The sequence below is a fragment of the Anopheles nili genome, chromosome 2, assembly GCF_943737925.1.
Source record: "Anopheles nili chromosome 2, idAnoNiliSN_F5_01, whole genome shotgun sequence".
Classification (NCBI taxonomy): Eukaryota; Metazoa; Arthropoda; class Insecta; order Diptera; family Culicidae; genus Anopheles; species Anopheles nili.
This window is the reverse complement of record NC_071291.1, coordinates 62,467,803-62,539,891: the sequence shown is the minus strand read 5'-3', so window position 1 is coordinate 62,539,891 and position 72,089 is coordinate 62,467,803. Positions and strand designations below refer to the sequence as shown.

General features: G+C 50.5%; 1 protein-coding gene across 1 annotated transcript; it reads left to right on the top strand.

Moving 5' to 3' along the window:
• Positions 1-16,505: 16,505 nt before the first annotated feature.
• LOC128727668 (protein amalgam-like) lies at positions 16,506-63,179 on the top strand. Its single transcript, XM_053821607.1, has 9 exons — positions 16,506-17,239; positions 50,718-50,873; positions 57,081-57,403; positions 57,483-57,630; positions 58,638-58,735; positions 60,050-60,171; positions 60,249-60,429; positions 61,594-61,764; positions 62,967-63,179. Exons 1-9 carry the CDS (start codon positions 17,179-17,181, stop codon positions 63,177-63,179), a joined length of 1,473 nt encoding a protein of 490 aa, XP_053677582.1. The 5' UTR covers positions 16,506-17,178.
• The last annotated feature ends 8,910 nt before the right edge of the window (positions 63,180-72,089 follow it).

The window sequence follows — 72,089 nt, the reverse complement described above, 5'->3', positions numbered from 1 at the left end:
CATAAAATTGGGCCTTTCCCGCTTTCCGCCGGCACACACGGTACGGCACTCGGAAAAACGTCGGCTGGATTGCAGTGTCAATGAGCGAACGAGCGAACCACCATTTTTGGTGGCCCGAAATTCTTTTATGTCGAACAAGCGAGCGAAAAAGCACCGCGAGGCGCTACCGGTTCCGGTTTCGCGCGTTTGGAATCACGGTTTTTTGTGTGTGTGTGTGTGTGTGTGTGTGTTTTGCTCCTCCGACTTTTTGTGTTTAGTTTTCTTCCCCAGCGCTGCCCGCCTTCCGGCGTGATGATTCCATTGGCACAATGTTTGCGCCACCGATTCGATGGATGGATTTCGCGGACGGTTTCCGGTACGTTCCGTTCGGTGCTTCGTTGTTTGCAATTTTATGCTCACCAGGGCACGTGAAGCGAACGGCATCCTTGACGCACCCAGCGTTCCGTGTATGCCATCGTCTAGGAAATGCTTACGAGATGGAAAACAGAACCAGCTCTAGATCCCGCCCGACAGAGGCTTAATATCGCCCATCTCGCTCCCAAGAACCTGAGAGCCTTTTTAGAGCCAGCTCCTTACGCCAGCTTCGTCAAGGACGAAGCACACGCTAATAGGTGTGCCGTGCCGAATCCCATGCCGTCTTGTACCCGTGCCCGGCCGTCATTATGCATCCCCGGTGTTGTCCTTCCGTACCCGTTCGCTTTGTGTCTCAAGCAAGCACACAGCCACTCATAAGCTTTTTCCATAAATGATTAAGATGGAAAAGCGTGTGCCGGGGGTTCCTTTTCTAGCCCATGCCGAAGCAACCCCCCGGGTGACAGCTGGCGGGAAGATTATTCAAATAATACCATCTCGGTAACACCTCAGCAGCGTCGTGGTGCTCGGTTGAACGGGAGGGCGGCCTATATTCTGTGCGTTCGTTTCAGGTCCTTGCGACAAACAGCCCGGAATCCGGATGCACCACCAGCAGCGCACCGTAAAGTGACACAAAAAGGGCTCACGCCACGCTGCCCTTCAATAGACACGCGGGCGCACACGCAAACAAAACACGTGCGCATCAGCGCAAAAGGCGCAAGAAAGGCAACGTCGCTAAGACAATGGGACAGTTTTGTGGAAAATGCTCGCGTTAAAGTGCATCCTTAACGAAAAGCGGCCCCATGCTCATGCCTTTTGCTCATTAATTTTTGCATTCCTGCCACTTTAAATTCCCTTTGCTTTTTAGATCGGCGGCCGCTTTTCCTGAAGCCGAAGGGCAACGATAACGAATGGGTGCTTGCTTTTCCGAGAAGCGGCCGGTTTTTCCTGCCATTATTGAACCCACCTCTTAGAACTTTTCGCAGCGCAATGTCCACTCTAAAGCGGGCACTTTTTGTTCATCTATAAAAGGAGTCACCTTTCTTAAAGCTGTCACGTGTTTTCGCGTCGCGTAAAGGTGTCTCCTGTTTTGAGAGGCGTGATTTTCCGACAATTTTCCCAACACAGTTCATTATATTACCCGCTAGTAGTTTCCGACCATAAATCATGCATCATGGTTTACTCGTTTTGCGTTCCCGTCGACGCATCCCACACGCTGGTGGACGTTCAACTGGCAAATGAAAAATTCATCTCATCCGCCTCCCATGTCCTTGCGCTATCGTACAGCCTTATTTTCACACCCCCCCACAGGACCCGGTCGCAACAGGATGCGCTGGGGGGTGGGCCGAGATTTTGCGTTGCAAAACGAAGAAACCCGCGTGCGAGTCCTTGCCTGTTCACCGACCGACAATAAACCGTGGGGCTCCCTCCTGGCACACACGGCTCCAAGAAAATGGTCTTAATTTGTACGATTTTACACTCACCGCTGGATGGGATCTCGTCCACCAGCTGGCCCTGGCCCAGCCGTTCGGCACGCGGCATAAATCCTGCACACGCCAGGCTAGAAGATGACACCCGGTAGAGACTTTCCTTTTTCTTTTTCCTGGCCACCCGTTATGGGGACACATTTTTCGCACGTCCCGTCGTCAGGACACAACGCAGGGAAGCTTTTAGCCACCATGCCACACATGGTACCATGGGGTGAGTGAGCACAACCGGAAGGACCCAATGAGTGGGTTCTTTCCGTCTCTCTCTCTCTCTCTCACACGCCCATGTCAGAAGGACGCATGTGGCGAGGATAATCACACCCAGCTGGCCCGCACGTACCGAGCTGAACAGCTTGTTCGCCCCCAAACAAGCAGGAATGGGAGCCGTTTGCTAAGCGGAAATGGTATTCAAGATGCCGTCAGGCTCGCCAGGACGTGTGCAAAAACGTTACCAAAAGGACGACGAAATAGACAGGGTGGAACACAAAAAAAAAAGAATCCCCGACACCGTTTCGACCGTCGAGAAGCGTGGAAATCTCCTCCGGAATGGGATTAGGCGATATTCATGAGGATGAACGGTGTGTAATCCGCTTAAATTCCGCACGATACAAACACTTCGATCGCCTTACTCGGGAGCGATCACCGCGGGCGACAGAGTTGTGGGACATTTTCACGCGTGTTCGGAAAACCCTTTCCCCGAGGGTGCCGCCCATGATTAGCACCTTTCGTCGTCGTCCGGTGGACTTGATTAAAGCCCGACCCAAGCTGACCCTGTCTGCTGACAGCGTTCTAACGCGCGCCTGGCGATCGATCGATAGCGATTTGAATAATTGATTGCAAAACTTGTGCTGTGTCGTGAGTCACACCATCCGTCACCTGGCCACCTGGTGGTGCACGCCATCCCACGCAAACGGGGTGTCGGAAAAACTTCCGGCCACGGTACCGGCACTCCGGGCGTGTGTGTGTGTGTGTGCAATTATCGAGCGATGTAAATCATATTAATTAGTCACCGGCAAACGACCACGCGGTGGGTTGTCCTGTCCGTCCGGGGGCACTTTCACACTCCGGGCTTTGCGGAAGTTCGCGCCACGTAAGTGCAAACCGGCACACACCGCACGGCACTCACAGAACACTGCCGAGATTGCGTTGCCACTTTAATGGGCAGCCTCGTTTTTTTGTACGACATCCCCGACGATGGCTAAACACGAGCGAAAACTGGCTGCCAACGGGAAATAAGGATCGTAACACCACACCAACAGGCAAACCTGGACCGGCCTCTCGGACGCTGAAAACTCGCGTGTAAACTAATGAGAAATTGTTCATGTACTGAAGACCGGGCGTAATTAATTTAGATTGATGTGCGGAAATTAGAACCATGCACAGGAGAGAGTGCAGCGATTCCTTGGCCGGTTGCACGGATGCAAACCGTGCCATCTTCCGACGGTACGGTGCGCTCTAACGGAAAACGGGGCCTCTAGTTGGAGCAAGTCATTTGTATTAACTAAATAATTACGGCGATAAGTATGGATGGGTTCCGGCCATCGGGGCCATCTGAAGCTCTGGCTTCCTTCGCTTTAATGATGGAGCATACATTTAATAACGTGCTGATCCTAGTTCGATCGGATGGTTCTAGGGATTATTAGGCCGCAAGGCCCATTGGTTTGGATGAATCAATATCGATCGATCACACATTAAATCAGTTTCGACGTTATTTTGCAAAATAGAGAATACTTTTAATCTTTCGTTGAACTGTAAAAGGGGCAGCAAACGACATAATTGTTACGGGTTTTTTCTACTTAGAACTTAGGAGCAGTAAAAAGCTGTGTAGCAATATTTGTTCCTTGAGTAAATATTTATCGAATATCCCAATGCTTATGAGCAGTGGAGATGATAAAAAAAATCTCACATTTAGTAGGCTGTGCTTTAATAACTGCGTTCCAATTGGGATGAGAGAAATTGTCCAGCAACCACGGAACATTCACTGTTGGAATTCAGCATACCAAAACGATTATGAACTATATCTAAAAACTTTACGCAGAATTGATAACTTTATGTTAGGGATGATATGGGAAAGCCGTCAAAGCAATAAATTAAATATATAAATGTAAAAAATACAAGCCATTATGTGTCAACATTTACCCTCCAACATAGTAGCCATTGGAAAATAATTAACGGTATTTCAATGAATATTTTAATATTAATTGTGCATGGCAAACCGTTAATATTTAATGTTGTACAATTGTAAATATAGTTTAAGTTTTTGCTGCTGTTAAACTGCTTCAAACAAAATTTTCAGACAATTTTTTTCTCCTCTCCTCCGCTTCGCTGTTGAACGCGAAGGCCACATTAAACACCCATATTGCCACGGAATCAACATAGTGCCAGCGGAGCTTTGTGCAGTGTAAATATGGTTACATGTAAACATTCCACCGTCAACCGCCCGACCATGTAACACTCAACGTGCCGGCCGACGAACGACGAAAAAACCCCCTTGCGCCGGCAATGGAAAAGCGGAATTTTCTCTCGCGCGCATTTTCACCCAACGCCAAAGGACGTGACACGCGCGTGAGAGAACGCCTGAGCGCAAAAACCCGATCCTTGCGCCACGTGCCAGATCGGATGAATTCCGGCCCACTTTCGGGCCCCGGGCACTCACGGTGTTCATTTTCCCTGCCCACCCAGCACAGCTTCCACCGACGGAACGAGTCCTTTTCCCACCAAAAAGGAACGCACGAAAGAAAAACCAAAACAACCCACCACTCGGGCTTTCGGAGGCCGAGTTTTTGTCCGCTGAGTGCCACCGCGGGCACGCTTGCAAACGAGACCCGACCGATGAATGAAGAGGGTGCACAGTTTTTCCCGGCCCGTGTACCCGATTGCGATTTTTCCCGCCCCGGCACGCGCGGGGTTTTTACTTCACACATTTCGGGCTCACATTTCCCGTTCAGTTGCGTGTTGCGTGGCGTGGCTACTGGACGCGAGCCTGCTGGAACGAGTGGTTTTTGGTGTATGCGCGCGATATCGTGTTCGTATCGGCTAACCGTACCGTGGTTCTACCGTGGAGTTGGAGTGATCTGTGACACCGTCTGGTGAGCCTGAATTGCCGAGTGAGGGAGTGCTTAATAGAAAGGATTAAAACACACAGACGGGGGGAGTTGCGAAACAAACGAACCAAAAAAATAGAGCCACCCAAAACAAGTGACACCCCGTGGCAAAGGGGAATGGGCAACGAAAAAACACAACCAAACTGATCCACTCTAACCGCTGGGCTGGTATTAAACCAGTGCTCTCGTAAAGGCGTGTGGCCCTTTACGCGAACGAGACCGTGTCAATCGGGGCGCGGTAAAATTCGCAGGGCAAAAGGTTCGATGAGGATTAGCGGGCACTCGTCGGGCTTCCGGAACGGGGCAGGTCGAGTAATTACGGTTTGCAAATATGCGAGAACGCATCGTACGACACGCAATGCAGCAGCATCGAAAGCTCGAACAATGCGCCGTGTGTCGAGATGCTTTGAGCAAAGCTGCTGTACCGCGTGATTTACCGGCGTGTGCTTTATTTTTTTTTGTTAATTAAACACAATCCAAAAGGAGCATCAAACCAAACACCGAGTGAAGTGAAGTTGCGAGAGCAGCACCAACGAGACTTATGTAGTGTGTGTATGTGCTTTTTTAACTCTTATTTGCTACTTTCATTTCGCCAATAACCAATTGTTACATTCCAACCCCCCGCGTGTGCGTGTGATAAAGGAAGGTTTTTCCCAGGCGAGCGCAGGGAAAACGGATCGCTTGATATATATGCGCGATTGCAGTGCTCCAGTTTTCCATTTCATTTCCGATTGCGTATGTGCCCGTCCGTTCGCTTCCATCCATCCCGTTGGGGGGTTTGACTTCCAGCTCCCAGTGCGGTCGAACAATTTTACGGCGTTAAATCAATAAAAAAAAACCCCGTTCGTATGCGTGTGTGTGCGTTTGTTTTTCGGTGAACAAAAAAAAAATCCACAACATTTATCCGCCCGTTTTTGAATGTTTCTGACCGCACCGGAGCGATAAAAGCGCAGTGGTGTTTGATTATAATTCATCGCTTCGATTCCGAGTCCCGGGGCAGATGGGAGCCGCCGATGGGAAAGATTTATATTTGACTACCGCTCCGCACAAACACTCCGACCGGCCGGAATTGACTGTTTGGAGGAATGCAGTGTGAAAAAAAAGAAGCAAACTTTCATTAAAATTGCTCCAAAAACAAACACCCCAACAAAGGTTTGAAAAACATATGTGAACATGCCAGCAGGGAGGCGAAACATGATGAAAATATGTTAAATTTCAACCACCCCTACTGAGGTGCCTGTCTTCTTTCTTTTTTCTTTCGGCTCCTTCTCATTGCAAACATTATTTCAGCATTTTACACGCTGAACGTGTGCGTCTTGCCATGCCCGAAACGAGACGTTCTCCGATCGAATTGAGTCATCTCGCATGAAGCAATCGAAAGATATGGAAACGAAATATAAAAAAAAACAACAACCAAACGCGCACGCAATCATTGTGAATATAAATGGTTCGCTCCCGAATGGGCGGGGTGTGGGTGGCGTTTATCGCGGCACAATCACACACACACACACGCACATCCGGTCTGCTCTATCTTCCGATCGCGCATCAGTTGAAAAGCATCTTCCGACCCACCTAAAAAGGGCATGTAGTTGCGGGGGTTGTGCATTACGTCGTTAAAAGCGTCGGAGGGATGTATGCGAATTTCCACCACCGATGGATCCTGGCGAGACCCACCCGCTTGGGGGAGGGGATGGAATCGATCGCACCACTAAGTTGACATTCGTATCCGATGCTGTCTCGTCGGTCTCGGCTTGATTGATGACGATAAAATCCTACCATTTTCGTAAAACTAAACCACCGGGTGAGGGTATGTCCTTTGCCACTCGAAGGGCGAGTCCACCACCCCCCGCAAAAGGGCGGGAAAATGGACGGGGTGTAAATTATAGAGCGGTACTTTCGCTCGACAAATCATCATCACCCTCGATGGTGGCTGTTTTGCCTATTTGCCGTTCTTCTCTTCTTCTCACTGGGTAAATCAACACAACACCACAAGGGTCCTTTCGACGAAGACGGACAATGCGCGCCCGTCCCCCCAGTCGACGGGCGTTCTATCAATATTCATGAATTCTCCTCCACCCCCACCATACTAAATCGGGACACAAAATAATGATCGGTGAGAAGCGAGGGCTCCAAAACAAACGGGACCTGGAAAGGGCTTGGAAAAAATGCAAGCGAACGGTACGAAAAAAAAAACCCATACACACTCCCGGATGGAACACATTGAAACAAAAAACCCACCCGGTGGGAGGATGGGTGGGCTTTTGAATGGCGTTTCCATCCATTTTTCCATCCATCGGCAGTCCATCCCAGCGTGTCCCAGGCGGTGTTTGTTGATTTTTCTCGTGCACCATGTTTGACTTGGTTACGCGGTGAGATGGGGCTCTGGGGAATCCAAAGAGCACCCCCATCCCCCCGAAACGGGGGTCGATTTGGATTTCAATAGACGAGTTTTGGGCCCTCACCCCCGCGAACTAGGAAAGGGGATGAGCTCCGGGCTCGAAACCGGATGACATTCCGCTGGCATTGACGAATGTTTCCGCTGAGTGCGCTAATGCACCCGTGGCCTCGAGGATCGAGGAACGCCGAACGCCCGTCACAAAGCGAGGCACCGAAATTTGTCAGGGCCGTTTTGTGCCTCTGTGCCTCTGTGTCTTTCGTTTATTTCTCCTTCCCCGTTTTTTTTGTTGCACGCCTTTTCTGCCGGTTGCGCCTGAATTGCTGCAATTGCAACGCCATTGTTCCAGCGCCAATGTGGAGCTTTTTCTTTTTTTTTTAAACAGCCAATGAGGGAAGGCAAAAAGTGCTCGGTTTTTTTACGTTTTTGTACGTGTGTGTGCTTTGTTCCTATAAATTTATACCCCTCCGGTTGAGATAAAGAAATAATCACGTGCCAAATGCACCGTAAGCAGATTCCATAAATCGAACTTGCTGCTGGCCCGAGGCTGCAGCTGTTGCGGATGGGTGCAAAAATAAAATCGAATAAAATAACGTCCCACCACGCCAGACCGCGGGGAAGCTGTTTGCAAATGGGAACTTACTTTCCCGGCGGCCTGAAAAGCTCAAACCCGTGAGGCTGTACGCGCGGAGCCCATCAAAAGCAAAGGCACACAACACAACAGCAACATAAAAACTGCACACTAAAGCGAGAAAGTTAGCGAATACCCCGCACAAACACAAACGAGCCCGATCGGAGATCAAAAGATGACTAATGGTTTCGGTTTCGTGATCCTGCTCGCGTCCGCCATAACAACAATATCGCACGCAGCACTTCACCGTTTGGTGGCGGCGGTTTCGCCGGTGGGTTTTGGTGGCTTTTTTATTCGTTTTCTTAAAATAAAAAAAAAGAAAAACAACACCCCACCGTGGAAAACTTGTGGCGGCTCAAACTTGTTGGCGCTTGAGCGACCGCGCAAAAGTTCGCAGCCAAGTTTTCCCAGGAGTCTGCACTGAACAGGGGAGCTGCTTTGTGCAGACGCGCGCCCACCAGAGCAGACGCGCGACGCGTCGTTCCGGGTCCTTAAGCCGTGATAATCAATCAAACGGCGTCGGTGCCCGATCGACTGCGTTTTCCCGATGCCTATTGGGTGTGAAATTAACCGTAACAGGGGGAGCAAAAACGTGGGGCCGACAGAAGAAAAAAAGGACCCATGCCAGCGACGAAAACCAGCCCAATTTTCCTCAATCGATCGCAGTAGGCGCTCGCTCGCTCTTCAGCCACTTCAAACCGCACACACGCAACGCGCCTCCTTCGATTGAGCTGTCACCATGGGAACCGTTCGCCCCATAATTTACGGTACGCCATCGTGCGGAAAAACTCTTTCGGCGACGATGGAGTTCTCGAGAAACTCCCCACCCCCCCGGGAAAGCGTGTTATCGTAGAATTCTATTTCCAGGACGCTCGAATTGATTCAAAACACCCGAAACGACTGGGCGCGCACCCGCGTCGACAAAATCGCCGACATAATTCATAAGCAAAATATTTGTTTAATCAATTCGCGCAACTTCGGCTCCCTTCCATCGTCTCTCGCGTGACATCGCGAACTTGCTGATTTTCTTTTCAACCGAAAAACTTTCACCCACCGCGCGTTGGAGTTGAAATTTTCCCAGCCATACGACTGGGACACGTAGACCGGTCGCGAGGACCCAAGAAGCGACCCAAAGACGTGTCTCACTTTTGAAGCCAGCTTGACGAGCCGTGGGTAAAGCCGCGTGAGTATGAAGAAAAACGGCCCACGTCAGCTCCATGATGGAGTGAGAGAGAGAGAGAGAGAGAGAGAGAGAAAAGGAGACAGAAAGCACACCCTCATAGAAGACGACATCGCTCGGGCCGGCATTCGGATTGCCCGTTTGATTGGATCCTACCCCCTTTTTTAGGGGTTGCTCGCGGGTGAATTTTGGGTCGCCCCTTCTGTACGTTCGTATCCTTGCGTATCCACCCGGGCCCATTCGCCATTTTAGCCCCCTCCTTCGCCGCAACCTACACACACACACACTCACGCCATAGGGATCCGCGTGCCCCTTTGGGCGAAAGTTTCAAGTACCGTAAACCGAGGGCGATACCGACGGAAAAACGGAGGCTTTTTGGGGGGGAAGGGTCGAAAAGAGGGACCACCTTCCCAATCCGCGGATGAGTGTAAAAATTCAATTACGTTTGATTATGTTTCCGTAAATTGAGGTGATGGCGAAAGAGGGCGAAAAACGCACGGCCCACCAACGAACAAGAAAAAAAAAAGCTGCACGCCTCTTTGGCACACAAACACACGCGGATTGGAGGCTTTTCACACCGTCCGGATGTGTGTTATTTTTTCCTGTTTTTTCCCCCTCCCATCGCCCTTTGGAGCCCCCCAGGGGGGAGGGCCGCCCATGTACGCGCGTATGAGCGTTCATTCATTTGGCGACGGATTGCCGCAGCTTACGCCGGATTCCGCGGGCAGATTGCTCGTCAAACGAAAGAGGGCAGCAAAAAAAAAATACAGACGCCAAAACCGTATGTCGATGGGGCGTAAAAATCGGTTCTCGTAACGCCGAGGTGTGGGGTGTGGAAAAATTAGATTTTTCACGCCCCACTACCCCCATCGCAGTCATCTTCAAAGGAGCATGCCTCCCACACGAGGCGGTGCGCAATCAAATTTACCTTTTTTTTTCTCATTTCGAAACAAAAATGGCCCAATCGACGATCATTAGCGATCTTTGGCTCCTTTACGGGGTTTGAGAGTAGCTTTAAAATCAAACGCTTCAGGCGAAGCTCATTTCAAGGGAGGCAGAAAATGAAGGATAATATATTTTCCAATGGGTGAGTCCTTTTTTCCAAACCCCTACCACTAGCAAGCTCCCCACTCAAGGACGCTCGCGAGAGGAAATGAGCGCCATTCATACGGGATCGTAAAATCATTATTGCATCCCGTAAAGCGCGTCCTTAACGATCGTCGGGACGGCAATTGGCGAAGGCTATCGGCCCTGATAAGGGTGCTTTCGATCGAAAAAAAAAAACAGCAAATGCAAATGTACCACCCACTCGAAACCTCCCCACAACATCATGTAAGGGAAATAAAATATGATGCACACGCGCTCGTCGGTTTGCGCCGTTTTTGGCACAAAATACCCAATATGCCACCCGTCGGAACGACGAAATCAAGCGAACGAAGCGCGAGGCAACATCCTATCATTACGGTAATGATTCCATTCGGCTCCTCACGAGGGGGAAAGAAAGTAAAGAAACCAGCGCTTCTCCTGGGGCTGCCACTCGCACCAACAAGCACGCCTCATTACCGGTTGATTTTCGGGGTGCTCTTATCATTTAATGAAAGTTTTGCTTCTGCCGCGGCCGTTCGGTCAGCGAGCAAATTTACCGCTCGTGCAGGGAGAGTCGAGAGCAAAAGAGAGAGAGAGAGAGTGAGTGAGCCATCGAAGTACCGGCCGGCCGGTGTGGGTGCATGGGGGAGGGCCGAATCGAACCCGAAAGCACCATTAAAAGTTGCTCTTTACTGATTTCCTTCCGAAACCGGTGCAAGCCTTGTAAGTTGGTGAAAATGAACGAGCAAAACACGCGCGACGGAGCAGTCCGCCAAGGAAAGTTAGTTCCGGGCGGACAAGAAAGTGAAAATGGAAGTGGGGGGGGGGGCAAAAGAAAAGCGAAAAAAAACCGGAAAAAAGCACAAACACTCCGGGCTGATTATGAAGCTTTAAAAGGCTGGAATCCAAGGGCCCTGCGAGCAACTATCTATCGGCATTCATTTCGTGGCGCGAATGCTGGCTTTTACCTGCACAAGTGCGCCGAAAGTGGCTGACTCTTCGAACACGGGGGAGTTTAGGTTTTGCAGGACATTGGAAGGAAAAAAATGCTGCGCCCTTCGAAAGTGCTTCGAAACTGCCACCGAAAGGATGCTTCATGTGTCCGCCGCATGATTGTCGATTGTTTGGGACGGCAGGAAAATAAAACTCCTACCGATCGTGAAAGGGTGCACGAGCAGAGCAAGAGGCTTTAAAGCTCGGTAAAAAAGTGGTAACCGATCCGAGCGAGAGAGAGAGCCAACTCAAGCATACGGATCCGGTCAAGCGGCAGTGTGGCCAGTATCGTCTGGCCGGTAGGTAAACACCCGGTACTGGCCGAAAAACGTCCGCCCGAAAACGATACGGTATACACAATCATTAAGCCCTACCACCAACTTCCAGGGGGGCTGCAGCAAAGAAAGGAGCAGCTTAATTCTCTTTCAATCAGTGGGGCCACCAACGCAGCGCTTGGACCTCGGATCGAAATGCGGGTGGTGCCCTGGTTTTCCGATCGAATCTCGAGTTGATTATTTGCTGACCATCGTGCACCCACCCAAAAGGCTGAGGATCAAGGTGGGGTGGGAGTGGGAAGGGCCAGCAAAAAAGCCTCCCCATCCAATTCCCCAATACCGCAAGGGAATTTGCTCCTTCGCTCAACCAAACAACCAATGGCCCTCCTCCTTTGGCGCAGTCTTTCGCTTTCCCAAGCACACGTCGTCGTGATTGTAAAGCGCTCGAGTGTATTCGACCGGTCGGTTGTAGTTTTCCAGTATTTACGACCGAAAACCGGTTGCATATTTATGCAATCTTCTTCATTTCCTTTCTTTTTCGGCCTGCGGGGTTTTTCGAGCTCCTTTTTGCAAACAGGGAAACATCCTTTAGAAGTGTATTTTCTCGAGCAGCAAGCAGCTGTGTTTCGTTTCATCTGCAACACAGCCTTTATGTTCAATCGGGGCGTATTATCGATGTTAAAAAATAAAACAGAAAACCCGGGGGGCGGGTACATTAGCGAGTGCATTTATCGCAATTAGTGCGTGTCGCGCTACGCAAACACACACGCGCGCGCCCCGTCTTTGGGGGGTGAGTTCAAACGAAAGCCTTCTTTTGCGCCGGTGGTGACTTCCATCGTGCCATCGTTCTCGATTTACGAGCAATGTGCGAATTTTTGCCAACCCGCGTGATGAAATTCGCACGCCTTCAGGGGGTCGAAAATAGGGGAGAGAAAACGGTGGCTTGCTTGTTAGTGTGGAAAATAATGAATTTACACACGCCGCTTGTTGGATAAATACCGAACCAAACCCGACAGCGCCGCATTGCATCGAATCCCCTTCGGGAGATGCCGCTAGCGAGTGGCTTTAATCCGCCGATAAAACCTCTTCAAACGAAGCGAACGGGGCCACCCTTCGAGAAAAAAGGGAGCCCCGTCGGGCGCGCGGTCTCTCTCTCTCTCTCTCTGTCTCTTACTCCCCCAACCAAAAGGGACACGTGCCCATCATTTACCGCACTGGAGTGGATTTTGCGAATTGTTCAAGCGTTAGCAAATTGCTTCCTACGACCGACTTCCGTGTAGCGTGACGACGGTCCGGAACCGAGCCCTTTCGACGTTTTTTTTCCCCGCTCTCTCTCTCTCTCACTCTCGCTTCCTCGATGCCTGATGGTGTAAATGTCGGTGGTTCTCGTCGCCCGCCGGAACCGGCCAGAGAACCGATTGATTCGTACGCCTTCCTCCTGAGGCTCGCCTCCATCGACGGAGAGCCGTCCGGTGTGCAATTTTAATCCCACCCAAGGGCCGCTGGCGTGGACGGCCGAAGGAACAAGGGAACCCTCACCCGCCCGAGGGAGGAAATGGATTAGATGGCAAATTGCGGAAATTCATTGACTTTCATTCGCCCGGAATCGGCACCGATGGCAGCGAAAGCGAATGCTGATTACGCCAGGACAATGGTGATTCCGTGTCCTACGGAAGGAAGATTACTCAGCCGACGGGCGGCAACACAAACAGACCGCCGTCGCCGCCGCCGCGGGGCTAGGGGCTCTGATTCATAATTTATTGCTTAAAATCTTCGGAGCGTTTCATTGGAAGTGACACTAAATTGACGCTCGCACGGTCGGTACTGCGGCCGGGTTTCGTTTGCGCAAATTAATAGCGATTTATTTCGTGCCGTGTAACTTCGAGGGTTGCCCAAACACGACGCTGGTAGTCTAGGCGGTGCGCAAACTTGCATAATATTACGAATACGATAAATACGTGGTGCTCGTAAAACACCGTAACGTTTGAATTTCGCTCAAGCCTTAGGATCCTTAATGTGAGCGACATCGCAGTGAGCTTTGTTTATTCTAGCTCTGCCTCATGGCCTGCTCGATGGGCGCCCTCGTAGCGAGGAGTGCTTAGGCAAACAACCCTCAAGTAGCTGGAGGGAATGAATAAAAAAAAGGAAAACAAACTCACCTCACCGGTGATAGGAGCTTTTTTTATCCTGGATTTAAACACATTCCAGTTTAACTCTCGTTTAGTGAGAAAAAAATCACGATTTAAGTGAAATTTTCCTTAAACAAACCATTTACGGACGAACAAAGGATCTCTTAAAGCACCCAAAAACTGGTGTTGCCGCTCATCAAGCATGTCCGGCGTGGCATTTTAATTTAACAAAACGCAACATTGTCTTTTCTTTCTTTTTTTTGTTGCTTCGTTTTCTTCCGCCCCGATACGGTTTGTATTTTATTGGCATATTTCGAGCCCCCTCGAGTGCTTCCGATGGAGTTCGTGACGAATTCGGGCATGCTTTATGTGCCAGCCCAAAACGGGCCGGGGTCTTTTCATTTTACCGGCGTGAAATAGAAAGAAATAAAGCCCTAATAAAAATCCCGTCGCGTCCAGGCAACGAAGAATGTACATCAAACTTGTGCTTTTTTCCCCCCAGTTCCTGTCTTTGTGGAGCCGAAAGGGACGTTTCGGACCCAAACCGCCCATGAATCCATGCCACCGCCCCGCCCAAAAACATGTTGCTTTTCTTTTGTTTTCGTTTGACGTGGGCTTCCGTTTTGGGCTGGCCGGCGTACAATAAATTCCTCCAGCACGTGCTAAAGATTATCTTCCCGGTTGGTTTTGGTTATTAAATTCTTTTCCCGCGCGAAGGGCCAAGCTAAACTTCAAGCTCGTCTATGATTAAAAAAGCTAGCATTCGAAACGCATTCCGAGCGCATCTTTCACGGTGAAACCGGAGTGTCGCAGGTCTCACAGCTCCACACGCTGGGACCTTTTTTAGGATATTTTTTTAGGATATTTTGCTTTTAGTTGTCAATTTTCCACACGTCGTGGTTTTGGGGTTTTGGCAAGCCGCAACATCAACCTTTGCGCGCAAGAAAATTGCATCGTTCGCGGGCATAAATTGCACAAAAAAACAGCACCACAAAAAGGCTCCCACCCACCGGGGTAAATCTGCCCCAAGAAGCTTATATTAAATCTACTCGCCATTACAAGTGCGCCCGATTTAACAGAGTGCGCTCGATCGATGCATCGCAGCCCCCCCACAGAAACGCCCCGAAAGGCCACGTGCGGGTGTAAGCGAGTGAGAGCGAAAATTAGGAACCTTAAATCTCGCACCAACACCCCGGTCCGAGGTCACGATCCATCCACGGTGAGGCGGTGAGGGGTCGCGATGTGACTGCACGATATCATAATTCTTCCCCGTTAATGTGCCTCTTCCAAGGACCCGCAAGGCCACGCGCGCTTGGGCGAATTTTTCCACGTCCACCGGTGCCGCATTACGAGGGCTACATCCTGGCGAGCCAGCAGCAGACGTGCAGGCGTAAAGCAGCCGTGTCTGTGACGTCCATGCGCCACCGTTTCGTGGGGTTTTCCTTTTTCTAGGTTAATGCATTTAAACTGCCGATAACGACGGGGGAAGTTCGTGCCAAATTATTCCGCCATCGGGCTTCAGGACACTCGCGCGCGAGCGCACAAAAAAAAGAATCCACCTCCTCGTGGTCGGTTCACCTTCCCTCTTTTATGGAACACTGTTTGACTCACCTTAAAGCGCGTGCCTGAGTGGCCTGGGCTCGATCGATGATCACCGGAACCGGGTGTTCGCTGCCGCGCGCGCTTAACTGCCCGGTCGCGTCATATTCCCGAGCGAAGCCATCGTCCACGAAACTCCGGAAGAACGATTCAGCGAACCGTCTAAATCACGCCATTCCGGGAGGGGCCGAGAAAGCCGAGCGCTGGAAAAAGAAAAGGATAATCGTGATTATTTATTACCACCTTGGCGAAACTTCAAAGTCCTTAAAAATCAGCTCCGAGCGGTACGAGGGAAGAAAGAAAGCGCGACCGAACCACCAAAAAAGGGGAAAAAAAAGAAACCTTGAGCACCAAAAACTCCACATAAACACGTGTGCCGTTTGGCCCATTTAGACAAGCGCGTGTGCTTTCGCGAGCAAACGAACCGAACGAACAAAAGTTGCCGTGGCAGTGGCGTTGGAAAAATTGGCAGGAAAACTTGGCCGAGGGCAGCGAAGCCCACCGGGCGGCAATTGGAGGGAAAACAATCAGCTTGCACGCGGCTGTTGCAACTGAATCATCATAAATTTTCGCCTTCCACCGCCGCCGAGTGACGGCTTGAAAAGCACCGGAAAAGCGCAGCCTGCTTTTCGTTGCCCGCGGTGTTTCTGGTGAAGGTGTAAATAAAATAAAGGCGGGCGGACGAAAAACAAAAAAAAAACAACAACTAAGCAGGCTGTGTGAGTGTGATGGTGGGCGCGCGCTCGCGCGCCTCCGAGAAGCTGTTAGCACCGTTTAAGCCTTTTTTATTTTCTCTAGCTCTCAACCCGCTTGCGAGCAAGCGAGCTACGACGAACGCATAATGCGCCAGCTGGTGGATTAACGCGACTAGGGAAAAAGTTTTCCCCCTCGCTTGGGGGAGGATGATCGAGAGAGAGAGAAAAAAAAAGAACAAAAACGCACACAGCGAGAGAGAGAGAGGGAGCAAAAATAGCCCATCTCTTCATCGGCAAAACAATGGCAGCGAATAAGGAAAAACAACAAGCATAACAAAGCGGCCAACTCGACATGGCGGCCCAACAAAGACCGAGAACGGGTTGTTAGCGAGAGCAAATAATGGGCCGCGTGGAAAACAAAAGCCGAAGATCATCCGGCCACCCTCCCATTAGTGTGTGCTGAGTGTCCTTTCGCTGCCGATTTGTGGTTGAAACGGAATATCCGCGCGACTAATCGACCCCGAAGAAAGTGTTCCCAGCCATACGATCGGGGTTGTGGGTTGTGATTTTGTGACCCGTTTGTGTGCGGTGCCGCTTTTCGCTAAATGTTTTTCCAACCTTTTTTCCATCAGGTCCGGGGGGTTTTGAAGTGGCGTGAAAGTGGCGCTTTTCCGAAGCGGAAGCAACAGAAAATAAGAAGAAAATAGAAAACGGACACACTCCTCGGTTTGCCGGTTGCTGAAGTGTGTGTGTGTGTGTGATGATTCCGCTTGTGTGCGCGCGTTCATCCGTGTGTTTGTGCTCAGGTGTGTTCTAACTTTGTACTTTGCAGCTCGACTAGCGCTGAAGCGCACCGCAAAAGGGTTCCGCAGAGTGCCGCGCGGAAATTAGTGCTCTTCGGTGGAAAAGCAACAAAAAAAACAAACAACAAAACACTTAGCTCGCACGTGGCCCCGGAAGTGAACCTCGCGAACAGGAAGCGAGATAGCTTTTCAGGTGCGCCAGCGCTAATGCTAATGTGTGACGCGAGCGGACACCCAGTGCTCGTGACGGTCGAGTGTGTGCTTCCAACACACCGGAGCGACCGTAGGAAGTGAACGTGGATAAGTGAAAAGAGTGAAAGAACGCGAAAGAACCCACCCCACGCCACAGGAAAAGCGACTCTCCTTCGGGCTGCTTCTGAGGCGACGCGGAAAAAAAAAACAAACGAAAGGACGACAGGACAATCGCGCGGGTGCGCTGGTGCAGCGAATATGGCCGGTTTCGTTTGGCATCTTTTGCTGGTGTTTCTCTTCACGCGGGAAACGGCTTACGGTAAGAGAACAGGGCTTACGGCTTTTATCATTTCATTATTTATGGCTACGGCTCCCCGTAGGGGGTAAAATAAATACCACCCGCTTGGGCGCTTGGGTTTGGCCGCTTATGCACAGGGAAATCGCGCGCGCGCGCCATGTCGAGGTTTTTCCACCCATTCTCAACCCACCGACGGAGGCAAAAGACGTTTGATTGATGTGCTCGTCCTTCCTGGGGGCTCGTCACATTTGGGGGGCTTTTTTGGGGGAGCCAAGGAGAAAATGTAAGGAATATCCTGATTCCCGACGGCCTACAAAAGCTCTATAGCTGATGCTTTCGATAGTGATGGGAAGCGACCTCTCAGAGGAGCATTCCTTTTGGCGCGCCAGGCGAATTGCGATGAAAGTCTCCAAAATGAGTGTCTGCTGATGGAGTTTTTGTTCTCCGAACGAGTAATAAATCCCACCCCCTTCTAAACGTATATTCAAGCACTTCTTATTTGTGCGGTCGAAAAACCCCCGTCCCGAAAGCTTCTCAAATACTCTAGCCCAGGCACACAAGGCAAGACGGCAAATTAATAGTTATAATGCTTGAATGGCTACTACCACCTGTTGGACATTCGTCATTATGACCACCACATGGTGCTTTTATACCGATCTATCTCCAACCAAACCCGGTAAAGGCGTACACAGAACACCTGAGTCCTTTCAGAAGCTAAAACCCCGTCGGTATCATACCGTTATGCCGATATGGTTGTTGGCGGGAAAAAAAAAGGCGGAAAACCTCTAATGGGTGGCAGAAGCGAGACCGTGCTATCTCAGATCCCAGAATCCGAAGCGTATCAATGTCACTCGCCAAAGTCCACCCTCCGTTGACGCAGATGTCATCGGTACCATTGGGCATATCTGTCAATCGGGTGGTCGGTAATTGACGACAGCAGACCAACCCACACCAAATGGGGTTGTTGGCTGCCATCGATTACAATTTTCTCTGCCAGCCGATGGGAGGCGATGGTGTACGCTTCCTGGAACGCATACCCGTAATCAGGATTGCTTTCCCCCGTGACGATCGAGAAGACGGTGGTCGATCCCCCGTAACCTAATCAAAAGTCAACAGAACGCATTGGATGGGTCGTTTTCGACTGCTCCATCATAAACACGGTTGACGTCGCTAGCCAAAACCGGTCGTCTTGGAACGGTGTCCTTCTCGGGAAATCTCCGTGAGCGATGGATCCTCGGTCCCGGTTTCCAAATGCCGTCTCCGTCTCGCCGTGATGCTTAATCAACTTTTGTTTGCGGGAGCGTCTTGAGCTTCGGTAATCGATGGTGGTCACTGGGACGTCGATCGGTGTCCTCGTGTTTCACAGGACGTTACTGTGGCTACGTGCGGTTGGTAAGCATGAACCGGTGAACCGGATGGGCCTTTCCCGGGAAGATGAAATGCGCAATCGAACCATGTGTGCGTATGTGACAATGTGACCTGCCTGGAGGGCTGCTTTCGTTCTCTAACGTCGTAGACGAAACCGTACCGTTTAAGTCATCGCACACACACACACACACCCACGCAGTCGGTGTGATGAGGCATATTTTGCTGACCAGCACACACGCTAGGGGCGAAAGTACGGCAACGAGTGGCAACGATGAAAAGTGAAATTAAACTCCATTATCGACCGATTTTCATTGGCATTTAATTGAAACGGAACGGACTTCCGGTTCGTGCGCTTTTCAGTGCTGCCCGAGAAGACGAGCTCCACGCGGGTCCTGGCACCGAGTGGCTTCACAAACACACCGCCCCCAACGCCCGCCCAAACGGGATGCATTTGCATCGTCAAACAATGCCAACCTGGTGGGGGTCAATCCTTGGGAGACTGCCTTGATGCAGATGTTTTCCCAGGCCGGAAGCAAAAAGTGCACCCAACCCGAGTGTCCGCTTTTCTCACCGCGCTGACTTTCTCCTGACGTGCAACGTGATGTTAAAATATTTGCATTTCAAATTAGCCCGGTGTTCTTAGTGCACCCGTTAGCTGGCCCGCCCGTGTCCTGACCGGTGCTGATCACCGATCCGGAACGGAACATCGAAACCCGGGGTTCCGGGGGTGGGCTTATGCAAATGGCCGTCCAGGTACGTACCTGGGTTGTAAAAGTGGGTTGCAAAACCGGTCAAAAGCGGGCTGGGGAGAAAGTGCATGCTCTGAGGGTTTTCTTTTGTCTTGCTACGCGCTCAGGGTGGAAAGCAAACGGAAATGGCACCACACTGTGACACTGTGCGCTCTCGAAAGCAAAAGGCTTTCGTAGCTTTAAACGCTGGAGCGCTCTGGATCGGTGGAAATAAGATAAATTAGATTGTGCGCAGTATTTATCCGGACGATGACGATATTAAACCTCCATCAGGGTGGCTCCATTGGCGCTGCCTTGCCACGGTTAATTGGATTTGAATGTGTGTTCGCAAATTAGCAATCCGTTCGATTCGCCTACCCTGCCGACATTCGGTTTTAATCATCGCGACCAAAGACGAGTGGAGCTTTTACGCTTTTTGTGGAGCTTACGAACTTCGACGGGCTGATCCCGTGCAGCCCGAGTAGTCTTGCCGAAGGTTAACACACGGAGACAAATCTCCATTGCAATCCGACAACGACGCCGGTGGTTCCGGGAAACCCATTGCCACCTGCCAAAAACTTTGATTGCAATTTTCCGTACGCCAACCGAGGGAGGAAAAGCTTCCAAGCCGTAATGCGATTTACATTCCGGCGAAAAACAACAATCCGCCAAACCGCGGTGGCAATATGCTCGAAATTAGAACTGGCAGCAAACGAACTTGCACAAAGTTTGTATACGCGCAACAGGATCGTATTAAGCTCGTACATCACGTACGAAGGATTTACCACCGGAAGACGTGATAATTATCGGTGGATATCCCACCCACAGGGGGTGATGGTTCTTTAGTTGTTGTTTAATTTTCATCCTCCCCTCTTTGCGAAGAAGGATCGCCCTTTCGAGCACGTTTTCTCGTTGGGACGCGACACAAGATATTTTGTGTTTCGTGCGTTCGTTCCTAATTTGATTCTTTTTCTGCCAGCGCTTTCGTTTTCGAGGGCTTCCGGTTTCGTTTTCCCTCCGCTCGACCCGATTTACACTCGCGAGTGATTCGCGTTCAATTTTCACGCTGTAATGGATGGGAAAAAAGGACAAAAAAAGAATGGGAAAGCAGGATGTGAAAATCGATACAACGATACGAGAAAACACCGAAACCGATCGAACTGGCGAATTCAAATGTTTGCCTCGGTATTGTTCTCCAAACCCCAATCCGAGAGCATCACACGTCGATAAATCTCCCGATTAAGATAACGACAAAAGCAGACCCTCGGCGAGAGTGAGAGAGAAAGACCCACCGATCGCATCACGTACGATTCATCTGTCAGGCTGGCGCCCAGGAAGAAAAGTCGGCACAAAATAACATGAGCTCAGCGTTCGAAGCGCGCGCGCCAGGACGCGATCGCAATAAAAAGGTACCGACGAAATATACGGCCAATGCGATAATAAATCAAAACGGGATTCCGGGGGAAGCGGAATGAAAGAAAGAACTTTATCAGATGTGACAAAGTGTACGGGCCGTTGCGAGGCCTTTCCTCACCTTACGAGCAGCCACGTAAGGATATGTGGTAGTTCGTATATGGTTCCTGCGCCATTTATTCAATCTCTCTTTCCCTTTCGCTCTCTCGCTCGCAGAAGATGAACGGTTTCGCATGGCGGTTAATGCGCTTTCGTGGGAATTACGTCCCGTTAATAGGGTGAGGAATTCAGATAACGCGCTTACCGCGCGAACGGATACAGCCTAACAAGCCGTGAGTCATCATACGGCGAGCTTTTGGCTCTTGAAACGATTACGACGAAACGGGGACGAGTTTGTTTGTCAAGGATTCCTGGAATTCCAGTCACCGGAAATCTAACTCAACCCCTGCAGGGAAGGAAAGCTCGGGCAGACGGCAGAAAAGAGCCCTCAAAATAGTGGCGCACTCTATTTTCACTCTTCATCTTTGCTGCCGAAAGCCAACGAGGACATAAAAAAATAAATACGCAACTAATTAATTTGCCGCTCAGCCCAGGTTAAACCCACAGCGTCCTGGCTGTTGGCTGTACGTCGTTGAAACGATCGCAGTTTTCACGTAGTTTTTCCCCCGCCCCAAACAACGGCCCGCGCTTGTTTGGGTTTTGTGGCGTATTTTTGTGCGCTCGTCGCACAAATTCGCTGGCCCCGCGTGAGTTATGAGTTGCAGGGCGAACCACCAACAAAACCCGAACGCCGTCGTTTACAGGCCACGGGACGTTTTACGGATTCGCTTTACCTTTTTTTCCCCCTTTTTTTTTTTGGTTTGTTTTTCACGTTTCACGTTCTTATCGTCCGCCCGAGCGGAGCGAGAAAAGCGGGAAGTTCATCAATAGGTTTTGCGAAACTTTTTCCCGAGCGACCCGCAGCCCGCCGCTGATAAATATTCATAGTTTTCGATGGAGAAACCGGCAAAAGTTTTGCCCTCCAACAACCAACGAGCAGGCCTGAGCTTGGCTGAGGAACGAAAAGAAAAGAAAAAAAAGCACGAAAGAAACGGGAACCACCGGGAACATTTCGCAGCCCTGAAAATTGTTGCTTCCGTGCCATTGGGGGGCGCGTTTTCAAGAAACTTATCACGGTTGCCAAAAAGCGCACAAACGATCGCCCTAAAAGCCACCTCGACGGAGACTTTGCTTTCTGCTGCTGGAAAACACCAAACCCCTCTCCACCTATCCACCCACCCACCCACGCATGAGGATGGAAAGGAAGGAAGCAGATTCCCTTTCCGCCCGAGTGTGCGCGCGATCGGAAAATTCATTGCATTTTATCCCTTCGATTTAATTCCCGCTGATGGCCGGCGTCCGTGAAACCCGTCCGTGGGTCGAGTTAATTCCATTGTCGATTCCGAAACTCTCCCCCCAAATGGCCATGAAGCAATTGAAATTGTGTTTTTCTTCCCCGCGAGTCTATTTGATTTAGCTCTTTGCTCTCTCTCCTTTTCTTTCATTTCGGTTGCGAATGTTCACCCCGGCCATAAAAGGGGACGAAAATCGTAAAGGGGGAGAAAAACAAAAATCATTCCAAACTTGCACACAAAAGTCACTATCGGTAATCTAATAAATTTATTGGTTTCCTTCGCCCGACCGACACACGGCAACACACGAGCCCAGGGTGGATTGCGAACGGGGAAAAACAGAAACTGAACCAGTTTTTTTTTCGGGGGTTTGGGTTGATTAGATCTGCGTCCGAGCGAAGACACGCCGGAGAGATGGATATCGGTTTTGCGCCATTGTCGGGAGCGCTCGGTTGTTGCGTAATTCGCATGCCCATTATCCCATCGGTACATGATGATGAAAGCGCTGACTAGCTACGCCATTTCCGGCAGCCCTGTCTTTGCCCGGCATTTGGCCACGGAAACCCTAACGTCATCGAACGATATCGTTTGATCGCACTGCGTATTAACGGTTTAAACGCGCGCGCGCGCGCGCATATACACTCCCGTCCAACGCTTTGTGTGGGATATTTATTTTTCCTCATTTTTAACCACGTCCTTCAGGCTGCCGAGATCGACCGGACCGAGATATCCGCCACCACAAGGGTCGGTCGTCCCGAGGGAAGGGATCCAATTTTGCGTTTGATTAACTGTGCTGATCGACCGCAAAAACTCGGAAACCCTCGGTGGCCCTGTGTGGCAGGAGGGTTCGAAAAATACGCTGACCTATCTGGATGGGAGCAATCAGCTTCGTGTCACCACCACCACCGCCGACACGCATCCGACCCCATTCGTGTGCCGGTCGATGGTCGTTACTGTTGGAAATATGGCCGCATTTAATCACCGTTTTGTGCATATGTGCGCGCGCTTCCGTTCGCTTTAATTTGTCTCATTTAGTGCGGGCTATCGCGATCGCCCTGGCAATCAAAGCCCGACCGTAAATCGTCCCGTTGCCAATCGACTCGGCGGGTGACCGAGTCCTTTTTGCCGTTAGGGGTCGATCTATCGTTTGCTTGAAATCGAAGGAAAATCCGTACGCGATGAGGGATGAGATTTTCAAAAATGTGCCACAAATTGCGAAGCGCGAAAATGCACCACATTTGATGTTGAGGTCCTTGAACTCAATCGGTTGGCGATAAATCAAAACGGGATCCCCCTTTCGATCGCGGTTTTATAACGAGTTGTGTAAACACCGTTTTGCCAAAAAATCGCGACCACCAGCTGGGCAAATTTGTCTCTCCTTTTTTTTGTGTGTGTAATCAATTTTTCCTCACGCTTCAAGTGCGATTGGACGAAACACGCGAGCAACAAAAAAAAAGGTAGACCCAAAACGTTCAGAATTGCCCAGACACATTGCCTTTCCCTCGGATAAGCCAGGACCATCTGTTTGCCGATTATTATCCCGTGTGCTTCTCGGGCGGTCGTTTTTTTTATTGAATTTCCCTGCGGTCGTTCGGTCCCTCGCAACAACCCGCGGCCAGGATTGCATCCTTGCGCCGTCACCCTTCAGCGCCCGGCCGAGAAGGGTCCGCCAATTGCGAAGTTAAACATTGTCACCGTAGCGTATACCGCAAAACGATTGTCCCCGGAGGCGAGGGTTCCCGGCCGGTGGTGGTGGGATCCTTACCACGGAGGGGTTTCCGCCTTGTTTGCGCCCATTACGGTGTTCGGTGCCGTGTTCCGGTTGAAAATCGATTGTTCGGGGTTTATTTTTAGCTCATTTTTCCAACATCTGCCGCAGTTGGATGGCTTGCGTGTGCGGGATAAAAACAAAATCGGTTGCGTAGCCGGGATTAGGCGAAAGTTAGGAGTTCCGGTGAAGCGTCTTGATGGGTTTAGATTCGTCCGTGCCGCAATCTCGGTTAATTCTATCAGTTTTCCTTCAGGGCCACATCGCACGGAACCGCACGCGTAACGTTCAACCCGAGCAACCTAATGAATGCTGTAACGAAAGATTTTAATCAATCCCACGCGCGTGTCCCGGAGAGAAGCGCCAACGATAACAACATCCAACAGACGCAGCAGCAGAAGCAGCAGCAAAAAAAAGGATTGCTTTTAGGATAATGATGGTCGCCGGGATAGATAACTTTTTAAATTAAACACAACCCACCGGTCGAACGCAAAAAAAAGGGAGCGAACCTTCGACCAGTTGCTTCGAGGCGTTGCCTGTTGGCGTGATTAAAAGTTGTAAATTGAAACACTTCTCACCTGGCGCTTGGGTTTGAACCGCAACCGCGCGGTTGCCCTTGGCAACCAGCCCGGGAGGTGCTCGCACGGAGCGAAATAAAAAGCGCCGGCTTTTCGCGCCGTCGTAATGTCGTAATCAGAAACCAACGAATTGAGCGCACGGTGTGGCACAAAGTGTCAACATCAAAGAGAAAAATCGCACCTCACCGGGCGCCGGGCGAAAAGGAGGCCACTGGGTTCTATGAAAATTCTACGAAGGGCGCTGCGCACCATCGTTCGGCGCGTTTCTAGGCTGTGTGCTGTGGGGCTTTTCCAGGCGCAACGGTTGTGCGAAATGAATTCGCAACACCGGAAAGTAACACATTATGCGAAAGTTGATTGTTGATCAACTTCTGCGCCTGAACGCGCCGCCGAGCGTTTCGCTTCCCGAATCCTTAGCAGTGGGGAAATAAATCGAAAAACCCGTTGCCATGGGAACGCGGCACGTGGGAAGCTCCTGAAATGGTGCCAAAGGGCGGAAAATGTAGCACCGGGTTGTTTCGACCGGTTAGAAAGCCCTTATTAAAGGCGCTGCTGTGCAGAAGCGGAACACGTTGGGATTCCGGTTTTATAACGAGGAAAAATTTCGTGCTTAAATTCCAACGGGTTGATTTTTGTTTTCCGGGTTTTAATTGAAGCTGCATGGCTTGTTGCATACATTCGGGAGACGTTTGGAATCGAACTGCATTTGGTCACGTTTTCGATTGCAATATAAGGGATAAAAGAAAATAAATTAACCCGCAAAATTACTCATTCTAAGTAAGGGTGTATAGCCAGTGCGGAAAACCCTCACACACAGTAACAAACTCCTTTTACCCCAGCTCCAACGAATGCTCAAACCGTCTGGAGTCGTCTTACATTCAGCGTCTTCCCAAGGATCCATTCGCAATCCCCCGTCCCTCAGACACCTTAATTACCAGCATGCCGTAAAGCACTTCTTTTTCTTTTGTTGCTCTTCGTCTTCCTCCATTCCAATGGAAAAGCCGCAATATTTTCCCAACCATCCAACCCCGCCAGCACCAACCATCTTTTCACTCGATGACAAGCGTAAGAGACGGTGTCGTAATCTGCTCCATCACCAGGGCGAGTGTGTCGCATCCGCAAGAGCCCGATTCACCCGCCACCCTAATCCACCCGGTCGCGCTGTGTTTTATTCCCCCTTCTCCCACTCCCCAGTTCGCCTTATCGCCACTGGGCACCGGGCGGTTGCATTGTTGTGCCGCCTAGGGAAGTTCGCTCCGTTCGCTTCGTGCCGCTTCTCAATTTCCAAAGTGCTCCTTAAGCCTCCTTAACTGCACTCAATTATATTCCCTCTCTTGACTTTTGCCCTCGCTCGCTCGGTAGCGACCGGCGGCCACCCCACCCACGCTGTCTGACTCCCGACCAAAAGGACCGAAGGGAGCCAAAAGGACTCAAAACAAAAGGGGGCGAATTTTATGGGGTAGTTTCGTGCGCGATTATTACAACGTTTAGTTTGAACGGAAAATTAATAGAACTCAATTACCACCCAACCCCACACACTTCTCGCCGCTAACCGTCCCCGTCCGACCGTGGACCGTGGACGGGCCGTGAATGTCGCAGAAAATGCGTCCGCTCGTTTGCCCACCCGACCCACGGAGTCCTGCTCGCACGTATGGCCGCCGTTACGACAGGCCACGGTTAAGGCGACGTTTGGCTTCCTGTGTGACGGGCCCGACGTTATGGCAAGATGATTGATTTTTAACAGGATTATTACAATTAACTGCCGGGCATTTCCTTCGCGTCGCAAACGCGCAGGGGTTTTTGATTTATTTTTCATTCCCTCTTGTTCGGGTGTGTGTGTGTGTGTGTGGGCGCTCGTGCGGGAGTATTCATCATCGGGTGGCGTTGTTTTTTTTTTGTTCCCTTCGCCGACGGCGTCGCTTGTTTGTTGTTCACTGATTTGAGTGGTTTGCAGTTTAATTTACAAGCGAAAAAAAAATACAAAAAGGCCACCGAAGCGTATCATTTGGCGTCGCGTAAAACTTTCTCACTTCGTTAGCGTCCTCCGGGATACAGGATCCGTTTGGTGCGTTGTTTGGAGATTGGAAAATTTTCGGACATATTCCTCGGCCGCTGGACGAGCTGGTCCTTTTCGCTTGCCGTACCTTCAGCGAGTGGAGGAGTTGTTTTGTCGTTGTTTATTTTTTCATTCAACGCCAACCAGAAAGAAAATGGGCGCAAACTTTGGGCTTGAAATAGAAAATAAAATATCACTTTCAACCCCACGCCACGCCGTGACGTGGGTTGATTTTGAAACACAACACAACGCTCGGTGTGTCCTCGGTACGGGCGTGTAAACCACGCACACGGATTGCGGATTGTTGTTGTGCTGCGTCAAATTGCGCCCCCAAAAACGGGCCCCAAAATTACCCACCAGAAGCCACCTCTTCCCTCGTGAGACGGGTGAGTGTAATAACAACGTAGAAGGGCCACCTTTTGACATGGTGATTTATTGTTTTTGGTCGCGGAGCGGAGTTTTCGGAGGCGTTTCGCGCTTATGATGGATGGATGCACCCGGCACGAAGCAAAGCAAGCCAAGCGAATGTCACCCTGTGTGGCCACCGATGGAGGCGGTTTATCGGCAGCCCTGGCCTATCCATCGGCAGTAAATTAGACACAATTCTAGTGCGGTCTGCCTATGAGCAACCCCCGACTGTGAAAAAAAGAATCGCACATCCTTGCGTGAGGGCATATTTTGTTTCTTTTTGTGGTTTTGTTCTCCTCTTCGATTTGATGGAATTTTTTAGCGTAAAATCAAATCAAAACGCAAGCAAACGATGCCCCCCGGGTGGTTTGTGATTGGTTTGAGGCGCGCAATAAAAAAAAAGAGCGTGAGGCTCTCTTTTGCATGAATAATACCAAACAGAAAACGAAAAACAAAAACGCGAAAAAAAAAACACGACGATCCGTCGCAGGTTGTAAATTCCAATGATCGAAGCGTCGAAGAAATAAAATCGCATCCACGTGCTTCATCGCCTTTCGACGCGCGTGAAGCTCCATCGCGCTCGAAGGTTGAAGGCAAAGTCAAGGACCCAAGACCATGTTTATGTTCGCGCAATAAAAAATCATGTGAAGCGTCGGCTCGTCCTTTTCAGCTTCATCTCTCTCGCTCGTATCCTCTGTTTTCTCGCGCCCAACACTTTTCCAACTCGACCCAAGCGCGACCCGTCAATAAACAATGCGGGCATGGCCACTCGAAATAACAAGTTCAAACTAATGAATCATTAATCCGTCATATCACTCATACATATAAATTGATTCATTATTTATGCTATTAAAATTAATGGAACTGTCACCGTTGGACGCGACCCCCGCAAGCGCATCTTCTTCGGTACAGCAAGCCCTTTCGATCGGGACCCCGACCTCGGGCTGGAGGCTGGAGATTACGAGACAAAAAAAAAAGTAGTTACCGTCGCGACCGAGCCTGGAACGCGTTACGCGAGGAACGCGCAATGAGTTGGCTTTTCCGGTGGGGTCGGTTCGCATTTTCGCGTACCACTAGTAGTGGTTTTGGTGAAAACAAAAACTTTCCACGGCGGTGGCTTTCCACCTTCCCTTTTTTTCGTCCTTTTAATTTTTAGCTGATTTGTTTTCAAATGATTCTACTTCCAAAATCTGTGCACGACCTCAGGGTCAGCACGGAAAAGGGCCAAGCGAACAATAACAACAACAAGGACGACTAGGAGGACGACGACAAAAAAAACTATCATGCTCAAGGATATTGCGGAATGCTGTCAACACCGCACCGTTTTCTTTCTCGCAAAGTCATTACCGTGAGCGGGATTGTTTTTTTTTTTTTTGGTTGTTGTTTAGCTTTTGCCGGCCTTTCTGTCCTTATCATCGTACCGGGCACGTATCGATTGCCAATCCGAGATTGTTTACAACGTTTTACGGGAAGCTCCAGACGCTTTTCTTTTGCTCTTTAGAATGTCAAAGCAAAAGAGCATTACAATTCCGTGCATAGGTAAAGGGTTTTACGGGCGCGAAAAGTTTCACGTCCGCACGAAAAAACAACAACACCCATCAACGGATCAATATTTAAGCCCGCGTTGGTGAGTTTTCTCGCGGACTAATTATATGTACTGTCCTCCGGAAGCGCGTTCATCAAATATTAACGAATTGAACGGATACACACTCGCCTCGCTATCGCATCATTGTTTTCGCGGGAAAAGTTTTCATCCCCACCCCAAACCACCCACGTCACATCACCGTTTTGATCTCCGGCACATCTCTTAGCGAGCGATTAAGTTCTCGACAGTTTCTTTTCTTCTCGAGCATCCTCCGGCGTTCAACAAGCGCCAGGCGGGGCTAGAAAAGCTAAAGAAGCCTGATTACACCACGCTCGGGGTGTCAGTCAGCCCTTAGCCGCGGCTCGGTACGTTCATTAGGCACAATGTTATCTTTCGATTACGCTTATCGTTTCACTGATTTGAGGCCCGTGAATAGAGTGATGGCGCACGGCTCGTGCCGGGTGGTTGTGAAGCAGCCACGGTAAGGCCCGGTGATTCCCGGCCGTCCTGAATCCCGGTTGGCTCGTGTCTCGTGGCAATTAATATTCATAAGCCACTGACGAAAGCCCAGCCCCCCATCAGCCACCGGCACCGGGAACAGATTGTTAGGGGATGATAAAAAATTAACTCACCTTGCCACCGATCAACTGGGAATAACCCCAGACCTGCTGACGGTGGTTGAGCGTGGTTGCACCGGGAAAAATGAAGCCATTCGCTGGCGATCCTGGCGCGAGGTGGTGGGTGGATGGATGGAGACCGTCACCACCACCGCCACCGGTTCGGGTTTTTTGATAGAGGCATAAACAGCTCACCACACTCTGCAGCAGCAGCAGCAGAATGGGCCGCGTTGACAACGCCGAGGACATGCCACCTAATTTATGTATGGTTTTGATCATTAATTTATATTAGTACTCGCCCGATACGCCTGGCCGCTCGACTGGGGAACTCTTGGAACCGAAAGAATGCCACCCCCCTCCACCTTCCGGCCATACTTTCTCTTTCCAAACGGAAATCATCCTTCTTGAGGCGAGTGACAAAGCGATGCCTTAATGGGAAAGGAAAGCCCCAGGAGTTCGCCTTTGGTTTGCCGTGTAACAAGCCGCAGCTTTTGGTGCTTGATGTGGCCTCTCTCTCTCTCTCTCTCTCTCTCTCCCCTGCATTGCTATTTTCTGCCTCTTTCTGTTGGCCCATTTTTTTTTTTGGTCCTTCGCGCTCCCATTCAAGCGGTGCTTTTAGGCTGATGAGTATCAGTATCGGACCCGGCCCGGTGTTTTTTTTCTCTCTCTCCTGCGCTATCGTGCGCTGAATGGCCCCGCCATAATGCTATAAGTCTTTTCAATTCCAACTTTTATCTACATGTTGCTGTGGTAATTACTTTATGCACCATCCTCTCTCTCTGTGTGTGTGTAGGTGGGTGAGCGAATGTTGGAAAGGAGACCAAAAAAGAAATGCTACGCGTGGACATGTTTGGCATCTTTGATTCGGTGAGCCACAAAGGAAATGTACACGCAACGGTGCGTCATAAACGGTGGCGTCTTTGAAGTTTAACAATCGTTTTGCGGATACCGCGCAAAGTCTGAAAGACGAACGAACGAATGGCTGTGTAGTGCTTCTTTCTGAAAGGACACCGGCTATTTCTGAGCGAAACCGAACCGGCGTACTTTCTTTTCCATTTAACTCATAGTGCGCCCGTTATTGAGTGTCAATGGCAACCGCACAATGCGAAATTCGTTGGAATTTTTGTCAAAATTAAAAAGAAACTCATGAGAGAGACCCCAAAGAAAACAAAATTTGTGGAATATTTTCGCCCAAAAATAACAGCACCTCAATACGAGATAAAAGACCCCAAAATCAAGCGCGGCACAAGAAAGCAAACTAGAACCGTGTACTTATCGGATAATGTGGCGAGTTTGTGGTAGAATCGCCCTTTTTTTGCAACACGTCGAGTGCGATGGTGCGCCTCTCCAGTGGCTCCTTAAGAATTCACTTCCATTCGCTGGCACACGCCGGATGGTGTGTGTCTCCTGAATAATCCCATTTTTTTTTCTCGCTTGTTCCCGGTGTTCGCGCCATTCCCGTAGTTGCCGCTACGGCGGGATGGATATGTCGATGACCTACATAAATATTTAAGATGACATTTACGCCGGGAATGGCGAACAGACGGTTCGCGCGAGCGCTCGCCATAGCAAAACGAAACGTCCGGCGCTTTATGGGCTAACCTTTTGCAAAAATATCATTTGTAACGCATTTCGAAAATTTATCTCCTGTGTATTCCCCGCTCCCGCTTCGCTTTTCCCTGGCCAGGGCGGTGGGTTGGGTCTCCTTCCACCGATTCCAATGCCCGGTAACATACTTATCGACCGCACACACACACACACACGTACCCACCCCCTAGGCGTTAACTATCCCCCTATCCAAATGGCTTTTGACAGTTCATCGTCGTTACGGTGAATGTTCGCAGCACTACTACTGGCCTCCGGGTGCGCCGGCTACCATTCCCACCTGCAGCCCGTTAGCTGCGTCATCTTTCGGTTCCCCCGGACCGCCCCGATAACGGTGCTATACGGAGGGAAATCATGCTCAGTGGTCCCACCGGGACGCGGCCCCGTAATAATGTTCCAATTTTCTCGGACAATAAAAAGCTCATTTCACCGAATTGTTCTGCGGGCCCGGCACCGGGGGGCCACGGGGGCCTTCGTTTGCCGGCACTTCTCCAGTGGCTTCGATACCCGGAGGTAATTTCATCCACGGCGCCCATCCATCCGTCCATCGGGCTGAAGCGCGCGCGCTTTTCCCAGGGAAAACCCTGAACGGAAACCCCTGGAAAGCCGTGAGGGTGGTGAGAGCGAAAGAGAACATGTGAAGAGAACTGCGTGGGAGCGAGTGGGAAAGGCTTACAACATATCCGTACGCGTGGAGGATCCTACGCCGATACACGGACGCACAAACACACACACACGCACACACGTGTGCGCGTTTGATAATGAATAATTAATCGCTTATGAAGTGGTCTGGGGCTGGCCCGTTTTTGCCGGCCTCGGGATGGTGGTGGTGCGTTTTGGGCAATAAATTGGGCTCCCAGGCCCCCGGGTCCGGGTCGGGATGCTGGCCTATTAACTCGAGCCGGGTCGTGTAACCGATTGGTTGGTGAGATGTAACGCAACCCCGAAAACGCGCACACTTACGGGCCAAATCAATTTAGACGATAACGGATCGTAATGGCGTTGTAGCACACGACATTATGACGCGCGTTTATTTTTTCAAGCGGTACATTTTGGGACCTAAAAAGTGAAACGTTTATTTGGTTATTGACAAAATCACAAGCCGGACTTACCGCGGGTGGAAAAGAATGAACCACCCGTCCGCTAAATCAGTTTGCCAATCCACGGACGACAGATTTGAGCTGGGCCCTCGCGGACACAACCGAACGAAAGCTGGGTGCCTTTTTGATTATGCTGCTTCTAGCCAGCCCAAACCGGACGAAACGGGCACACGGGACAACGTCACGTTTGCTGCATCCATCAAAAGGCTTAATTGAAGAGACAAAGTGGCTTGAGGTTTGATATTTTATTACCAGCGGGCCACTCTCTCTCTCTCTCGCCGGTTGTGCTGATAATACGTTAGCTCAAGCCCAGCTCCCGGGTGGTTCGGAGCCGGAGTCGGCTTCAGGACACATGGCAACGCAGCGCGCCATCGCAAATCGAGCTCCGGCCTTGTGTACGACCTTCCGATTCAATTATCTTGCGGAATGGATATGGATTACCGCAAATCTTGATATATCACCTTGCTTCTGTGACTGCTGCCCACCGGTGTTCGGCGGTATTATTTCGATACAATGTTGGGTTTTTGCGTGAGCCTCTTTTTTTTGGGGAGGGGGAACGCAACCAGTCGGTCCTTTGCTGCGCATTAGAGTTCGGAAAAACACTGATGTAAATGTGAAACCACCAGTGAATGGGGTAGAATGACCTTTCACGTGCTTGAATGCTCTCTCTCTCTCTCTGTCGCTGTTTGATTCGTGTAAAATTTCAGGTGATTTTCCATAAACAATTGGTTTATTTAACAGGTTCTTTAAAACATTAGATGCGCTACGGCCGTTGTTGTGGTTTAACCCAAAATAAAATACAATTTGACACAGCCTACGTTGACGAATATTTTATGCAAACGTCAACACAATCCCTTCCATCTCAGCAACCATTGGTGTGGCCGTTTTTTTTATCTGTCACGTGCCAACAAGCAAACAAAAATCCCTTTTGAAATACAAATCAAACGAGTGGACAAATTGCGTCCCAGAACTAAGCCTTTTGTGGGCTCGCCAAAACAAAGCCCGTCCTCCACCGTAAAAATAAAATAAAATCCCCACTAATAAAAAAAACTAGCATTCTCCCCCCTCCCCCCCCCCCCGCCAAAAACAAAATCCCCAAACGATGTGTTAAATGGTGTTCCCCTCCCGCAGGCCGCCTCTCTTCCAGACCGTTGCCCTTTATCTTGTTGACACTCCGTTCCACGTGTTCGGTGGGCGGCCAAACGGAGGGGGACCGGTGTGAAGGGTGTCTGATGTTTTTTTTTGTTGGTTCCATTCTTCCTTTTCTTTGCATGTGTTCGCTGTCGTCCTTCTCGTTCGTTTCGATCCGGTGGCAACACCGACACACCCGCGAGTCTATTATTATTTGCCGGAACGCGCTGCTCGCTCGAAACGAAATAAAAAAAAACCTTCCCAAAAAAACACCCCCAGCGCAAGTGGGTGATGTGGGAAGGTGTGTGTGCGCCCTAATCTCTAATTGAAATAAAAAACAAACCATCGCGAACCACCGAAGAGGACGCCAACCGAAGCGCATTCGCACGCTTTCTGTTAGGGTTGGAATTGGATCCCCTTTGTCACCTTTATGAATAACACACGCCCGCACGCTTGTGTGTGGAGCTAAGAGGTGGGCATGGGTGCGAGTGAGAGAAACGACCCGGCGTGAGGCCGGATCCCTCATATAAAACAAAACAATACGGTGATTATCATCCGTGCGTATCCTTACAGTGGCGATTTGCGCTCCCTTTCGCCACGTGGCCCGCGAATCCACCCCGACTGATGGGGACATTTTTTTTTGTCATTCCTTTTCCTCTCTTGGCACCCTCCCTTCCTCTCTTGGCACAGGTATTTTCGGTCGTTTTTTCTTCCGAAAAGGGCGAAAATTGCGTTTCCTCGTCCACGGCTCGAGATCGTTATCAGTCTTCGTGTGGCTCTGGCGCCGCTTGTCGCTGAGGTCGTTACTGGAAGCTTCTCGGGTGGTGGTGGTGTTGTTAGTTATTTATTTTTTTTCCTTTCAACCAGCACCCATCCAATTTGTCGACCACCGGTGGGAAAAAGGGCGGATTTCCATCCCAGGGCGACCTTTTTTTCCAGCCACGCTGCTGCACCCCACAAAACACACGCGCCATATTTTATCTAAATTAAACCAATATTTAGCGGGCCGCTTTAATGGCGGTCAATCATGAATGCGAATGAGAAGCCGGTGGAGAGAGAAGAAGAGAGGAAAACAAAAGTCCCCACTTTCTCCGGTGACCTCCGTGCGGCAGGCATGGCGTGACGAAGGGACATCACGCGCACCCTAGAATCGGCTGACTGCAAACCGTAAAATTGCAGAACCCCTGGCCGGTGGTTAGGACACCCGAATCACCCGGGCCGGGGGCCGCATGGTTTATTAATGCCACCCAATACCGACGAAGCACAAAAAAGAAGAAGCATAAACCGCGCTCGGTACGGTGAAAATCCACCACCGGAAGGTCGTCAAAAAATTCCATTAAAATCTCAACCTCGCGACCTTCGTACATTTTTTTTTTTGCCAACCTTTGCTGTCACACCTGACCACCAGGCGGCTCCATTGGCCAGACGGAAGAGCACGCCACCCCCACGCAAACCAGCATCCCTTCAGGATGCATCACAGCAAGCGGGGAAAAAAAACACGATCAGCCGTGAACTCATTTCACCGACTTTGATGAGCTGGGCCCCACGACAGCGACAGGCAGGCGGCTGCCCGCGTCTAGGTGGGTGTGTACATTATTTAGCAGTTCATTGTGTGTGGGGGCGGGAGCGCAAAGAACGGGGGCCCACCCTTCCGGCCCACATGTCCAGCCCGGTGTCACATTCCAGGCTCCATTTGCAAAAACCAGGCGTTCCTGTCGCGGTGAAAACGGTGCGACTACACGAATTCATTTTGCCAGGCTTGTTCGAGCCCCCAAACGGACAATGTGTCAAACCGTTCGTCCTTCCGTGCGGGATGAATAGACCTCCTCCTGTGGGTGTGTGGGTGTGTGTGGAGGTGTTTGCACTTAACGCGATATGGTGAACAAATACGGCCTTTTTGCTCGTCGAGTCAACTCGATTCGCTTTCCCTTGCACGGGAGAAACGGAACCGAGTGTGACAACCTTCAGCCCATCGGTCCTCGGTGGGGGTGGGAGGAGTGCCCTCGGGCGCTTTTGTGGGAGGTTTCGTTTTTCGTGCGAGAAACCTCCCCCGTGTAATCGGGACCATCGGCGGCCATCTGTTGCCAGTTGGACGAAGCGAACGTTGAGGTCCATATATTTTACCGTGCTGTCTCTGGACTACTGCCCCGAGTGCCCGTATGATGATGACGGATGGTGTGGGTGTGTGTATGTGTGTGTGTAAAAACGGAACTAAGCCTTATCGGAATGTAAGGACACAGTGACACAACAACCGGAAGCCTCGCGAGACGCGATCGGTGACAGGGGCGCCAGGACGACGCGACAGAACCGGATACCGGTTGCTTGCTCTGCTTATACGAGCTGATCAGCAGCCGCAAGCAAGCTATACGGCATCGAGAAGGATGCGTTTTTGTTTTCCTTTTTTCAAATGACAAAATGCGCTTGGGTACAAATGGAAAATTGTGGGACAAAATGGGTAAAGAAGCCACCATTTTCCAACCCAAATTTCAAGCCGAACACAGCAGCGTTGAAAGCGTTCGAATCACACGCCACATCAACCGGTCGAATTGCCGTAAAATAAGAACACATTTTTTTTTATTCCCGCTCCCATTTCCCTTTTAACGATTATCGGCATCCCATCAAGGACAATTCTATTGATTCGATGGGTGCAGGAGAGAAAAAAAAATACCGCAATAATTCCCTGCCCGGCCATTTATCTGATCTTCGGTTGTTACCGGTGTTGCTCATTACGTGTGCGGTCAGCGAATGGTTGAGGTGAACAAAAAACAAAAAGGAACAGAACATGTAAAGCGGACTCAAAATGAGCGCCCATCATAGAACGACAGGATACCATTTTACGCGTCGAGTGTGGTTCTGGAACCGGGGAAATAAAATCTCGTCAACGAAACTGCGGACCCGGCGGCATATGGGAAGAAAGGAGAGTGAAAAAGAGATCGAGAGAGAGAGAGCGACAAAAAGAAAAATTGTACGTTAAATGAATTTACGATCGGACATATTTGTCCAGCGCACCACCAGCCAACCGATGGCGGCCAACGATTGGATTTTGGATGATCCCGCTGCAAGAAGGAATCGTTCACCGCAGCTCCACAAGCTATCATTTTCACGGCACTTCCCAGCCTGGTGTGGTGGGTGGTTGGCGACCATGGAAAGAGCGAGAGAGAGAGAGAGAGAGAGAGAGAGAAAATAATATCGTTTTACACCCCGAAACCGAAATCGAGTCCCGGGGGCCGATACCGACCGGTATGCTGTGGACCCGTCCGCGTTCGTGGACAATAATTTGATTTTTATGCTACCCACGCGTCGGGGTGCCCGGGTTTTTCAGTCGTCTTTTTTGCTGCTTCTTCTTTTTTTACTTTGCATCTCGTTTCGGTGGTTTCGGTTTCAGTTATATAGATACACATTTTTTTTTCTTCCCTTCGTTCATCCGCTTCTGGTCACATTTTCCACTGGCCGCCGGCGTGTCGGGTTTCTTCTGGCCGGATGTGGCGAGCAAAATGTAGCTTAACGGATGCAAAAGTAACCAAACACACAAAAAAAACATAGTATCTATATAACACGAAAACACCTACTTTAACCGGCCATCCGCCGACCGGCCGTCCATCCAACGCGACCGGTCAGGCGGATGGAACCGAGGATAACGATCAAATCAACGGCGAATAAAATCTAATTTAAATAAAGAAGGATCGCTCGCTTCCCCGGTCAGGCCCTTTTTTTTTTGGGTGTTCGTTGTGGCGTTGACTTCACGGTGTGACACTTCGGCAAACCGGGACGAGAGTGGGAGTTTGGTGGGTGGAAAATGGCCAGCGGAAATGGCCAATCCCGAACCAGCGAAGGATAACGAAATGGAGCAGCATTTTTTTTGGGGGATGCCTTTCCCACCCGGTAGCCAATCGATCGGTGGTGGCCACCGATGATGGATCCCAACACTCTTACCACCTGAGAGAGAGAGAGAGAGAGAGAGAGAGAAAGAGAGAATGATAGAGAGAAAGATGGAAGCGTGAAGTAATGGAAGGGTAGTTCCATTGCCAGGCAAGTCATCAAATTTATGGCAGCTTGGCAGCGGACTCGAGCACGCCGGGGAACAATTTCACACAAAAACCCCATTCCCATACCGGTGGCTTAAACGATAGAGAGATAGAGAGAGAGAGCACTCGAAAAAAAAAAGCATTCCGCGTGTGCAAATGGCACCATAAAGCCACCGGAAGACGGTTGGTCGGAACACGGTGGTGTCGGCACGGAATCTGTAACAACCCGGGTCGGAATGCAACCCTTCGAACCTCCATGGCCGAACTGGATAAGGATGATAAAAAAAAACCCACCTACCCCCCCCCCGGTCCGAGATAATGTGCTCCCGGTGGGCGCCAGGACGAAATCGAATGTGGTGGAAACACATTCGTGGCACCATCAACCCAAGCCCAAGGCGATAAAAACCGTTCACTTTTATATGCGCCGCTTGCAACAAATCCCGTCGCGATCAAAAAAGTAAAATCTCGTCGCAATATTTGCAGCTCTTTTCTCTCTCTCTCTCTCTTTCTTCTTCTTCGCCCCACGGGTGCACGGGATATTGATTTTCGAATCACAATTATTGCAAGTGTCAAAGCAGCGCGTTTTGCAGCAGCCTTCCAGCAGCTTTCCTTTCTGAGCTGATCCCGCTGACTCGGCACACGATCGCGCGGTGCCGTGATGTGTTGGTGTGCAGCACACAAACAGCTCCCCTGGGGATAGGAGGGAGAGTGCATAATGATGCACTTTGCACCAACCCGAGGTTCGGAGCACCAACTGCTGCTGCAGTCAGCTGGTAAGTGCAATCTACTCCGATAATAACTTCCTGCCCGTGCCGACCGACCAACCAACCGACGGTGAATGACTGACACGAACGCTCCTTGCTGGTGTCTATCTCCCTCTGTGTGTGTGTGGGTGTGTGTGGGCGTGCGCTAGCTAGTGTGCCGTTTTATGCGAATAGGCGAATAGACACACAAAAAAAGGAAGAAAAAAGAAAAGGTATAAACGACGTCCAAAAGTAGCATAATTTCGCTCCCATTTCCATCCGCCTTAAAGCCCTGCGCAATGGGTGCAGGATCGAGTGAGAGCCATAGGCGGGGGTGTAGCATAATGGATAAAACACTTTAGCGTGGGTGGGAGAGGGCCACCGGCAACATCATTGGCGAATAAAAATTCCAATTCTTCACCATTTCTTTTTTTGTTTTTGATTACACGCCGAGCTGATAAGCGTGCAGCGGTGTCGGTCGGAGCGAAAGTGACGCTTCTAAGAAGGATTGTACGCGATTGGAGAGAAAAATACACCCACACGCGCCGGCTTGAGAAGGAAGCTTTCCGGGAGACAAGTGTCACATAATTTGCGCTTTAAATCAAACAACCAAACCGGCCAAAGGAGCTTCCAGCGGGTGTAGCGAGTTTTCGCCGAACACGAAAGCCGTCAGAAAAGCGACTTTCCTGCAAACGGGAAAACCACCCACCCACATGCACAGCCAGAAGAAGAAGAAAAAAAGCAACAACAAAACGCGCTAAACGAACAGCGCGCGGCGGGCATTCGAAACGAACACGAGAAACCTTGTCCGTCATCGTCATTATGTTGCGCGAGGGGGGTTTTCGGACAAAAATCTTTTGCGCCACACCAACCCGACGCAAGCAACCCCCGGAAAGAATGCACCGGTGGGTGGGTGGGTTTTCTTTTTTCAACTCATTCATTTCCGCTTCTTCTGCGCAGTGTTTCTGCAGCCCGACCGACGCAAAACGGCGTGTTCGCGCGTACTGCGCTTTTTTTTGCACGCGAACAAAAAAATAAACTCCCTTACAGAACGGAGAAGCCTCTGCGAAACCACTTCGGAAGGCGTGCACAGAAGGCCGGGCAATTTGTTGCGAATGCGTTTTCGCACTCCCACACTCGTGGGGTGGTGTTTTTTTGTTATTTTGTTCACCCGTTCGTGGAAGCAGGTTATTGTTCCTGGCATAACGACGAAAACGACGACGACGGCGACGACGATGGCGGCTTGCAGTGAGGGCGAGTGAAGCGAAAAGAAAAGCCATCGGAAAATCACGGGCACACTGCAAAAACCCACGCGTGGGTGGCACTTCTGGAAATTAATTGCTAGGCTTGCTGCTGAAAACAGCCAACTCAAGTGCACGAGGGTGACATTAGCGCTTGGGAATTAGTAGGAAATCGCAACCAGGCGCCCGCGCGCGCTAGTAGCTTTTCCAACGCCCGCGCGACGTGTTTTCCTCGACGTTTTTTTTGTTTCTTTCTCCTGTTTCAAGTGTTGCCATTTACACGCGCATGGAGAACACGCGCGCACATCGCGCGTTACGCAAATTGTTTCTGATTTCGGTACATCACCGTAATGGGATTAATTATTTCGCCCTTCCATTACGCGCGCAACAATGCACAGATGGGAGGTGGATGAGTGCCCAATTATCGCCCCAACTAGCGAAAGGCGGGGGCGTATAGCGTCATTCATCCATGGATCCAACCCATTTCGGTTTCCCCATTCATCAATCAGCCCAACAGGCGCAGGTGGTTATTTTCGGTTCGCACATTAAACGCCCCAACGAGTGGGACCACCATCTTTGTTTTGGGGGCGAGCTTTTTTTTGGCCCAACCACGGGTATCTATAACTAAATTAATTAACCCACACCCCCGGTTGCAGGGCGATCTCGAAGGTTACAGGACCAAAAAGGCAGATACAAACAACAGCACACGAAAAAAAAACACCACGCACACACAGACATCCCAACCGATAATACGCAAAAGCTCCAGCACGGAATGGCACCGTAGCGAAAGGACGAAAGAAAGCGAGAATGGTGCCCCCGTGGGGGTGGAAATGAGGGCTCCCAGAAACCCACCCAACCCAACCTGGTTCCAAAAAGCAACCGTCGAACCGAACTTTGATCGATTATCTGCCAAAAGCTGCTGTTTCACATTTTGCGCGCAAAATTTTCGCAAGCCTTTTGCGCCTTTTGGGTGGGGTTGCAGTCACCCGCCTCGTGGCCAGAGCGCCTTTCCCGGGGCCGTGCAGCAAGCGAGCGGCACAGGCAACAGTACATAAGCCGCCCGAGATCCGGGGCCGGGATTTCCAATTTCCCATCGGTCATTTGAACTTCGGTGCCGGGGGATTAGGGATTACAGAATCAGTTTCTCCCGTGCACCGGCTGCATGCGCTGGTTGCTGCACTTTTGCATCCTCCACCTTCGTGAGTTCCACTCCCACGAGAGGGGGGGGGGAGTAGATTATGCCCGGAAAAAGGCGAGTTTTCCCGAAAAGGAGCATCATCATCATCAGCAGCAGCGTCGTTATCGAGTCGGTCGGTGTGCGCTTCGACGAGCGAGAGTTTTCCACCGCGCCAGGTTGCATTGCGGTGTGTGTGTGGGTGGGTGGGTGGGTGGGTGGACGAGGTCTGCCCCCTTCACCCCATGGGGTTGGGAAAGCTTCATTCATTCCCACTCGCTTCGGGCTTCCATGGCACCGGTGGCGCTTTTCCGGTTTTCGGTTCACGATTCCAAACAAACCTTGAAAATGAACACACACACAACCTGAAAAAAAACCTGAAGCGAACGCCTTTGTTACAAGTCGAGTCGGGGTTCCAGAGAGGGAGGGGAGGCAGGAAGGACACGAAGGCACATTCCATTTCCTTCATCCACCTTCCATCCGACGGTGGTTCTATGCGGCCCGAAATTATTATCCTTCGAGCCATTTCAGCCCGCGCGAGGTTCACCTGCGCAAACAGCGACAGTTTGTAACCGTTTGATATGGGGTTGTAAATTTTTAATTCAACCTCCCACCTCTTTCGCCACCCTCACAGCTCCCAGAAGTCGTCCATATATCTCTATCTCTCTCTCTTGGTGAGCCATAGCTTCTCTTTTCTTGTCGGTTCTGCATTTTTACGTCTTTCCTTTTTTTTTTGCTGTTGATATTTTTGGGAGTTCAAACCGCGCCGCCAACCATTTCCGCCGAAAAGCGAGCCGCCCGCAAATTAATGACCCGGAAGTGAGTAAATAAATTTATTAACTATACACCACCAGGCTCGGTAATGTGGCCTCCATCGTGCGCGCAGGTAGGCAGGAAATAAAAAAACAGAAAGCTCCGTGTGGTTTGTCGTTGGCGGGTGGAAAATTCGAACGAAATGGACTGCAAAATATGGTGCCGACGGGGGCGTGGCGCTTGTGTACGATATGCTAGCGAAGCCATCATTTAACCACATCATCATCATCATCGGCTACTCATATGCGTGCTGTTATCGCGTGTGTACGTTTGGTTCAAGTATGATCGAAATTTATTTGCCTCCGTTAGGGCGCGCTTTTGCTCTGGTAGGATCGACTCTAATCCCTTTCGAGAAAGGACACCCACGCGCCCATCGGAGCCCGCGGTGCTATTTTAGGGTGTTTTTGAGCAGAAATAAAGCCTCAACATTCCACGCCACGGAGAGTCCTTCGCAATCGCGTGGCGCGTGTTTGCTGTTTACTTTCCCCCACACTCGAGCGAACCACTCGTTGTGCGTTGATTGTGGCACGCTTGATCCTTGATCGCTTTGCTGCGCGTGTCCCCGTGGGGATGGAATGGAAAAACAAGCCAGTTTTTAGTGACAATTTTCTCCCCCTCGGGCAACGATCGCCCGGTATCGATTAGTTTCTCGTGGCCTCTAATCTCTAATTCAATTGCAAAACCCAGAGTGCACGCGGAGTGTGACCGCTCGCGTTTTTAGCTTTCTCGCGCGTCCCCACCGAAAGCAAATATTGACAGGGAAAACGTGTTCCGTTCGTCTTCCGGTATATCGATAATTGCTTGGTCCTGGCACCTTCCCGGCGAGTCGGGAGGATGACGACGCCGTGAAGTTGTTTGCCCAAAGTCACTCCCGGCAGACAAACATGACCTGCTCGCTTTCTCTCACTTTCTCGCGCAGTTTCGCTCATCGCAAACGGCGCTAACAAGCAAACAAATCAAACACCATCAATTCCTGACGCCTTCCGGATGGATCCTCGAAGTTCCGCGGATGCTTCCGTTCCCAAACGCGCAGGTCAGATTGTCGCCGCGCGTCGGCATCTCATTTATTTCGAACATGATTTATGAAAAGGTACGTGCGCCAATATAATGGAGCACCCGCTGGGCAAGGCAGGCAGGCAGGCATCTCGCGCATCACGGAAGCCGACGGAATCGCGACTCCTGTGTGTGCGGCTTCTTCGATGAGTCAACGTTCCGGTTAAATCATGATAATGGCCCGCCAGCTTGGAGGATGACGCCTGTGGGGCGACCCAAAAGGAGCCAATGATGATATGGAACGTTCCGCTGGTGGCGTTTTTATCAGGGTTTTCTTTTTTTTTGCCGGCATCTTCCTGGGGAGCCGAAGAAAGCCGGTAGGCCGCCCGGCATCCTTCAAGACGGCCGAGAACCGAAACAATCTATCATTATTTGCCCACCGTTACGCCGCCGAAGGGCGCTCGTTTTTGCTTCTTACATCCTTTCTTTTTGCTCATTCTTTCTTGCCGATGAAACACAATCGTACCTGTCTCGGGTAACACGCCGACTTTACGTTTATTATCGGCCGGAAACGTGTTCGCGCGCACTGCGTATCGTGCCGTGCCATCGGGAAATGTTTTCCTCTTGTTTCGGTACTTATGGCATTTTTTTTTCGCTCAATTTTTGAACCATTTTTGCTGGTAAGAAAAGGAAATTTGAAATCTTTCATAAGCGAGGGGTTACATTTATCTTTATTTGCCACCTCTTTCGCCTTGGGTTAAATTCGTTGCTTGTGTAAGGAGTGCAACATCTTCATCTATAAATCTTGTGAAGCGTCTCAAAAGTGGTTCAAATAACTGCTCAAAAACCCGCTCAAAAGTCGACCTTTAGCTTTACCAAACGCGCGTATCCTTGTGTACCGTTTACACTTATAAGGCTGACTTCTTCGATGAACCAAACGCCCTTCACCGTGCCATCAGTCACACGCAGCGCCCGCGGGCGTGTATCGTGATCCAGGACGAACACTCCGGGCCATTAATTTCACCGTGTCATGGAGTGCGCCCGTGGTTGGGGTGACGAAAACAATTCCTCCTCGTCGACCCGTCTCCCGGTGGTAGCACCGTGACGCGGTACAGCCATCCCTAGCAACGACGGGCACCGATCCCATACGGCCTACTACGGGGCTTTCGTCATCATTAACGTCACCTGCCGGTGAGCCGTAGCGGAAGAAAAGAATATCTCAAAAACCCCCAGCACAACGTCTGTTCTTCGGCTCGACGAGCCGAAAACCGGGAGAAAATGTCCTCTTCATATTTCCATTTTCACTTAGCGGGATTGTCAATCCATAGCGAGCGTGAGGTGTAATAAGCCCGCACCATCAAGCGACAAAGGAAGCACTTTCTGGTGCTTTTGTGTATCGTAGCGTCAGGACGACCTCAGGTGACGCCATATGTCTACGCTGTGGCTTTCGTTTTGGGTTGTTTTTGAGGTGTGTGTGTGTGTGTGCCTTTTTTTTTCTTATTCTACGGCCTCGAAAAAACGCTGGAAAAATTCCATCGATTGTACTATTCGCTTTACACTCGAAATCGCAACAAAAACAAACACTCTCTCGCCCCTGAGAGAGGGTTTAGAAATGGAACACGACTCGAGTGCGGCCCTCAACCGAACCCCGTTATGTCTTAGCGCCCTGCCGTGGTAATTGAATGTTCGCGTGTACCGAAACAATCATGCTGTCAATTTTGCGATCCCGTTCGGGTCATTTCGCACGCCTTCTTTCGCAACACTCCCAAAAAAAAGAACGGGGTGGCTTTTTAGCGGTACCAACCCAGCGCATGGCGTTTAATTGAAGATAAATGTTTGCTTGGCGCAAATTTATTTACAACCGTCCCTTTCTGCTTATGAGCGATCGCAACATTTAGCTGGCAGCACCAAAGCCAGGCGGCTGGGTTGGTGATATTTCCTGCCCGCTTATTCGCAAAAACAAAAGGGGTTTTTCACACCTGGTGCGGATTGCTCGATTTGGGGTTTTGTGTTCTTTTTTGTGTTTGCTTTTGTTTTGCCATCTCCGTCAACTCGACCCCGTTCGGTCGAGAAAGATATGGACGAAATGGAAGCGCAAAAATTCGACGCCAAACCTGCCGAGGGTTTTTTTTTAGGCCCGTTCCGAGCAAAACAAGCTCCACCATCATCCGGCTGATCTCGCCAAGGGACCTCTTCCGGACGCACCCACGCGTACGCGTGTGTGTGTGTGTGTGAGGCGTATTTTTACGACTAATTGTCGCACCGGGTTCCCGCTCTTCGGGGATGACCCAACGCAGCGAAACGGCACACGCCCGTCTTTAGAGGGCCGAGAGGACCGCACACAAAATGGGGCTCATAAAAAATCATCCCTCATCCGGATCCGGTACCGGAGAAATCTCGCAATCCCCCCGGGCGGGATCCGAGCAAAATCGCGTCGCATCGCATCTGTGGTTTTTTCGGTGCCAGTCGTGCAAACCCACGACGCAAACCCGCGGCTCGAACCATCCGAAGAGGGTTGGTATCCGGTGGCTCGGCTTTCGCAAAACTTCGGCAACTAAGTCGCTAAGCTTGTAAAAATCCACCCACCGGTTGTTACAGCGCGGGCACAAATTGTTTGCGTTGCGTAATCGCGCCAGCAAAGAAACAAAAATAATGGAAAGAAGAAGGGTTTTCCACGGTAGCACCGAAAAATGACGGCACCGACCTCGGTGGTCCTGGTGGTGGGCAAAATTTGAAGAATTTCAGCAAGAGAAATGAGAATCACGTGTTGTGCAAATATTTACAAAATAAAAGGATTACATTACACGCCGAAGCGAACGACCCGGGCGGTACCACCATCGCTTTCCCGGGCGGCACAGGAGTTCCGCAAACGTAAGGAATACGACCGGCGAGCACATCGAATTACCGGAATACTCTACGCGCCTCCGGGCGGTTTGGAGGTCTTTTGCAGCAGCCAAGCTTTGGCAGCTTCCACCATCCAACAGCGACGCTGGCTTTCGGTCAGCCTCTCAAGGCCCACTGGTTTTCAAGGCACACGCCAGAAACCCAGGGCCCAATCCCACCCGAAGGGCATACGGCAGACGCGCGCGCGCGCGCGTGTTAAGCATCTCGTCTGCGTCGGTTTTTGCGCACCGGGAATTCAATCTCACGCCCTGCCCAAGGGTGGATTTTTAGGATGGCGTTGGATGCCCCTTGAGACCGCGTACAGGATGCACTAGCGAAGTGAAACCACACCACAGGCATCTGTGTCGGTATGCCGGTCTGGGCCGGAGGATTTCTCACGTCACGGAATGGCGCGCCCTCGTATCAAGTTCCCGCGCCCGGGAGGGGTGTTTTTGATTATTACCATTCACCATCAACCGGCTAATGGATGGCTTCATTTGGGGAGGCGTTCCATTCATTCCATGGCGCGGCAAGGATTAAAACAACCATCCACTATATTACCTGTTCGGCGTCCTGCAAGAAATGAAACGAAAGAAGGCATCATTAGTGATGTTTGAGAGTCCCAAAAACGAACGGTTGCAGTTCAGTTTTCGATTTTGCACCCCCCCCCCTCGAGCTGGATTGGAAAAACGGGTTTTCCGGTTTCGGAATTTTCACCCACCATCGCTTGTAATCTGGCCGGAGTGGAATCGAACTCGAGTGGAAAATTCGTGACCCGGTTCCCCGCGTGAAGTGGCAATAAATTTTAAGGTACCGAAACTGCCGTACGTTGTTTGTTTTCCATCGCGCGATTCGGTCAAACGAGCGCGTATGTGTGTGTATGCGCGCGCGCACATTCGTAATAAAGATTTATTCATTATTGAATATAAATATTAATTTCAATATTTAATTAACCCACTTCCACCGGTACACCGTTGTTTCTTTTTGCCAAACGCGCTTTTATAGGGGGGGACAAAAACCTTCCCCACGTGCGGGTTAATCAATGAGGGTACGGAAACGCGGGAAAAAGACCCCGGGAAAACCTGAACAACGGCATATGGTCGCATTCGGTGGAAGAAATTCGCTCCCGTCACACAAACGCACGCGATGATGGGTTTTCATTTGGAAACGTAACACGCGCCCTCAAGCGCTTCCACCAAACGGCACGGAAGCGGGTTCGATTGGGAAAATCCCACCCCCCATTCACGTTGTCGATTGTCACGCTTCGACGATCGATCGACGCGGAGGCCGTTTTTTTTTCACGTCGGGTGGGCTCAAGTGGTCCCCGAACCGATTGAAAATAACATTTAAATAATTCAACAGGAAAAGACAATCCAACCCAGCGCACGAGGAAACGCCACCCCCACCCACCCACACAAAGGCAAGAAGCCTGCGTCGGTGTGAAGTAGGCCGCGACCCTGACGAAGGAGGGCTAACCTTCGCGTAATACCCGTCGGTTTTGATGCTTTGGCACGGGGCGGATAATGGAAACATTTGCGCGATTCTTTTTTTTTTTGCTTTTTGTTGTATGCTTTTTATTGTTGCTCCCCATGAAAAGCCTGCGCGCGCGAGTGGGAAATACGCCCCCATCGAACGACGAGACGGCGAAACGTGAAATATTATGTTGTTTAAATTGATAGCACCGAGGCTTAATGCAAGCGGAAAGCGGTTTTTCAATTTATTTCACACCCACTGGCGGGTGAACGGACGATATCAAGGTGCAAGGAGTTGCAATTTAGCGTTGCCCTTTGCCGTGTGTGTGTGTGTGTGTGGGACCTCCCACCACTAACGAAAACACACAAAAAAATGCACACCAAACCCGCACACGTGCTTCGGCAACAGCTCAAGGTGATTTTTTTTTTGCCACACGTTTGCATTCGTCCGAGAGAGAAAACGCGCCCCACGGGTTTGCTGGCGCCCGGTTGTTTGCATTCGGTTTGTTTTTTTTTTTGCGATGCCACCCTTTGAAGATCCGAGTCCCGTCGGTGACGCACATATGGCACACATGGTCAGGAATGCAAAAAAAAGGGGGCCCACGAGGGCACACGTTTAGGTGCAAAACCAAATCAAGCCATCCGAGGTGCACGTATCTTCACCCGGGAACACCTGGGAAGCATATCCTAAAAATTGCACCCGCAGCCGTTCGCAGATCAGCCGATCTCGGCAGCTTTTGCTGCCGTTGTAGGAAAATTCCTTGCCTAAAGCTGGGCTGCCCCTTTCGCTCTTCCCCATTATCTTTCTCGTTCTTCATTCATCGCTTCCAGGCAAAACGACAAACACGCCAAGCGCAAAGATGCTCGTTTGCTTTCTTCCGTGCCCGGAAGTGATGCACTCGGGCGGGGTTTGCCGTCATTCTCGTTTCTTTTTATCGTTTGATTACACTTAACCTGCGCTTGGAATGCAAACACATTCGTCGGTGGGGAGCACATTTGATTTCCGAACGAGCTGACGGTCACCAGCTGTGAGCCACGCATTCGCCTTCGTTTCTCCGTTGGCCCGGGTTCCATTCCGTGTCTGGGGACAATGATAATAGCGGCGACTTTAAGGTTTAGGGGTCGCTTTTGCACCTGATCTACAACCCGACAAGGGAGCGTGTTTAGGGATTCAAGAGTTGGTTGGAAAAATCAATAAGTATTTTCTAAAACAAAACAAACAAAAGCAAACATAAGGTATAAGAGCAAAGGTAGCTTAAAACGAACTGTGGAGGATTTTTACGCAGGATTGACTATTAAAAATAAAACAAATCATAGCAAGCCTTAACAAGGTAGGCATTGACTTTGGCTCAACGGTTGTTGAGCCATTAAAAACAAAAGAAGATATTTCATATTAAAAGTCCTTTACTGATTCATGACAAACCCACTCGTCGAAAGTCGTTCCATCGCATTTCTCAAGAAACAATACGCAACGAACCGATTCGCTTAAAGGACCTGTTACAATAAACCAATTTCCATCGAACGCTCACTTTCGCCAGCGAACCCTTTGATGGAAAGGCCATTTCGGAGCTCCTTAATTTGCCATCCGTGGATAACTTCCCGGGCGGGGTAGCATCATCAAAGCACCTCGAACGGCCACCTCCAACCACGGCACATCAATCCTAATTGCAGCTGGGTCTCTCCCCCACTCCTCAACCACCCCATTCGGCCCCCAGATATTGGCACTTTGTATTATTAAGTGCCACCCGGGCACAGAGTGTCCGCGATTCGCCGTCCGTCGCGCGAATTGTCGATATGGAATTGAATCAAATTTTTGTGACATTTCCCGGGCGGTTCCCCATTCACGCCATCCATTTCACCGTCCCTTTCACCAAGACGCGAGAGGGTCAACGCTGGAAAGAAAGTTGCTGCCGTGGGGAAAGTGAGTGCGAGAGCGAGAAAGAACCGTCCCCGAAAAAGGGGAATGAGTGTCCTTGGCAGCAAAGTGGCCATCAAACGGACGCGAACGGCGGCGAACAGCCCGCACGAAATGAAATGAAACATTTTAAAATGGCATTCAGCGTTCGAGTGCGTGGGTGGAGGGGGTTTTGAGGCCCTTTTACCAAAGCGAGGAACCGAGAAAACGCTTACAAATAATGCAACCCACCGTTTTAGCGTGGCGCGTTGGCGCGCTTTCGTACGGTGACACGCGAACGGTTCGATGCTGGAACGGAAAAAAGGACTGTGGCGTGTACAAATGGCAAACAAGCGCGAACGGGAAATCCACCCGCGCACACGCACGCGAGAGAGAGAGAGAAAAAGCACGTTGGCACGTTGAAATAGAAAATTGAATTCGATGTCAAACAGTAGCTGCACGTCTCTTCAGCTTTTTCCACGGTGGGGGGAGCGCTTGAGTTATTTGATTGAAAAATTTCGGCTACGTTTCGGCGAATTAACGCGCACTTCCCGCGTCAATCGATCGTCAATGTCCGCGTTCGTGTTTTTCCACGGGGCGAAACGGTACGCTTTCGCGCGGCACAAAAAGCACTCGCGGACGGTCGGTGTGTGCAAAAAAAAAGAGACCATTCCGCTTCCAAGTCCGCGCACACACCCAGAGAAAGCCCTTCGGAAAAACCACACCGGGCCATGGAAACGCGGAACGGTTACAAACCGGGCACCGGAGCGTCGGTTTTCTCTCTGCACGCGTTTTTCCACGAGCTGCACTCAAACCGTGCACCATCAGCACCCCAAGCACCGGGTGGGTGGGTGGCGAGTTTGAACTATTTTCCGTTCGCACAGCGTGCACTCCTTCGCAGCTATTTATGCGCCAATATCGGTTCGGTAAAAGCTGCGAGCACGTGGGGCGTGGGGCGAAAAACGAAGTTAAACATCATCAGCGTTCAAATATTGACAAACTAACCGGGATACGGGGGGGGGGGGGGGGGGGAGTGGGTGGTCCGCGGGTTCGGACTTCACGTTTTATATTTGTGTGTCGTGCGACCAAACTAGTGCCAATTAACTTCGCCCTACGTGGTTTGGCGACTTCCACCGTTCATGGCCGTGTGACAACTCGCGCGGAGCTGGGAGTGGACGCGCGTGCGGTTTTTCCATCCCCGGTCCGAAATATAGGTCCGTCGATTTTAACGAGCACCGGAGTGGTTTGGGAAAACCCCGAGGGCTGTCCGGACAGCGTCAGTGTGGAACAAAGCCCAATCACCCTAGAGCGGCGAGCGTGGGAAATGCGGGAAATGTGAGAGCTTTAGCGAAGCTGCGTGTCTGCGCTTTCCACTTGCAGGACGAACCGGACACCCATCACACGGTGGGGGGGCGGAATTTTCCAGCTAAACTACTTTTTCCCAGCGCCCTTTTTTTTCTCTTTCCCTACTTTGTGTTCACGCAGAGCTGCCATTTTTCCACACCGGGGCAGATTAATTTCCTCTCAAAACTGCCGGCAACAGGCAACCGAAATCCGAACCGACCGGAAGGTGCGCCCGATTGGGTGGGACGGCTCGAAGGGCCATCACATTCCACCCTTCGCGAGGAGTGGAAATGAAATGAAATTGTTTGCCATGTAAAATTGTTTGCGATGCATTTTCCGGGCGCCCAGCTTGACAGCCCGTTTCACTTTGACAGCTGCCAATGGGCGTTGCTGGGCGGCTGCTAAAAACCAATCTTAGAAGGCTGAATCACACGGGGTTTTTTTTTCAACCCGCTGCCACAGAGTAAATTGACATTTACCCCTAATTAAGAGAAGTTGGGTGCTAATCAAACACCTTTTTTCTGCTGCGTTGCACACAATTTTTGGGGTCGAAATCGGTGCTAATTTGAAATTCCCCGAACACGGACGCTGCTATCGCTAATGCTGGCGAACAAAAAAAATGGTTCGTTCAAGCTGACATTAAACTCACGTACGGACGGACAACCTTCTTCTTGACCGTCGCGTGTTACCTTAATCCTGTTCCCAAAACTGAAGCACGTTTCGGCACAACCGAACCGGGTGTTGGGAAAATTGAGAACCAAAAAAAAAACGTTGCTTCTCGAGCATCCACGAATTCCGGTACCGTTCACAACCTGCCTCAAGAGCGCGCGCGCGCGCGCGTGTGTGTGACTTATCATTCGTTCAATACGCGCCAATCGGCAAACGATACCATGCCGCTAGGTATTTTTCATTCTTCGGCACATTCTCTCCACACTCGTTATCGAGCCGCGCCGCGGCACAAAAACGTGACGCATTCAGTTTTAATTAGAACATCGCTGCACCTGAAGCCACTGCACCGAACAACGGCCAGATGCACTTGTGCCAATTTTTGCTCAATTTTTGCGCGATATCAACCGAAATCTACCCTCCCGAATAACTTCTCGACAATGTTCCGGGGGCGTTTTTTTTTTCATCTTTTTTCATCTTCTCACGTTTCCCCAACTTTGCAGGCACTTCATTCGGAAACAGTCTGTCCGACTCGCTGCTGGATCCGGACTTCATCGACAGCCCGCCGATGGTGCAGCCAAAGTTCACGTCCCGCTCGCAGTCGGTCCGGGCCGTCATCGGCGACACGATTACGCTTCCCTGCGAGGTGGAAAATCTAGGTGAGTTTCCTTTCATCTAGCGTACAACAGGGTAGAACAAAAAAAAACGGAAAAAAGAACACTGCAAACAGAGAACGGAATCCCTCGCATATCCTGAACGTTCGTCGTGTTCCGGGCTTTCGGAGCGAGTTGCTCCTTTGGACAGGAACACCGGGATGACGCAGGAACAACCACTCTAAGCCAAGGCGCTCGTAACCGGGGAGTCGATCTAGCTGTCGAGCAAGGAATTTCCACCGTTCCTTCAAACGCCACAGCCTGAAAGGACAACGCTGGAAGCGGCAAGACACCAGCCCCGAAACCCGAAACAAATCCGCACGAGGCTCAGTATCATGTTGAAATTTGGCTACTAGCCGGGTTCTCTCTCTCGCTCTCTCTCGCTCATTCTCTCTCCGTCATGTTCTAGCCTGAAGGTGAGTGTGTGTCTTTCTTTTTTTTCTAGTGCTTCTTTTTACTTGCACCATGTTTCGCTTTAAGCCGGTGTGCGTCTGTGCAGGTGGGCGAAAGGTGGACCCAAATGAACGCAAATGTCGACATTGGAGGCCGCCCCCAAAACGTGAGGTCTCCCCGGGTTTTATGCAGCTAACAACAGCCAGGAGAAAAAAGGCACACACGCTGGTTGGAAAAAGTTTAACCATGTTTCTAACCACCACGCCACGCCTGCCAGGTTGCTCCGGAACCTGAACACCGGCACCGAACCAGAACATTTTCCTGTTCGGTCTAATCTGGGCCCCTACTCTCCCCCAACCGCCATCCACCATCATCATCATCATCATCCCCCGATTACAGGGATCTGCATCAATCTGCATGATTTTGTGGGTCCCGGTGGCGCGCGGACGTGCCGGCATTGAGGAATTACACGCCCCGGGAAAAGGCGATTACGAGGAATCTTTGTGATTTGCGTGTGTTATTTGGGAAATTAAATTTTCCAAACCACCTGCCACCCATGCCACCCCCCCCCCCCCACCCCCCAAAAAAAAGCTTATACTCCCCCTCTAAAAGCTGCGTCGTGCGACTCAAAACCGGGGGCGGATGGTCGATGATTAAAGAGTGAAGCTCGTGTGCCACACCCCCGTTTCGTGATGGGGGGTTTGACGGTGTTTGAGCATTATTCTAATGGATGGGGGGGGGGGCGTAATTTGGAGCAATCCAATTTAGCACCACCGAAGCCATCGGAGAGTAAAAATGCACTCCGCGTTGGGGCAGAAAAAAAAGACGAAAAAAAAAAGAAAACGCCCGTGGTCCTAACCTGTTGCGTGGAGCGACCGTGGCTTCCTGCATCGGGCTTCGATTGATCCGATTCAATTTCGAGTCATTTCCAGCCCGTTCGAATCCGATTTTCCACCCCAACGAGCCGTGGACTAATGCGGCCACGGTGCAGCATCCACGAGAGTGCTTTTCCCGGGGAGGGGGAGGCTTGTTTGCGTGCGTGCGTGCGTGTGCTGTTAAGTTGTTATTTTAATTGCATCATCCACCCTCACTGCCTGCAGCCGGATGCAGCACATTCGCAGACGAGGCGGAAAAATAGACTCGCGCGTTTACTAAATCAAATAGCGCGATTATTAATTTTTCACGGCTCCCATTTCCCGGCAGGGGCGACTCATAATGGACTGGTGGAGTTATTATTAGTTTGCTTTGTTTTTTTTCTTTCTTTTTGCACCAAAAAAACGCCACTTATTAGACCACTTAGGCTCTCCTGCTGAGTGGCGCGTTCGTTTGAGGTTATGTTTCCGGCGCTGAGACGACGCTCTATTTAGTGAAGTTTTCATTTGTGAAAAAGCGCTTGTTTTATGTTTCCATCGACTTTTCTTTCGGCCAAATCCCGTACAAATGGCAAGAAAAACTACCAAACCATAGCGAAACGAAAGCCAGTCTCTGTTAGGACATTGATCAAGAGAATTTGCGCTACCAATTCCAACGCGGCTCGGTGATGAATAGCGGCTTTTAATGGATGGCCAGTGCCGGTGCAAATCCTTTCGCCACGCACGCAGCAGGTTCGTTTGATGCACCAAATGAAGCGTCTTTATCATAGAGCGCAGTCTGACCCGGTTCCGAAAGCGAGGCACCACACCACGGTCGTGTATAAATTATTTCGACCCTGCTGCCAAAAACGTTCCTTTACACCATGCAACCGTTCGAATTAGGCTCCGGACATGAGGTCTGGCGATTCCCGGCCGGAATGGGGGGGCAAAAGGACTCACGATCGAACTGCAAATAAATGAACCCAACTCGCCCGCGTTTTCCCGAATGCAAACTCTCGCTCACCATGTCTTCATTCCCCGTGCAACGCCCAGTGTTTCACGTGGCGTTTGTTCGGTGGTATTTCAAATTTAATCCTCACCGTCACGCGTCCCCTCCCCCCCAAAAAGGGAGGGTGGATCGTTCGCCATCACCATTCCGACGGGTGCAGCAAATGAGCATCGAAAATATGCTCCCCGGTTTCGGGCTTCCGGTCGTCCGGTACACCAACCAGGGCCAGCAGTTTGCTTTCGTTTGCACATTTGAATTGCGAAACACGGCCACGGTTTCGAGTCCGAGTCGCGAACAAACATCCACCCCCTGCCCCATTGAGGGTGGATTTTGTGCTCCCATGGCGCCTCCATGCCCACAACGGACCCTACTTCCGGTGGCGCTCGTTCGGGGTGCTGGAATTGCGAGCTTTCAGTTTTGTTTCGGAGTGCTGTTGTTCTTTTCTCGTGTTTTTTTGCTGCTGCTGCTGCTACTGCTGTTGCTGCTGTAGTTTGTGTTTTTTTTTATTCCACCCACCTCCCACCCACCACCCACCACCCACCCCAATCGATGGCGGGGGCACGCGGCAGCGAATGCGTAAATTTCTGCGAACCGTGTCTAGATTTAAAAGCAACCGTTTACGTGCATTGTCAGCCGCTGGCGTTGGCCTCCGTTCGGTTGCAGCACCCAGTAATGATAATTACAGCTCAAATCATTACAGTTCGCTGTGTTTTACCGTTTTTTTGTGCTTCTTTTGTGGCCTCCCCTTGGCCCTCGCCCGTTTGATTTGCCACCCATTGTACGGGTGGGCGCATTTTGCAGCACGATTGTGAAGGTAATTTGTGCAACAAACCCGCGCTCCGGGGAACCCAACCGCGCATTATACTTTCCCGTTCCCGGTGTTCCGTTGCAGCATCCTCGAACAGCGCCCTCTGTCGGTGGGTATATGCAACACAACACCATAACCCAAGCGCTCTAGTAGGCTGTGGCGTTGTTTAACGCACGACAAAATGGGGATTTTTGCGCGCGTTTATTCCACAAACGTTCAGCGTTACGCGCCACCCAAGCCTGGGGATTGGAAAAATTAAACAACCACTGTTTATCGTGAAATCCCCACCCACGCATCGGTGGGGTGGAATTGTGCACGAATTCGACACTCAAAACCACCACCGCCCGATTGGGGATCGCATCGGATTCGCTTCCTTATAAATAATTTAATGGAAATTATGATCGAAAGTTCGGCTACCGGCGGTACCAAACATCGAAAACATGTGTGTGCTGCCCCAGCACGGGCTGGGCTGTGTGTTTTGTTGCCAGCATTCCGAACCAACGCGCCGGACATAATAAACAACCGTCGGCGGGCGCCAGCGAGTGGGGCTGATAAAACACAGCGCTTTCGGGGAAGCCTTGCGGAGAAGCCTTGCGAAAAACCCTCTTCCCCCACCCAGCGTGTCCTGACGCCCCTTGGGGAAAAATGCCAAAGCAGAAAAGGAGCGAACCAGAACGAGAAGCAGAGTTGGGCGCGCGAGAGAGAGAGAGACAGAGTAAAAAGTGCACATTGCACGCTAATGCATTGTTATTATGCCACCGAAACCGAAACCGAAAACTGCCCATGGAACTATGTTGCGCGCGTGCAGACACAACGCCCGAAAAGGAAAACAAAAACTAACAGCATTGCAACGGGAAAACTCAACCAGCCAAAGCACACGCCGAAACCACCAAAAAACGGCTGCACTGCAAAGGCCCTTCTCTCGGGGCGTCCTGGCGTTACTTTTGCACGTTGGCGGCTTACTGCGCTTTTCGTCCTTTCCCAGGCACAGGACGAACCTCCTCCTCCTCTCTCTCTCTCTCTCTCTCTCTCTCGTCCCGGACCGCATTCGCTGTCGGCAATTTTCGCGAAATTAGCAATCCTATTTCCATTTCGGCTGCAGAAACCGGCGGCCATCATCGGCACAAGCCGTAGCACCAGCGTTGCCCGAGGCCGGGGGGATGTGATGAGGCCTCTCCCACCCGGCCAGTTCCCACCCGCCCCCCCCCCCACCACCCTGAAGGCAGTGCGTGTTTTGTTCGCTTTCGGTTTGCCAGCTGGAACGCGCGGAACATGAAAGAGATGGTTTTAAATTAAGTTTTAAATTCATTTGCCAAACGGCAAAATGATTCTTCACCGCAGCCGAGCGCTCGACCGAAGATTGCATTTTTCTTTTCCTTTTTTTTTCTTTTGCCTTCTCTTTGCAAGTCCTCCCAAGACCACCCAAGGACCCTCGCGTTGGCGATTCGCTTCCTTCGTTCAATGGCGCGGGGTGGGTACTCTATTTGGTTAGTTTTTTTTTCTTTTGCGTGTCCTTTCTCCTTTCTGCCTTTTCTTTCTGTGCTCTGTGTGGCTGTGCGGTTCTCTACCAAGGGGATGAAGTTCCCGTGCGATAGTTCGACATGCTGGTGGGTTGGAACCGCACCATGGGACGGGTTTTCCCGGGCGAGTTAATGTCTTCTTTACTCATTATCGCGCATACCCGCCAACCAAACCCGGAGATCCTCAACCCGGTGTGGTTTGTTCGTTTCGCGGCTTCTTCGGTGCCGCTGCTTGCTGCTTCTTTGTTGCGCCACCACCGCCCCGGACTGGTTTATTGGCACCCGCTGGGTGCTTCTAATGAGCAGATGGCTTACGCCAGTGTGGGTCTCTCGCGAAAACCGTCAACCAGCGGGAGGAAAAGTGCATTTTAATTCGCTCATTAACATTAAACTATTCAATTATACATTTGCGCACGATGATGTATGCTAATGGCGAAAGTTCCGATCCAATCTACGAAAGTGTAGATCAAGTTCGCCTTCTCCCGCGGCTTCGCCCAAAACACCGAAACAGCGACGTTCGCCAAAGGCGGGGGCCAATTTGTGAGCGTGAATACTCCAGCGAAAGCTGGTGAAATAAAACACACAAAAAAAGGGACAACCGAGACAGGTGTTGCTTACGAGCCTGGTGAAAAATCGTCGACAGATTTCGGCAGGGAACCGGTGCCACACTGTGAATGAAGTTTTCCCGCCATGAAGGTGCAGGGGAGTGTTTTAAATGCTCCCATTTTTTTTTGTGCCGAGTGAGATAACCACCAGATTAGCTTCAAAAGATTAGCTACGAAAGCTCGACCGAGGCACGCTCGATTGACAGCAAAGCGGTCAAACTCTCCACCGACAGGCCGACGGCGTGTGTGAGCGCGCAACAATGTGGTGTTTGTTTTTCCTTTTTCCTGTTTTTTTTTTTTTGGCTTCCTCTTCTACTTCTGCTCGAACAACTTTCGACATTAAAACAACACCGGCAACAGCGCCGGGGCGGGAAATGCTTCAGTAAAGACTGCTTTAACGCTAATCGAAATCGATCCAATCGAGTGAGCCAGACAAAGCTTTCCGTTGTCGAAATGCCATTTTCTGCCCAAATCCACACCCCTTCCACGCCATCTTGGATGGTCAGTACAGCCGTATCGAACCGTGAGAAGAGTGACCTTTTCCCGGGCAGAGACAAGAGAACGGATTCGTTCAAACTTTTGTTGGGCCAACATCCGCACCCAAGGGGGCACAGACACACACACACACACACACGGACACTTGAAGGATAGCGATGGCTAACAAGGATATCGATGGCCCAAAAACTTTCCCCCAAACCGGCACAAGCGAGTGGATGTGTGCGCTGAACAAAGCAACCCTTGGATGGTCGCTTTTGTCATCCACGCTACCGTGTTTGTACAGCGAGCTGGAGTTTGGGTCCTGCTCGTTTACCCACACACACACACACACGCATCGTTTTGCTAACACTAATCCTCGGTACAAGTTCAGAGGGCGCACACTTTTTTTTCCTCCAACTCCATTTGCGTGTCGTGAGAGAGAGAGAAAGAAACACCCCAACCTGGTCAGTGCAACCAAACTGTCAGGTCCCAACAAAAAACTCAAGTTTCGATTGTACCATACAATTTTTTTTCTTCTTCGCTTTCACAGGCCGAAACATCCTGCTGTGGCGCCGAGGGAGCGCCGTCGTAACGGCGGCCACGCTGATCATTACGCGCGACACACGCTTCAAGCTGCTCGAGGGCTACAGCCTGCAGATTAAGAACGTGCGCCCGCAGGACGCCGGGGATTACAACTGCCAGATCGGGGACCACGACAACCGGGACCTGGTGCATACGGTCGAGATCCTGGTGCCACCGTCCGTCCGCTCGAACCCGGAGACGGGCCACGTGACGGTGCGAAAGGGCGGCACGGCTACACTCGAGTGCAAAGCATCCGGCAACCCGGTCCCAAGCATCAGCTGGCAACGGAAGGTAAGTGTGTGTGTGGGTGTGCGCGTTCGAAGCGAAGTTCGGCCAGGATTCAGGCATGCTGATTTTTCGATCCCCACAGGACGCGCTGCACGGTACACCTCACCTATCGGAAGGACCCACCCTAACGCTCGAGAACGTCAACCGGCAGGACAGTGGAACGTACCGGTGCTACGCGGAAAACGGCATCCGGGAGCCGGTCTTCGTCGACATCCAGCTGACTGTCCTGTGTGAGTAATTGATTCGGCCAAAGCGGTGGATGCGCAATTGCGCCGGAAGCAATCAGTCACTAATTGTGCAATGATTCGACAAAATACACGCACACCCTGAGATTGGGTGCCGACCGAGAGCATCACGAGCGCGGGTTTTTGGTTCTGCCGTAACCAAATCTCGGAGCCCCACAGCATCAATGGTGGCGTTTCGCTTTTTCCTGGCAGCTCGCAACAATCCCGACCCGGGGTTCGGGTGGATTTGAATTCAATTAAAAATACATTTCACGATTATTTCCCCACAGCGGACCACCGCGCGCATATGGCGTCGAGAGCCCCCGAGAGTGGCTCATGTATTATGTGTGTATAATTAGGATCGTGTGTCCCCAGCGCTCATTTCGGTGGTGGACACGATTTTTCGCTCAAACGCTCGCGCTCTCTCTAATGCTGTCGCTTAAGCTTGCTGTTACTTTCAGTTTCATTTATATTGCAATCGAATGAACAAAACGGCAGCCGATCCATTCTTTACGGCTTATACCGAGAAGCACCGAGTGGGTGTGTGTGTGTGCTCAGTACCGAATAAACGAATTTTCCGACCCGTAGAGAGTGAGAAAAAACCCTCCCCACTCTCGTAAAGCTGGCAAACGAAGCACTTTTTTGGGGCAAAGGAGGACCCAGCCGACCCAGCAAAAGCGGCGAATTTTGTGTTGCGAAGTGAAACGAACGAAATGATCATCATAATCGTATCATAGCTGCACTCATGGGCTTAATCGCGTTAGCGGGAGTGAGGTTCACAATGAACCTGCCACACATATGAGCGGTTTCCCTTTTTCTTGGACAAAGAAGCCGTTCCGGTCGAGGCCGAAACAACAGCCAGGGAGGAAGGTGCTTCTCGGAAGAGCCATCCCACCTGCAGGCGGCTGATTTTGATGGATTAAACTGTTGTGCTGCGCCGGTTGTTGTTTGATAAATTCATTTTTCTCTTATCTCTCTTTGTGGGTCTCTCTCTCTCTCTTTCTCTCATACAGCGCCACCGGAAATCACGGTGGAAAAATCGTGGGTCCACGCGGGCGAAGGATACGAGGCCCAGCTCGTCTGCACCGTACACGGTGATGCGAATCCCGAGGTAAGCTGCGCTGTGAAAATATGAAAACCATCCCCACAGGTATGAAGGACGATCGCACATCGCACGCACAGAAAACAGGGAGGTCCCCAAAAGCGGTCCGTTTGGTTGTGGGAGTTGATTTCGTTTTCGCTGGAAACGAAACGCACCCGGGATCGGTTGGTTGAACGCGTCAATTAAAAGCATCCAGTACCCATTTTTCCCGCCAATTAATTCAACCCGATATGATGATCCACCCCTCGAAGTTTCCATGAATTTCGGGCACGTGTCCCTCATTTTAAAATTCAACCAAAATTTTGCTCGTTTACCACCGCAAAATGCATGGCACGCAAGGATAATGGTGTAGAGCTTTTTTTTCTCCCCCACTTTTGACACAACCCACCGCAGACACACGTGAAACCTAATACCGCCGTTGGAAACTGTTGCATCGAAGCTGTCGTAACAGCCGTACGGCGAATTGGCTGCATTTTATCCCCCACAAAATACGCAATCCATTATTGGGATTGTTTAGCGCAAAAGGCCCTGATCGGATGTTTGGAGTGCTTTTTATTCCATCCCCCGTTCACCCCATTTTGGCTCAGTTTCTCGCTGGCGTTCTGGTGTCTAATAAACTGATAAAACCACACCCTAAATGACGTCACCGGACGTGGATGGACCCGTTCCAGAGCACCACCACTGCATAATGCATTCGAAAGTGGGAGAAAAAAGCGCTCCCACTTCGGTTGAAAAATGAAACCAATAAATCAATCCCCACTCGCGGGGGGCCCGAGCTTCGCTAAAGACACGGGCGCCACTGGTAGTAGTTCTAGGAAAGGTTGCCCGGTGTTTGGCCACCTGCTAGGAAAAAGCGCGATCAGCAAAACTTATGGAAAAGCGCTGCCCTTTTCCGTGGCGTGGTTCCCTCGCGCACACAAAGAATACATTATCCCGATGGAGCCGGGTGGGGCGTTTTGGGATAAAAGCAACACTCGTAAAATAACACGCTGCACCTTCAGCGGATGCGCGGAAATAAAAGCCAGCTATTTCCGCGAACCAGGAATCGCACGTACGGGGGCACGTACCAACCAAGATGGCTAGCGGATTTGCTAAGGGCGCGTTCCCACGGGTAGAATGCTAATGAATTACATCGGTCCTTGCAAGTGGATCCTTGCAACGTAACGGGAACGACTTTTTTCAGGCAATCCTGCACGCTTAAGGCAACGAAAACCGATCACGAGATGGCGCCACCGAGATCGACTGCAGTTGGTTGAGCTTGGAAAAATCTCATCAAAAAGACTCACGGTTTCGTGGTTTTTCCTTTCCCCCGTTCGCTTCCAGGTGATGTGGTACCAGGACTCCTTTCTGCTGCACCCAAACGACCGACGGACGATGGATACACGCGGCGAAAAGCACTACCTAACTGTCCGGAACGTTCGTGCGTCCGATTTCGGCAATTACAGGTAATAAATCATGCACACAAATCCGCAGCATGCTTAGCGCTTGGCATTGACAAAAAAAACGTTCCGTAAATCTGCAGCTGCGTGGCCGAGAACTCGCTGGGACGCGCGAAAAAGTACATCGAGGTGTCGGGACGGCCCGGACCCGCCCAGTTCCATTCGCCGATGTACAGCAGATACCGGGAGATGTACAACCTGACCTGGAGCATTGAATCATTCCCGCTGATAGAGGAAATAAGATTACTCTACAGAAAATTAATGGTAAGTAACTCCTGTCTGGCCTGTCCCGCCTGCAAACGGTTCCGTCGGATGGTCACCACTCTAAGGGGGTGTTCTAGTGTGCAACTGTATTCCGAAAATAGGACCTCTCAATGGTCTGAAAAATAAACCCCATTGCAAGGTTTTTTTCCCCACAAAATGATGGACGTTTGGAAAAACGATATACTTTTTGGATACATGTTTTTCCAGGCATCTCAGAATTTTTTATATTTACAGCAAAGCTCATGGGACGAGAGAGCTCATGTAGATCACTCGGAAATTAAACATCAAATAAATTGTCCATTTGAACTCTGTCTAATAACGTACATTGGCTTATTAAAAATATAAAATTTAATAAATCAGCTCAAAAAAGCATTCTATTTTGGTAGGATCTATTGGGACAAAAAGCCACAGAAATTCAAGTAACTCTCAAGCTCCTTGAAAATTGCAAAACATCCTTATTCAAAGCATTTTTAGACTGTTTTCACTTGACGAAATCAAACTAAATTTTCGGCGTTTCATCGACGTTCCCTACACTAGCACACCCCCTTAAGAATACGACCACCCCCGAGGGGAAGACTTTCTTATCTTCTGCAACAAATTTATTCACCTCCATCACCGCAACTATCCGCCACTATCCCTATGTGGGAGCCTTCCTTCCCACCAAGACCATGAAGACCGTGTATGTAAGTGTGCACGGAAGCTGGAAACATCCTTCGCCATTGCCTGGGGTTTTGGATTTATTGCGCCCAGCAACGATTTCTCGCCGTAACCCGCGACCAGCAGACGCCCAGACGCCTGGCAATGGGGGGTGTGTTTTCTGCGTATAAATAATTATTGGCAACGGTATTCCCGCTCAAAACCCACCTTTAAACGAGCACTTGGGCCGGATTTTATCGCCCCCACCGCCAGCGTTCGGGGGCTGTAAATTTGCAAACCCAATTCCTGCCACCGGGCCGATAACGCGCATGATTGAACACCCGAAGAACCTTCCCAAAAGACTGCACGTGCAAAAGGCGCCATCGACCAAAACCCACCAGACAATCCGCTTACACGCACCGGTGCACAACAGACCTATTGACTTCCAGGCGTTCCTTTGGTTCCTTTTTTTCCGTTCGTTTATCGCGTGTTTCATTCCACCTTTAATTTCATTCTCGCGCAATGCAGATGAACGAGACGTTTCAGCATCCGGGCAGATGGCACGACATCATCCTAAACCCACCGTCCACGCGTTCCGAATCCTTCCGGCACATCATGACGTACACCATCAAGGGGCTGGAACCGAGCTCGGTTTACGAGACGATCGTGCAGGCGAAGAATCGCTACGGCTGGAATGAGGTACCCGTTTTCGTGAAATTTGTCATTCTTTTTTTTGTTTTTTCAAACCACCAGTAGGGGGGTGGGTTTTTTGTTCGAAAATGTCCCGCCAGAGCAGCGATTTTGATTAGGCTTTCAGCGACCCATCAAACCAAGTGAGCACTCAATTAGGGCCGCAGGAATTGGTGCCATCGCGGGCACAAACGCAAAGGGCTATCAGTTAATTACATCGCAAATAGAGCACATTTGAATGGGCCATTCGGCTGGGTGGAAGGGGGGGGGGCAGAACATCCGCACAAAATGCACAATCGACGTGGAAATTTGTTGGGGGTGGGGTCGGCACTCGAATTTACGCAACACACGCTGCCTAGCGCATTAGCGCGTTTGAAACAGATACACCCACACAGAGAGAAAAAAAATAAGTGAAATAAGCCACTCACTCGTGGGGGAGGCGGGCGCTTTACAAAATTACAAAAATGAGCGTCACCCACGCGCGCGAATGCATCACAGGCGCAGGTATCGCAGCCGGCGCTGGGTTGCGAAATAATTTACATAACATTTTTAATTACCCCATTCAGCGAAAATGTAAATTATCGCTCGCTCGCCTCCCCTTAACGTGTGTGGGAGGGGGGGGGGAGTGTACGTGCATTTTCCGCCCCATTGCACCCCCGCCCGCAGAGATGGGGTGGGAAAAATGGGGCACACCATTTTCCGATTTCGCTACAATTCCGAACTGATAGGCTGATTAAAATTGATTGCACACTCCGCGCGCCCACGCCACGCCGCTCGGCGATTTCCGGTGATTTCCGGGGGAAAACTCGAGCTCGAGCTGGAAAACAAAGCGGGAAATGGGAGAGCAAACGCACACCCACGCACCCACGCACGCATACGCAAATTAACAAAAAGTTCGAACCCATCGCTGTGCCGACGGCAGATAAAAAAATGGATGCGCCGCGATGTTTAATTGCCAGTTCGCGGAGTTCGGCCGTTCCCGTGCGCCGTTCAATTTCATTATCCGCTGCGCGATTGGACACTTTGTCGCAATAACGCACAACCACCACGCACACGCACAGCATATTGCCCCGTGCGCCAGTAAGAGAGTATGCAATTTCGAATGCAACAAAAAAAAAGGGACCATTTTTTGTTCACGTTGGTGCTCTTATCCGTCGTCGTTTAATTCAACAAACCAAATCATTTTCTCATTCCCCCGGGGCTGCCAACAGGTCAGCGACATCTTTCAGTTCTACACGCTCAGCACCGACATGCCGAACGAGGACGTCGAGCAAACGCTTGGTTCGACGGCGTACGGCAACAACTACCGGGCGCACAACCGTGGCCCGAGAACTCACCACGCTCCAGCCGGTGGTATCCTGACCGTGGTGGTTCTGCTGACCCTCGCAGGGATCGTACAGCGACTCGCAAGATGCCACTTCTAAGCACCAGGTGGACGAAGAAGAAGAAGAAGAAGCTCACCCACACACACATTTTCGTGCAGTTTCTTCCACCCACCCCACGGGAGGTTTTCGCCGACGCCTTGGAGGAGGAGGTTTTCGCGGGCTGGAAAAGGAGGAAAAAGCGCATCCCGGGCGTGGAAAATTGCCGAAAGGAAGGATATATTCATAACATACACACTAAACCATCCAAACACACACACACACACACCTGCGGGAATGTGCGGGAATGGATGGGAGATTTTATTTTTCCTTCCCTGCGAGCTAAACAAAGTAAACCTCTTCTCCCGCCTAGGGGAATCGGGTTGGAAAAAATGGGATGCAGCGCCGAAAGCAGACAGAAAGGCGGACAGAAAACCGCGAGAAAGGGGGGGAGGGAATGATTTTGTAGTAAAAGTAACGAGAAAAAAAACGATTGAAAATAACCCAACAAATATGACTAACGATGGGCAGGCGGCTAGAGAGGTTCGCGCGTAAGGTAGGTTAAGATTAAATGGCAACACTCTGTCCAACGGCGCTCTGAAAGTGGGAGCCCCAGCAGAAAGAGATCACACATTAATGTCGAAAAGGAACGTGGATGAAACAAAATATATAAAGAGAACAGAAAAAACATAAAAAACACACCCAAACACACACTACAGAAAGTATCTGTAAAAGAAACACTATAGATGAAGCCAAAGAAGATGCAAACTGAATTACTGTAAGAAGAAAGCGAAAGATGAAAGGAAGCAGAAGCAGAAAAGAATTATTTACTTGTCGTAACCGAAGCAAAGGATATAAGAGCAAATAAATACGTCCGTACGTTCATTTGTCTTCTCGACACCGACTCTATCCCCTGACTTTGTTGCGTCGGAATTCCGTTTTGGTTGCGTGCGACTTTCTGCGTTAGTATTAGCGAGGGAACATACATCTTTCGTTCCACGTGAGTGTGGGGGAGAAGGATGAGAGAAAAAAAAAACCAACCCCAAACACACGCGATGATCGAGAACGATCGTTTACCATACACGAGTTAGTTCGATTAAGTACGTTTTCCGCCATGCCTGTATTAAGTGTGCTCGATCGATCGATGGATGATCGATCGCCACCGCCTGTGCGAGGCTAATAACTGTAACGTGAACCAGTGCTACATTGCAAAATAAACTTTATTTTACTCGAACTTAAACCGTGTGACTGCTTTTCGGGTGATTGAAGCTGCTGGCTGCCAAATAAAACACAAAAATAGGAATGCAAAAACGCGTTCAGGTTCAAGGTGAGTATCGATCGAGGTTTCCACATCGTGCTTTTGTCGGGTTTAGCTTAGCTTTTGAGGAGTTCATTTTCCTCGAGAAAAAAAAGCCCCCCGTTCCCATTTCTCACGCCACCTTCTTGCGCGGGCTGCAATTAAACGCGCGCGCCATTGTATTCCGCAACGGAAACACATCACTTATCCACGCTGCCAAAATGCCAATTGCCGATTTTCTTGTCGACTTTTGAAAGTTCGTTTTTTTTTCTTTTTGCTTTCCAACCCCATCCACAAAGCAAATCACTCAAACTGCCAACAAGCCTTTCTGCTTTCCCGAAGCATTTAGCTGGTGGGGAGAAGAGAGAAAAAAAAATGCACCCGATCGTCACCGGCTGGCGGCACCAAAACCAAAAAAAACCCGCTTCCCTTCGCACCCACGCCAGCGCGTTCCTTTGGGTGCGCATAAATTCGGAACTCCCGGTTTCCCAGGGGTTGATGCAGAAGTGGACAGAAAGCGAAGAAAAAAAAGGAGAAAAACACACACACGGCACGGGGAGGAATAAAAAAAAAAGAGGAACCCAAACTGAACTCTAATGGATGGTTTTTCGTTTCCACACTCTTCCACCGGAAAACCGGGGCTTTCCCGGGACACCCGGAACGACGGGGTGGCCGAAACGTAAACAGCATTCGGCAGCGGCAAAATGAGTTAAGTAAAAATGTGGAGCACCGAAATGAAATTTACCCCATTTCGCGAGGCCATGTGTTTTTTTTTGTCCGTCCTGTCCCTCCACTCTTATCCTGACACCCACTCGGTGCACTTTCTCTCTCTCTCTCTCTCTCTCACGCACATACACAAAATACATTCTGCTACAAGTATTGCGCAAACAGCCCACTTCAGTTTCCGGTTCGAGCCCGCACACACGCCTGCCGATCGTTAAGGATATGAAACTTATACAGCAGCGAACAGAGCAAAACAAAAAAAAGGGCAATACGCAGAAGAAAAATTACGCTCAACGTTGACCTGACGGCGGCAAGCGAATGGCCGCATGCGGGTGGCGGTGGAACGGAAATGCGCGCGCTAAATGAATTGCAAGCGCCGGCACAAAACGCGCCACTCCGCTGCGGCGATTGGACGGCGGGCGCGCGCACCCGCCGCAAACGGATTTTTAAATTAAACGTCAATGGCGAACCCAGCTGGTTGTGGCAGTTTCACCTGCCCGATGGGGCCGACCTGCCGTTTGGCCGACGACGTAAAGACGGCGTGGGGAGCAAGCTTGGCTGCAGCGAGCCATTGCTCCGGAATGCATAAACATGTCTCGTGTCAATAGCAGCTGGAGCCGAGAATGCGGCACCACTGGAACTGCGGAAACACTGCAACGCAGGGAGGGCGTACACATATTTACACATGAATGGGTATTTTCACCATTTAAGCCGTCATTTTTCCTCCACGCGGGTTTTTTGTGAGGTTTTTTTTTTTCGTTTTTCACGAACCAAGCTACACTGTGCTCCGTAATTATGTTTCTTCTGTTCTGCTACCGCACGGGTCGAGCTGTTTGGGAGGATAATGCGCCCCCGCCGGGGTATTTTCGATGGTGCTTCAGGTGCGCGTAAGCGCAATTAAATTAAATCTACCGCCGCGATGTGCATGCAAGTAGCTCGCTGCCAGGGAAGCTACCCATCGACGGGTGGGGATTGGGATCCAGAACGTTCATTTCATCGCAACGCGAGGCTGATAGCGCTACCCAGCCCCCACCACCAAAACCGTACATTATATTCGGGATTTTATTCTCCCATTTGCACCTTGGTTGAAAAACGAGCGCCAACCCAACGTGCCGTTCGCTAATGGTTGACAGCTCCCCAGCTTGGAAATGGTCGAACCTTTTATTCGTTGCTATAGCAACTGTGCTTTTGAATGATGGTTGGAATTTGTGCGCAACTTTTAACGCACCTAAAATCAAATTAAATTAAGGGTGAATCGACGAGACACGGGGTCTGGCTGGCTATAATCACCATCGTTCCGGGGTAATGAATGGTAATTTTCCAATCAGGCTGATGCACGTAAATATCACATGATAAAATATCCAATATTAACATGCGACCATAGAAAAGGTACTCCAAGTTTTACCGCTCTTGTTACTCCGTGAGAATAAGCTACACAAAACCTCACTAAGCTCACCAGCAAAAAAAAAGATTAATAAAGCAATTGAGCACCTAATAACGATGAGAGCTGAGTAGAGTGTTATTTAATTTCGTTTGCACTGAAGCAGAGCGGTGTAAATCACAATCTTCACACACGCTTGTGTGAAAGAATTTTGACAAGCCAAAACGAAGTAGGCGATGAAAAATAAAATGATCCAACCTTTCATTTTGCGCCCATCAAAATGAACTTCCCAGCACGAACGGACGGGTGTCCAATAGGTACCACCACGCTTCACGGTCTCGTCGCTTATTCAAATGCTGCCTCACAAAACCCTGTCAACCCCTAACAAGCACCGGTAACCGCACTGACGAGGTAATCTTTCTAAGGCTACGGACCAACGCGCGCCTCCACGGGGTCGCTTACACACCATCATTAATAACGGCGCTTCGGGCGACATTTCATCGGGCAGACGGGATCGAACCCGCGTATCCTGACAACCGGAGCCCCCGGAAAACCCGGCATCCGTCGAAACCAGAACCGGAAGATGAACGATGCCGTGCGTCCTTCCTTCCCAAGCGCAGGTGGAATCGCGCGAACCGTTTTCACAGCGGTGGGCGCGCACACACGATCGATAAACATTTAGCACAATATTTTTACAGCAATCCTTCTCCCGGTGGCGTGCTGCCAGCCACCGTCAAACCGGCCGTGTCCGTGTTTCTTTTTCTTCTTATCTCTCACAACCACACACACACACACACACACACACACACACACACGGCTGCTCCGGAGAGTCACGCGCGCACACGCGGGTGAAATACGCGTCGCCCGCGTCGATAGATTATGTTTGCCGAGAACACAATAAGCCAGCCCATCAAAAAGCTTCACCGACGACGACGACGACAACGACGAAGGTGCACGGGTTCGAATGGGTAGTGGGGGGTGGGTGTGTGAGGGGGAGAAAAAAAAGGGACACGAAAACAACCCAATCATCCGCCCGGTGACGCTACCGAATGACGGTTTTGTCGGTATTTGCGTTTTCGTTGATCGGTTCCGATGAAGTTTTCCATTTCCTTCCATCGAAGTGGAAAAGGAGCCAAAAAAAAACAAGCTCCCCCCCCCCCTCAAAAACGCCCAAAGATGCTACGGTGCTACCCGCGTGGAGGAAAAGAAGAAGATGAACGTTTTTTTTTCTCTCTCTCTTCTCCTCATCATATCGTGCGCCCGCGCAAGGTTTCCATTACAGTTGCACGTACGTGAAAAACCCTTCGGTGCCGCACCACCGGAAACATGACAACATGCCAACATGCAAACGGCTACCCAGGGGCAAACCCGTGGAAAGCTGGGGGGGAAAGATAAAAATGTGCGCTGCGCTTCCGCTCTGCTCCCGGATTCGGTCGTGCCGTTGACAGTAGATTGACTTAGGCGTAACAACATCACTCGGGGAAATCCTCTCGTGCTATCCACTGCGCATTGCTCGGGAGAGGTACAGACGGCACATTCAGCCGAAGGAAATTCGTCATTGTACCGGCGGGTTTGTGCTGTCCCGCTTTTCCGGAAAAAAAAACCCGCACCATGGAAATGGAAGGGCACCGCTAAAGCTGCGTCGTTATCTTGTTGAACGATTAACGAGAGCCTGCTTTGTCGGTATTATCGGTGATGGGTTTTTCTTCTTCTTCTTCTTCTTCTTCTTCTTCTTTTTCTCGTCCATTCTCATGGCATGCTGTTGTTAAGATTGTTAGTGTTTGTTTGGCAAGCATGGCTTCGCCGTCATCCAATTCATCCGGTATTCTTATAGCCGAGTGTGTCGCACACAGGGAAAGCAAAATAAATACCTTCTAAATGCTTTCGGGCCCGTTCACCGATCCCTTTTTTTCCGAAACCGGTAGAAAAATGTTTCGCTAGCGCACAATATGCTAGCACTTCGGGGAACCGGTAACTTTGAGCCCCGCCAGCTGCTTTACCGGTGGAGCAGCAAAAAAAACAAACTTTCTCTCGTTTTATCGGTGGCAAAATTTACATAACGTCCACTTATTCCAAACAATAAATGCGCGGCCCAGCCCGCCCTAATTGTTCCGTCCTGCCTGCCTGAAGAGATGGAACACGTCGAACGGAACGCTGTCACACCAACTTGACCAAACGGAATCAGTTCCGGCTGCTGCTCAGCCTCAGGTGTGGTGTGGCTCAAAAGTTTATAATTCCCTGCCGGTGGTTTGGCTCGTAAGGCGGCGTCCCCCGCCGAACGTTCGAATTCTGCTCAAGTTTTACTGCCCGCTGCCTGGCCATTATTTATCTACCGTCCCAAGAAAAACCCACTCCCTAATTGTCCTTTTCACAAGCAACCGAGGCGACTCGTCGGTTCGTACGAAAAAAAAAACCGGTTCCATTTCTGTAACAAAGGCTGGCCCCGAAAAACCTCATCCATCGGTCGGTTGCTCTCATCCACTGCATGCGGGAGAAAGTGGTTAGGTTTCGGTCAGCAAAAGAAGCGATAAAACGGGGGGAAAAAACGAGAGAAAGGATACACCGTCGGGGGCGAACCATTGGCGAATCCGAATTGCATAGAAATCACGAGTTCCGTCTCTTCCCTCCATCGCCAGCCCCAGAGCCTGTGGGAATGAAATTTCGAAAACTTTCATCCATCAGCACACGCCCGAGCTGAAACAATTACAATTAATTGGTACTTTTAAATTCTAGTAATAGCAAACACATTCCATCCGTCCCACAGCCCAATGGGCGGGGGCGTCGTTTTTCACCCGCTCGGCTCAGGGGTGGGTTCGCACAAACCCCGACCGGGGAAAAGCTGGAAAAACCGGGTCGAAGCGGAAATGGACTATAATGCTTCACTGCCGGCATGGCGCATTTGCGAAATGCACCGTATTGGTGCTAACGAACAGCATTTCGATGGCGCAAAGGGATGCAAATTATTCAATTAACTCTTAATTGCTCTTTGTAGCGTGGCTTTGAAACTTTTTCCCTACCTGGTGGTGGCACGCCCTTTTGCACCCCCCCCCCCCCCCCCGTCCCGGCCTTTCCAAGCCATCCACAACCCATCCACCACACACCCACCCGGATCTGACCGCCGGCCATCATTGGCGCGAACCACTCGAAACCCGGAGCTCTGCGTTCGGTTCTTTGCATTCGCTTTTTTCTTTTTTTATTCGTCCGTGCACTTGCATGCTTTTTCGCAATCGGCCATTTTTTTTCGCATTCTCTCTCGCTCTCTTTCTGTCTTTTTTTTTTTGTTCATTGCACTTTAGCCATACAGCCGCAGCAGCACCAAGCGGGACCGTGTTCGCCCGTCACGCAGAGATCGGAATGTAATTTCTTCGGTGCACTTATGGCAACAAGGAACACAGACACACAGACACACAGACACACACACACACAAGCACACACAAAAAAAAGGAACCGCCATCGTGCTTCAAAACGAGCATGGCGTGCGCTAAAGTCCCCCGGTTATGTACGCGATACGCTGCGGTAGTGTGAAACCGAGTTCCCAGCAGTGCCTGGAGGGGCGAAAACTACCCCCTTTTATGGGGGGTGGGTGGGAGTGTAGTTGAGGAGGTGGAAATCAATATTGACGTTGCGCGATTTTATTTCCTCCACACCGAATTACGGTCGAAATCGTGAGAACGAGCGGGAAAGATGTGAGAGAAAGAAAACACACGCACGCACACACACACATGCATGCACAGGGCGAAAAAAAACACAACTCCCTCCTGCTGCGCTTTACGTTGCGGAAATAGTTACAATCCAAGCAATCCAAGCGTCAAGTGTAGCGCGAGGGAAAACCCCGTCCAAAAAGTGGTTACTAGATGGAAATAAAAAGTAATAAAAGGGAAGCGGAAAAGCAACACACTCGGGTGAAAACCCTTCGCAAATGTGGAGGGCTGCCAGCGCGCGCGCGATCCATCTAATAAACCAGTGGCACGTGTCAAATCCACCGTCGATTGTGAGAAATTACGTGCGCGCTCTTACGGCCGCATCGCAGCACAGCTCAGTTTGACGTGGTGAACGGCGAAAGCGATAAGTGCAATCAATTTTTAATCCGTTGCGAGCTATTTCGGCATGTGTGTGTGTGGCGAGTGAACGTCTATTCAAAAAGGGGGTTAGAAAACTTCACCGGCGTTTTCCAGCAAAATGACAGCCGTTAATTAGTTTTCTTTTACACATTCCGAAAGAAAGTGATGTATTATTTGAGCAGCAAAAAATTACTTTCCCACTCACACACCCACACACCCGCGGCCTAATTGCAGCAGTTTAATGATATTTTCTTCTCCGAAAGCACACACTTCCCCGTTCGCGTGCTTGTTACTAGCGAGCGGTCTTAAAATAAACCCCGTAGCTCGCACGTGCCGGAATGGCCACCGCCCTCTTTCGGTGGCGTATTTTGTCCCTTCTCGGGTCGTCCTCGTTGCCCATTGGTATGCGGATGTACGCGCGCGTGGGCCCAGTTGCACCGCACGCCGATCGTGCGATCTGCTTTTCCCTGCAGTTTATTACCACCCGACTACGTGTCGGTTACGGAATCGAAAAATGTCTTATGCATCGAAGGCTCGCTGCCACCGTTGCCAGGGAAACGGGTGAAGCGAAGAAACTCCGAAATCAAAGGAAAATAAATTCGCCCTCCTCTGGCGGAGCGGCCTGAGGCGGAGACGGTTGACCAAATAAAGCGAGCGATAATTTTCCGGAGTAAAATGTTTTCGTTATCATTTTGAAATTGAAAATGTACTACGGCAAATCGCGGCACGTAAGTGCTTACGGAAGCGGGCGGATTTTTTTTGTTGTTGTTGTTGCTTCCTTGTGTATGGCTGTGTGTGTGGGTGTTTTTTTTTGTTTTCAGGTCGTCCTTTTTTTCATTCAACGAACATTTTCGACTCTATTACCAAAGAGTGAAAACTCTTGAAGAGGAGCTGTGCTACTGTGTTGAGATGCACATACGCGCACACATTTCTATATGTTTAGGCAATATTCGTCGAAGATCCACCAAGCCGCCCGGAAAATGACAGCCACCGTCGGAAAGTGAGCCTTCCCTGGCTGAGAGCTCAAGCACCACCACCGCCGCGTTCCTTCTAACTAACTAACCGGCTTTATTTACGAACACGCAGGCGGCTACACTGGAGCGGTTCTTCCGTCCCCGCGAGGGAGAAGAAGCAACAACACACAATAGCAACAAAAAAAAATAACATAAATAAAGGCATCCCCCGAAAAACAACCCGCCGGCGGTCGGCGGCCTAACACATACACGATCCACGCCGGGACGTAATGTTACCGACGACGAGCCCCGGGCCCCCGGGGGCGCAAAATCCGAGCATAAATTGAATGAAAGCAGAGATTGATTACTTTAGATAATGAGACGCAATTTTCTTTTTCATTTGCTGTAACGAATCCTGCCCTCCCACCCACTCACCCATGCAGCACGTCGTTCCCGCCGACGAATAAAACCGCATAATTCCTGCGGCACCGAGGGCCCAGTGGGCTTAACTTTCCAATCCCGCTTATTTTCACCCTTGCCTTTGTTCGCGCTCATTTA

Coding starts and splice junctions, on each gene's coding strand:
- LOC128727668 (XM_053821607.1), top strand. CDS start 17,179: ATGGCCGGTTTCGTTTGGCATCTTTTGCTGGTGTTTCTCTTCACGCGG. Junction 58,736..60,049: donor ACGGTGATGCGAATCCCGAG/GTAAGCTGCGCT, acceptor GTTCGCTTCCAG/GTGATGTGGTACCAGGACTC. Junction 60,172..60,248: donor TCCGATTTCGGCAATTACAG/GTAATAAATCAT, acceptor GTAAATCTGCAG/CTGCGTGGCCGAGAACTCGC.